Raw genomic sequence first — 60,948 nt, forward strand, 5'->3', positions numbered from 1 at the left:
AATATTGTAGATTTAGGAGTTTTAATATAAATAAAACATGTAGGAAAATATGCTGTCACATATGATATGTATTTTATCATGCTGGTCTAATGATCGATCAGCAAGAATGAGACTGATGTGTGTGTGTGTGTGTGTGTCATTGATACGATCTGATAAATAGATAATGTGCGTTGCATATCATTTAATGTATAGTACACACGGAAATTTAGAACTTACAATCTAGAAATACTATATTTGTGTATATTTTCATAAATGTCTATACCTGATTTTTTTTTACCACAGCAATCTTCAAAAAGCTCATCGGGTGATTTCCAAGATGGAGGCAGGATCACTGTATGTGAATAATTACAATGTTTATCCCATTGGTGTGCCGTTTGGAGGTTCCAAGAAATCTGGCATAGGTCGAGAAAATGGGCCTCAGGCATTGGACTATTATACACAAGTCAAGTCTGTTTATGTTGAAATGAACAATGTGGAAGCCCCGTTTTGATATATAGAAATATAACAAATGTGAGACCTTAAGTTTGTGTTCTTCAAAATGAAATTTATGAAGACAGTAGAAAATTTTTAAATGCCACATTTATTCAGCGCTGGAGAAATCAACTGTCTGGAAGATTGGGACATTTTCACCATTTTGTTGGACAAATAAATTGTAAATTTAGTTTTCTTTAATACTATGTGAAATATAAAGGAAAGATTTAATATTTATGCAATTCTATAAAAAAAAGTTCTGTTATCCTTGCATGTAACTTATTTTCCGTTTTTGCAGCCCATTGATTTTGCAGAAAAATGTTTCATAAATTTTTGCTCAGAAGACCATTGTATGTATGATCTGGGTAATTGATTAATTGATCCATCAGCCAGGGGTGGCCTATATCAATCAGCTATCATATAACCAGGGAGGATCCGGGCTTTTATAAAGTTGTCACCAAAAATAATGCCAACCTCATTATTTTGTCGCCAATTTTCTAAAAATGTCACCAGAGCAAGTAGTGAATATTTTTCCATGTTAATTAATGTAATAGACAATAAAAATTGAAAAAGATGGGATATTTATTATTTTATTGACAACAAGCAATACAGCCATAATATTACAAAATAAATCATTACATGACTGTTTTGCACTACTTCCAAGGTCTTTGCATCCCGCATCACCGTTAGTGCATAGGTATGTCTGTCGTCACCTGAAATAAATGCAATACCAAATTAAAAATATCTACTTTTCTGACATCTACAGTCTCTATCTCTCATTTTTTTTTTTAAGAGAAACATCAGGTATTAAGCAAATCTATATTATGCATTTTATTTTCCAAATAATAGTTGTGTAAGAAACTTTAGTTAATGACATTTTAATACTAAAACCCTATGATCATTCTTTGCGAATGTAAGATAACTGATCTATAATGTGACTGACGATTTCATGGCGTTCAGGAATTAAATGCTTCCTCCCTTATGGCTAGCTTCACAAAGTACATTTCCGTCAACCAGGAGTTCAGAAATTTATTTTTGCCGTACTTTATGTGCTTCGCTTGTAGTGAATTGCTTCTAAATCCCAAGAATGATCACTGAATGCTGTAGATTATTTCTCGACAAGCAAACTAGGAACTCTATTCCCACCAATGAAACTTACACGAGTCAATACTTGGCATTAATTTACCGTATCTGTAAGCATTAATTACAAAATTTAATTAAAAGAAGGACTGAAGAAACATACAGAGCATATCTGCCCCCGAAAAACTAATTCAGAATAAATGTTATTTAGTAAGCAGTGTTATATGCATATATGAGTTAACAATAAGGAAAAAAGGTGGGATATAAAATGTGGGAAATAGTTATCAGATGTATGGTAGCTTGAGACCACGTTTGAACTGTTAACATAAATTCATACCCATTTGAGGTATTGTTAGTTATAACAAAAAGGTATTGTTTATTTGTCAATCAGTTGCTAGTACTTTCACTCACTTTAGAACAGGCGGTTTCTTTGAAGTTTGTCAAAAAGGCTTGAGTCTAACCTTTAGCTATTGTGCAGTTTGGGGCACAGATGACCATAATATGAAATGGGGGCATGTGGGGGTGGGGGGGAATAACACACTCCACAGGGTGACTATTTAGTGAAAACGATGCTTAAATATGCTGCAAGAAACTTCCCGATGATAGGTCCCAATCTGTATGTATTCAAATTCAATCTCCCAACTTGGGTTTTGAAAAGATTTATTTTTTGCATGACACGCTAGAATAACTGTACAGTATTACCGGTAACTAAATTTATTCAGTGGCTATTTGAATTCTTTGGAAATCTTTCTGTACATTGGAAACTTAAACACAGAAGGGGCATTTTTTGTTGGAAGGTATTTGGATTTTTTTGGAACTATTGGAATTGAAAGGACTTTTAGGAGATAGGAATTGATTCACCATGCTGTAAGTTAATTTAATTCTTTCTCTTCTGTATTTTGAGAAATTATTTTCAATCATGCAAATTGTTTGTTTTGTTATTTCTTGTTGCGTATTTTAAGTCCCTGAAGTTGTAACACGGGATTGATGGCAAAAGTAAATGCTCATTGAGCAAAATTGATATATATTTCTTACCCTGCCTGGATTCATGTTTGGTGACACACTCCTTCTTCAAAATATCACAAGAAGTTGTAAATGAATTGATGACTTGTGCCTTGATACATGTCACAGAACATCTGCTTTAACTTTGTATCATATCTCAGCCACGGGTGCCGAAGTTCAAATTTTCAGGAACGTTTGACTCGGTCATCATGATATGGTGTTGCACTTTAAGCATTTCTACCATCACTACATGTCGATGATGTTGAATTGTCAAGTATAACATCAGGTTCATTGACTGTGTTGTCAGATGAATTTGCACTAAATCCAAATGCTGTTAATTTTGTTAAAGGCACAATAGTGCAGAGTGTCTGTAATTTTGTGAATGTTACAGATCATGTAACTAGTGAAATGTGTTGACTTATAAGCTGAAATAATTCAAAATAACCTAGAGTTTGAGATGATTAAATTGGGCAATTGATAAATAAACGAGAGAAAATGAATTTTTGTGGGGGCCCACTTTAATTGAAACTTGTAGGTCACGAACTGTTACGGAAGCCTCACATGATCACAAAAACGTATACGTCATCTTCATCCAGTGGGCGGGTTATGAGTCACGTGGTTGTAATTTAAATATCTACTATAAACAAAAATGGCGGACACACATGAGAATCAAAAATGTAAAGGTCGGCCGCGCTTGTCGCTTTCCGAGAAGAAACGTCGAAAAACTGTCTGAGAAACCGAACGGGACTTATCAAGGATTCGTCTTGGGGACCAGTTTATTCGATGGAGAGCATTGATGTAAGAGTTAGGACTGGCATCAGACACTGAAATGGCGAAGTTGTTGTTGGACAGGTAAGCCAATGTCTGTTCCCCAGAATCAAGTTGGGGTGGAATATATTATTTATTTTTTTATAACAGCGTGCTCATAAAGGTCATCTTGTACACCTGTCAGTTATCTTCGTGAGACAGGTTTTTTAAAATTCGGCGAGGGAACTTAGATACATTTACAAGCGTTATTATTATTTATATCATATATATCCCTCTCTCTCTCTCTCTCTCAGACACACACACACACACACCCCTTATGTTAATGTGACATGCACATTACTTGCATAAAAGTTTAATAACCTTATCATGTAAACGTGATGGAACAAATAATAAGATTTTATTGTACATCTTTCAGCTACTAATAAATCTATTATAAAGCACTGTATTGACTACAATTACAAAAAGATCTCTAGTCATGATAAGAAAGGATGTTGTAGTGCTCCCAGAATATATGGCTGGCAGATTGTTATCAGTTAAGTTTTGAGTTGCAGTTAAGTTAGTTTTATTATGTGAATTTTGTTTAGATCTATTATTATGTATTCCTGCTTAAATGAAGTATTTCAGTTCTAAGTGTTTAACACAGTGCACAAAGAAACAGATTTAAAACATAACTTATAACACAAATGAATATTTAATTCATATTTTAAGTTACAAAGTTACAAAGAATATAGCAAAAGATGAACCCAAGCATACAGAACCGATGGCCAGTACATTTTCATGCTTCACATCAACACCTGGCCAAGTGCTTTTGCAACATACTGAGAGAATGAAGACACCTTCAGTATCTGAAGTATTTGCTATTGAATCAGGAAGGTAAAAATGACAAATTTCTTGCAGATTTTTTTTGTGTGTGGGTGGGAGTTGTCTTACAATTGTCATTCTGCTGAAAACAATGATGTAACAAATGCAATGCTGATAAAGGACATTATTATAACTGCCAGCAGGTTGAGTTCCCACTTCATGCTTTTCTTAGTTTGAGTTCGAAAAAAAAACCCTTGAATTTCACTTTCTCAAAAGTGGGGTTGGGTATTTCAACTGTGCCACTTGGTTATGCAAAAAAGTTCCTGTATACTGTGCTGGCTAACCCAATAATCACAGCTGTTTTTTTTTCCCCCACTCAGTACTTAGAGGACCAGTGATTGTATATTGAAATTGTGTCTACATGCCTCATATGCTTTCTTTATGCTGTTTCCCATTTATACATGTATCTATGTCCCACATGCAGTTCTTGCTAACACCCTCTTCCCATCTATCCACTTAGCTCATGATGAATGAACATAAGACATATTTAATTTAAAAACAAAATACTGAGATAACAGTTGAAGTTTGTTTTTGGAAACCACTGGCAGTTCATTAGAACTTTATTCATTAGGACTGGTGATATAACTTATTTGGGATTTAATTTACAATACTGTAAGTTCTTTTTAAATTTCATTTTTTTATTCTTGGGAATTAAATGACTTGTTGGTTTTCACTCTTTACTGTTATAAAACTTTTGGAATTGAAAAGCTGTTTCTGTTTTGATGATTGCTCTTCATGCATTTTTAACTTTATTTTATCTACCTACTTTTCAAGGTTGCCAAACAAATGGATAATATGGCTTTATTACAATGGTCCCAAGACATGAACCAGTTTTGGTTTTCATGCAAGACTGCTAGCAGCTATGGACAATTTTTTGTGAGTTTTCAGTCCTTTTATTTGAAACATATATGTAAACATTTGCTATTGTATAATTTTGTATTACAGTGCATAATCCTTATCTTCTGATTTCTTTTAATGTATTTTGTATCCATATATATTCATCACCAAATCTTCTAGGTATGTAGTTTATTAAAATTTATTTGAAATGTCAGAGTAATGTGGAATATTGAAGGAACAATGATCTGAGGAAAATTTGAATCCTGCTACGCTAACTATTAGCCAGGTCTACAATGTAGCTTTCGCTTTATGATATAAATCAAGTTGTCTTATCAATATGGGGTCACGATGACAAAAGAGACCAGCTTTAGGTGCTAAAGGTATTGATTGTGGCATTCTTTCAGAGTATCTTGAGGAGTGTCCTAAATCACATCACCAATAAAAATGAGTAGATCCTCTCACATGGCCAAGGCATTAATAAATGTCTTCATGAACCTCACCTGGAGAATGAAGAGCTGACAAAGCCTTGGCTTGATGAAGATGATCCGAAGAAGGAAGCCAAAGTGCTGAAAACCTTGGCACAGGTGCTCTTGGACCAAAGGTTCCTAAACAGTGGAGTATTACTTAAATTTCAGGTATGCCATTTCAGGATTGCAACAATTGCATGGTATTTAAAAGAAAAATGTGAAGACCACTTTAAATGTTTTTATTCTCAACTTAATAATAAATTACTGTATATATTTACCATTTGAAGATCTGAAGAAGTTAGAATTCATAAGATGTGTGCACATGATACATGTATAGTGACTCTCCCTTCTCAAGTCTTTGGTAATTTCAGGTATAATACATGCACATCAGGTATAAACAATTCCATGACACTCTATCAATAAACACTTCAGTAAAGATTTTATGTATGCAAAAATTACCAACAGTAATGATTATTTAATAATTGTATTAGTCTGTTAGCAGATTACAAATAACACATGTTACAAGATACATGTTTTTGATAATTGCAGAAGCACTGCTGAGCTTGAAGTTTTTCATCAGCAGATCATGATGTACAGTGCCAGGAGATTTTCATACATCCCTCCTGTGTACAGGATTAGGAATGAGCTAGCTGTTTTGGATCACAATATCCATAGTGGCTGAGGTGTAATGAGAAACAAAGAAGGGGAGATAGTGTAAGCTTGTTTCACTACAGGACATTAGAAATAATTATATATATTGATTGTGCATTATGATCCCTGCCTGGAGATCAGACGAATGGAATATTATTCACATGTACAAGTCATGAAAACTTTGTATTAGATACAAGTCATTTTGCAACAATCGGCACACATTTATATTTGTGGTAAGGAATCTTAATATTTTCATGCATACAGATCTTGTAATTAGTATTGTTATCATTCTAGTGGATATTTATTTTGATTTTAGCAATGCAAGTCTAATAATTAGATCCAGTGATATGTATAGCACTTTCCCAGGGGATCGACACACTTTATTAAGGATATATGGGGTTTATGGAATATCCTCAGGACGTTTGGGGTAGATGCTGTCATCATGATGATTACTAGCTAATACCTGTTCATGAAAACATGTTGCTTTCTGAAGGAATGGGCAAAAATGCATCTTGTCTCACATAGTATTTTGTAGATAGAACAAATAAGAACAAAAACAACCCCGAACAACTCCTTCTTGGGAACTGATCATGAGGCTCTAATATTGGGTAAAAAGTTAATATGGGTTAGCATGGGGATGCTTGTCACTCATGTTAAGAAAATAAAATTTTCTTTAAAACAGGCATCGATGTTACAACAAAAAAAGTGGCAGATGGTCCGTCTATCCTTGAAAGGAAAAGAAAACATCCCCACATCAGGGAGCTTATAAAGAAAGCCCTCATCTGTCAACTTGAGGGAAAGCAGGGTATGCAGAGGAGAAGAGAACTAAAGGAAGATGATCCCAGGCGAATTTGTAGAAACCTGGCACCTCAAGAACCATCATCAACTCTAGTTTTGGTGTGGTGAAGGAGATCTCTCGATTTTAGTTATGTAAAATATGAAATAGTGTCTGATATATGGAGGTGTCAGCTAAGGCAGGTTATACTTTATATAATATCCTGAAATATCAGTAGCTGAAAATAAAATAATGTATAATATTGTATCTGCAGTTGCTGAAAACTTTTTATATTGATTATTTATGATCTTCGTGCCCACATTGTTTATAGGCAGAAATAGACTGGTGTTAAAAAAAAATCTGAAAGCATTATTGTTTGATGCAATATTATGTGCATTTATAAGAAAACAATGAATAAAATCAATTGTATTCATTTATATACAAACTCATACATGCAAGAAAGTGTTTAAGTTTATGCAAGCCTAGAGGGGATGAAGCCAGTGTATTATCCATCTGGATATTTGTCATGTCTCTGTCCAGACCCCAGCCTTCCATGTTGCTGTAGTATGAACTGCCTATAGGTAGCATGACTGTTGGCACTCATCAAGTCAACTTTATCGTTGAGGACAAGAACATTTCGTCTGTACATCCTGGACAAGGCAAGTACAGCCTCATCAAGGATTAGATCTTGAAAAATCTGAAAAATTATTCCAATTGTAATATGCTATTTCTAAAATGTAAAAAAATATATTTTAAGAAATAATAGGAACATGCGCTTATTCAAATATTATTCATCTTCGATCAGCAAATTCCACTGTGAAATACATGTGGATCAAAACTGCACATGGTTTTTATTTTGACATGAACACTGGGAGTTCCATCGCAACTAGAACTGATAGTTTATGTTAAGATGGACAGCTCAAAGTTTTTGGGGAGCATTTCTATATGTCAGAGACTCCTGTATTGTGATCAAATAGGAATGGCTGATTGCAGCTTAGATTTGTTTAGTATAGTGAGGTACCCACATCGAAATCAGGTAATGAAAAGAATCTACTTGATAAGTATCAATTGTAAATTAAAACAAAGTCCTTATCATTTGCATATGTATGCATGTCTATTTTTGGACGGCTTACAATTTTAAAATTCTTTTACAGTGGTTGCAAAGAAATAACATTTACAACAATCATGTATGTACATCAATTATCAATCTTTGAGAGTCCACCTTGGAAATGGAATTCATTGTAAATGTTGTATTGTAAGAGTAACTATCAAAGTTTTAATTCTGTTTGTAAATTGATACAGTATTTTGATTTTATTGGTACAAAGTGCAAGTTGTACATTCATAGGCATGTGCTCCACATATCCTGTATACAGAAAGAAGTTTTCTGTAATGTAGCCAACATACCTGTCAAGTTATTCATACCTTTTGTGATATACATTTTGTACACAAAAAGTTTAAGCTTTGGCAATAACACGCTCAAGGAATATATAAAAGTTATTGAAAGAATTAAAGAAATTTCAAAATTGCCATTGAATCGAGTAAATTTGTTATACAGAAATCATTTGCAGTAATCAAAAGTTCAAAGGTGGAAACATTGAATGCCAAGCAGACTGGGCAATTCAAATTCTTGCCCAAAAATGTTAGATCAGATATGAAGAAAAAAAAAGTTTCTTCCAAGCCTTCATGTCAGTCTTAATTCTGGATTAGGATTATTAAGTCCTTATGTTTATCATGATATTGCATATATAGTATTATCTTAACATATTTTGAGGCTTTAGAAATACACATTAAGGCATGCATCATATTCAAAACAGAAGAATAAAAGTGTAGTATTTATTTCACAAGACTTAAATGGCTATATGAATTCTGTACATGTCTAATTTTTAAAAAAAACTGCAATCTAGTCAGGTTTAATTGCTGAACTCCAAAGTAAGATTGCATAGACTTTTTGTTACCATTTTGTATTTTAAAAAAATAAAACTAATAAATGTATTACTTAAGTTGGTTTATTAATTAAATTGAAAAAAAGAGCAAGTTGACCTTAATAGTATTGAATGTTTGTATGCCACTAGCGTAGATCACTAATACCTATATATGAAATGATTTTAGCTAATCTACCTTTAGGCCCTCATACAAAGGCGTTTATCTACTTTAAGTGTATCTCTGAAGCCACTGGATATATTGGTTTGGAAGAAGGAAATAGAGTTGGCATTTCTAATGTCAACTGGAATACTGTTCCAGAGTACTGGAAACATTTTTTGAATAATTCCTTATTTGGTTTGGGAATTTTATACTGTTTGGTAGACATGGATCACAGTTGTGGAGTATTACCAGGTAGCCTATACTTGAATAGTGATTGTAAATATTAAGGAGCACTATTATTGGATATCATGTACATTAATTTGGCTTTTCTCAACCGAATTCAGTCTTTAATAGGTAATAATTTTAACTTACCAGCTAAAATTTTCCTTGCTTACTTTCTGGATTGATATAGCCTGAATGCACTTGTTTTAAGATGTGCCAGCTTTGCTATGATTTTATCATTTGAATTACTCCACACTGTGTTACAGTAGTCTAAATAAGGTTGTATGTAACTGTTATAAGATAGTTTTCTGTACCTTATCCTACTGAAAAGCCATAAACTTGAATTAACTTTTTTACTGACATGTTCAGTCCATGATAGGTTATCTACCAAAACACCAAGTAGTCTATCATGACAAACCATTTGCAAATTTGTATCCTTCCATGTCAGACATGGTTCATCACTACCAAGATTTGTTCTATTTTGCCAGTTGAGATAAGTAATATTTTAGTTCTTCCAGTATTTACCACTATGCCATTGCATGAGCACCAGTTGTCCAGTTTGTTTAGGGCATCCTGTAAATAAATTTATAGTTTGTGCTTTGTGTTTTGGATGTCTGACAATGTTGTATCATCTGCATAGAGATCTGTAGATGAAATTGAGTCCCTTAGTAAAAATGTGGTAGGCCATTAATAAATAGTATCAATAGTAATGGACCTAAAATTGAACCTTGTGGTACTCCATATCTAATTGTTCCAGGTTCCGACAGAACATTATTTATATAAACATGTTGTGTTCTCTCACTTAAGTTTGAAGTAAACCATCTAATTGTGCTTTCATCACATTGGTTGATTTTCAGTTTCTTAAAAGAATTTCATGTACACCAACCCATAAACTTTCCTGAAATCTACAAATAGAGATCCTATTATTCAACTTTGATCAAGTGGTTGAAGCCATGTATCAGTTAGAGAGATCAAGTCAGTCTCACATGAATGTTTCTGTCTAAAGCCTGATTGAATAGGGTGTAACAGCAACTGTTTCGTTAAATATGATATGATCGAGTCATGGACATGTTTTTCAATTAATTTTGACAAGTTTTGGTTGTATTGAAATTGGCTGGTAGTTATCAGCATCATTCTTAGAACCAGATTTGTGCATAGGCATTACTTTTGCAGTTTTCCATATTTTGGGGACAGATGAGGTTGCAATATTTAAATTGATTATGAATGTTATGCTATTGAAATAGCTGAGACAGAAGTTTTAATGAGTGGTGGACCAATCTGATCAAGTCCTGTAGCTTTCTTGATATCAAGTTTACTGAGACATATTTTAGCAGTTCTTTTTATATCTGTGGGATAGAGAAACATAACTCCTTAGGGATTTTTCAGTTCATTATAGTTGTTTTCTATCACTGGTTCTTTTAACTTAGTGGTAACGTTAGTGAAAAAAAATCACTCAAAACATTTGCAATGTCAGTGTCATCAGTGACTTTTGTGTCATTTAGCAGAAGTGAGTGATTTTTATTTGTCTGATCTTTGTGTGTTACCCCAATGAGTTTACTGAAGACTTTCCAAATGGAGTTTGTGTTGCTCTTTGTGTTTTCAAGCATTGATTGATAAAAAGTTTTTTTTATAGCCTTTTCAATCATACTTGTTATGTTATTTCCCCATACTTGATATTGTGCATGGTTTCCCATAGCCTTCAATTGGTCTCGTGTCTTCATAGTATCTAGAATTTCAGTAGTAAATCAGTTAGGTTGGATTTCATACTTTACTCAATGTACTTTTAGTGGTGCATGCTTAGAGACTACATTCATAAATCAGTCCACACTTTTAGAGCTTCACATATGTCATCAAAAGTTTGGATAATATTCCATGGAACTTTATATATAGGTCATCTTGAAATTGTTATTTACTTCAATTTTGGAAAGATCTGTAAGTGACAGTTTTGTGTGTATGTTTCCTATTTCTGTTGCATTTAACCTTTATTGTCAAAAAAGTAGGATAGTGGTCACTAAGACCAACATTTGGTACATTAACATAAGCCACATTGTTTGGTAGGTTGGTATAAATGTGATCAATAAGAGTGCTTCATATTTCTGTTACACTTGTGGGCTCATTTACCAGCTGGACTAGGCCTAATGATTCAAAAAATTCCATCCAGTTACTCCTTATTTGAGTATTGAGTAGGTCCTTATTTACACTGCTGAGTATATATATTGCTTTCTCCTGTGCATGAACATTTTCTATTTGTTTCAAAGAGTTATTATTCCAGATTGCTTTGGAGGAAGGTGACCTATAAATGAAACCAACTAGGAATGATTCTGCATTATTCTGAGAAATTTCCACCCAAATACTCTCAATTTCATGTGACCCCAAGTCAGGTCGCCTTTCTGCATTTACATCTTGTAATGTATACAAGACCCCCCCTGCTGTCTCGCTGTCCCTGCATAATGGTTTATTGTAGCCTTGACAGTGAAATAGATTATCATTGTGGCTAGCATTTAATTTGGTTTCAGTGAGTCCTAAAACATGCATATTATTTTCCTTGGAAGACAACATTAACTTAATCTGTTCTATTTTTTCCACTATACCTTGTACAGTTAAGTGACCCATGTTAAAACCTTTTGTATTAAGTTTCATATCAATTATATGTATTTCATCATGCAATGGGGTACTCTGTGAGATTGTCTCCATAATACTGTTACCATTTTGGTATTATATAAGGTGGCATATAAATGAGGTGGCCTCTGTATTTTCTATGGTATCTGTGCATAGTCTTCCTTTATCAAATCATATTGGGGTGGGGTGTTGAGTAGCAACAAAAAGTAAAGCAGTTTAAACATACATTGTTTGGTAAAATAACTAATCCTTTAATACAAGTATACATTTTCTAAGTTGTGCAAAACACTACTGACATAGATATTAGAGTCTTTGCCAAGTTACTTAGTACCAAACATTTTTCAATATCTATCAATACTTGTTTTGCAAGATATAAATAAACAATTACCCCCATTCTTGTCTGCCTTGTCTGAACTATGTGTAGAGCTTGGTCAGCTCAGTTTTTAGGCTGCACAGCATGTCTTCCTCCTCTCTTCCATCTGGTTTTTCAACTTCTTGCTCCATGCCTCATCCTTCCTCTCCCTCTTCCTCTTAAAGGTCGCTCTAGAATTGAGCTTGAAAGTGAGCTGATTTAAGTCTATCTAATGAATTTTAATATGTAAATGTATTTCAAAATTTGACAACTAATATATTCATGATTACTTATCAAACTTATAGGAATATAGTGCTAACTTTGGATCAGAAATTAATACATGAGAGGTTGTGATTTGATGGGAGTTTTTTGGGCTGGATCAGGTCAAGTGTTGGGTGGGGTGGGGATCCAAAATTTAAAAAGGGCCCCTACTTTCCTCGAATGGGCACCAAAGCAAAGTCTATGTGTCTATTTACTCAGTGTGCACAATACCCAATAAACATGTGCAAGAATAAGGCTGTGGTCAAACTTCAGCTGACAAGTTGCTGTACGTTTGTGTGTGTACTTTTTTATGATGTGGCCCCGAGTTTTGAACCCGGATTCCATATTCTAGTCGCAGATTTAAAAAAAAAAAAAAAAAGCTTATTTAAAACCTTGTGTATGTAAAGTATTAACTTGGAGAAGCACACAAATTCTTTTCCGCTTTGTTTGAAACGTCAGAAAAATGGGTGTTAGGGGTCCACTGGTGACAATCTGGTTAGAATTTATAAATTGATTAATGAAATTACTCAATTTTGAGCATTTTTAAATATCCGTGATGCTTTTCATTTATAAAATTGAGTGGTGGGGACGTGAGGGAGTACGAATTCTACTGGGCAAGAAATAGTGAGTACCAGTGGGTTTTTGCAATACTGTACAGACTCAACAGAGCACGTCGATTTAAATTATTCTCGTACCACAAAAACTTTGAAATATAACTATAAAAGTAGTTCTACATACATTTCATTGTTTCCTCTCTAAATTTAAATTAGAAAGGAAAAGTATAAGAAGAAAAGAACGAGATCAGAAGAAGATCGTACTCACCGTTGTTGACAAGTTGGGCGGTCTCGTAGCGTGGTTGTGTTTTACGTCATCATCTTCAGTGTTTACAATGTGGCCTATAATTATGCAAATTTCGGTCACCGGAATTATGTGTGTTATTCATTCGGGATCTGCCGATCAGTGCCGAACGGGATTTCAACATGGAGACGATAGATTCGTTACTCTACGTACGAAGATTTCAGAGAGCTCGTATTTCATAACGAGAACCCCTACGTACTTGATATTACCCCAGAAATGCCTTTTAAATAGTATTTAATAAGTTGATATACATAAATGTCCCAACATTTTTGCAAGAAAATTCACCCTCAGCTGCACTATTGTGCCTTTAACTTACTCTTAGGATGAAATGATGAACACGCAACGTTAAACTTTCGTTTACCCATGATAAAGTTGCACTATTGACAGTATATAATTCTGATTGAGATTTTTTCCATTTGCATTTTATTTATACACAGCAATCGGTACTTCAAAAATAATCAGTTTTATCTGAAGTTTCAGCAAGACTATTTTATTGGTACATTTATTTTAAAAAAACAATGAAGGATTAGCCATCATTCAGTTAATTGTATCTGTTTCTGTTCGCATCTTTAGAGGTCAGTCGATTGTAGGTATAGTCCTGTAGCATGACTGAGTGTATCACAATATACAGATGTCAACATAAGCGGATTATGATGTAACAATGCACATTAAAGATTGGTTTGTCAGTACGAACGAAGGATTTATTTATGTAACAGATTCCAGTGCATTGTGTATCCAAGTTTGTGGCTTCCTTTCATGGTCCCTTTGAATGTATCCACTACAAATCCATGATTTATGTTCAAATTAAACAGCCAAAACTGTCATCGCCAAAAAAAATCACCAGATGGTATATTTTGTCACCAGTAAGGAAAAAAATTCGCAATTTGCGACATTGACAAAGCCCAGAATGATCCCTGTATAACAGATTCCAGTGCACCACTAATTGATTTGGTCACCTTCAAGGTGTGATTCATTGCATATTCAGGTTACTGAACAATAGCTTTCCCAGCCAAATTGTGCAGATAGAAAGAATGAACTTGATAAAATATACAATTTCATCTTTTTTTAATTAATACATTTAACATCCAGTTGTCTTTCTGTATTAATATACTCATGATTTTTTTTCAATCAGTGAAAAATATTTAAGAATTAAAAATATTTTACTTTGTAAAGTAACAATGCAATGTGATCTTGCTACTATGTGACACAGTTTTATTGATTTGACCCTACACTTCAGGAAACTATTAATTAGTTTCATGTTTTGTTTTTTTTTTTTGTTTTTACAGAACTGATTCTTTATGCAGCAACACCCTGTTTATAAAAGTTCATCCAGGGACCACAATAATGTATCTTTTTTTTTACATGTGCCTTTATTGACATGCGCTTTGTATTGATGTCTTCAAATGGAGATTAAAATAAGGCTCAAATTAAGAAAAGGAAATAAAAGATGTTCTCTCTTAGCTTAACTCCTACAGTTGGGGTCTCTGTATCTGATGAGTATAATGTGGAGAAGAATATTTCAGTAAATGTTGCTTTAAGCAGACATTAAAAATGTCAACATTATGAATCTAACAGTGGATATTTAATGTTGTAAACTAAGACAGCAAAACTTTTGTTGCATTTGTCTCCTATTCTTTTTTTCTCTTTTTAGTAAGTGCAATTTTTGGGGTTAATTATTTGATTATGATTAATGACACATTAGGCCATATAATGCTTTTTTTAGGTCAAGTAGCATATATTTACCTGTTATAAACATTTTTCATTTACATTGTTATTTAAGATAGATATTTACTATAAGGTATGGAAGTTGGTGTTGTCATAGTATTGAAATATTCAGAAGGGCAAATTAGTCTTTTGGATCAATGTTAAGACTAAGTCAGTGAGATACTAATCTATGCAGAGTGATTTATTTTTATATACATTTCATTGAAATAAAACTAGATTGTTATCAGTGGTGGCAATTTGTGTGCCTCATTTTGTCACTATAAATAAGACATATAGTTACAAGAAATGTAATTTTATTGACATTTAAGATGATTCTCTGTAAAGATATTTCTCTTATGTCATGGAGATCTAAATGTATTTCAAATGTATTTTTGCAAATACAATATCTAGAGCCAAGCATTTCTTTGTAAGAGTTATTTTTAGGTTGTGGTTAACATATATCATCTGCACAAGCTTCTTAAAGAAGTTACAATAAATTCTTAAGTGCATATTCAAGATGTTGGAATAAACATGCTGAGAGAGCGAATTATATATATATGTGTGTGTGTCTCAGTCATGTTGTCCATGTGGTAGGAACTGCTTTTCAAGGGAAGAAACCCTTGTTGTCCTCTGCTGAAACTGACAGCTGTTATAAAAGCAAACAACAACAACAACAGATACATAACAAAAAACTTCACTCATAAAACATTTAAGGTCTCTCTAACATTCATAACACATGATACAAAACAGTTTCAGAGAGGCAGACACACACATGAACAGAAAAGTCTAGCTTTTTCGTAGACTTCATAGTAATAATATCAAATATTTTTAGGCTTTTATTTTCTTACGTAGAACTTGTGTACATTGGGTCAACAGGTCATCCCACTGCATTCATTAACATATATTAATTTGCAGTGTTTACAGACAACAGCACATGGCTCATGGCACTCATGATGTAATACTTACAACATGTAACAGTTATATATTGGGGAGGGTGTTTTTGTTTTTTTAGAGGTGCATGTATAGCTAGATTCTACTTTGATGATCATTCAGATTTTTATATGACAGTATACGACCTGATGATTTTGATAAAATGTGACAGGCGGTAATAGAATGGACAATATCACCCCTCATGTGAGAGACAAATAATGTAACCCCTGGTCTGGAATTTCCTTGTCTTGGTTCAAATCCCATCATAGACTTTAGTGTTCTTAGTAGTTTATCCCATTTACCCATGGCTTTGTTAATATGATCCCACCTGACAAAGTCATCATAGTACTATAATAGTAATTACACCTGTCCTCCCAGTCAGTCATCCATCTATAATTTAGTTTTCACAAGATAATTGTACTTGGAATTATTTCATTTTAACCCAGTTTGATGTGCAGCTGATGTGAGCTTGAAACAATTTGATTTTCAGCCTTCTTTGTTGCCATTTCATGAGTTATGGCCTCTGACCATATGACATCTCATTTTGGTTTCCAGTTGTGGTCCCTGATTATCTGGCATCAATTTTGTTTCCCAGTTATGGTCCCTGATTATCTGACATCTCATTTTGGTTTACAGTTATGGCCCCTGATTATCTGGCATCTAATTTTGGTTTCCAGTTATGGTCCCTGATTATCTGACATCTCATTTTGGTTTACAGTTATGGTCCCTGATTATCTGACATGTCATTTTGGTTTACAATTATGGCCCCTGATTATCTGGCATCTAATTTTGGTTTCCAAGCAAATAACTTTACCAAGAATTTTTTTTTCTTCTCCATTGTGGTGTCTATATTTGTGGACTTTATATATGTTATCTAAAAAGTGTCTGTCATGAATATTGATGAAACATGTACCTCCTAAATTGTACATTTGCATGTCTTGTGCATAACAGCTAGTGTAAGACAAAAAAAATGTTGATTTTTGTTTTGCAACGTTGTTTAAATAATGTATATATTTCAGGTAGGTGTGCTTGAGTAACTGTGCCACCTATTTTTGCCAATTAAATTGTCTGGCTCAAATGTATGTTTAGCACTGACTTGCTATCACAATCTTATTTATATTTATTCCATTGTACACTGCTCCCCCCCACATGATTTTATTGTTTACAACATTATTGTGGCATAAGAGATTAGAGCTCAGCGTTATCTCATTAACATATTTTTCTTTCTTATTTTCTTCTTATTTATCCCTTTTATTCCTATATATTCACTGGTTAATATAATCTGGAGACAACTTCAGATTTCGTTGTGGAGAAATGTGTGCCATTTTGCATGTATTTTCTTGTGTTCTTAAACTTCTATGTTAAAGGACATGGAATTAAAGGTTGTCCATTATGAATATCCACTCCAAAAGCAAATTTTATTTATGGAATGTAGTTGTACTTTCAAACCCATGTATTTGATATAAATGCATATGACAGCATATCTAAACAATTTTGTAGTTGTTGTTGTTGTGGGGTTTAACGCCATTTTTCAGCACACGATAGGCTATACATGGCGGCCAGTATTAATGGTGGAGGAAGAACCCGGGAAAACCCCGGAAAGAACCACCGACCCACGAGAAGCTACTGGCAAGCTTTCTTACATACCCACATTGGCTGAATGTTAGACTCGAACCGCCGCAGACAGAGGTGAGATGGCAGTGATCCGTAACGAAGAACGCTTTAGACCACTCGGCCACACAGGGCCCCAACAATTTTGTAAAGGTTAATTACGCAGTTAACAATTTTGTAAAGGTTAATTGCGATATTAGGTTCTTCAAATGTGAATCAATGTTTGCCATGGTATTCTATCATCAACTACTTTTTTGAAATTTTTTAATTTTTGGGGCCAAAATGAGGCATTATTACCTTCCCCTTTTGTCCCAAAAATTCTATTACCTACCCCTTTGGGGCCAAAAAGAGCCCTTTTAATACCTTTTGTTGGGGGGGTCAGCATGAGGCCACATATAACCTACTCCTTTTGTCCCCAAAAGAGGCTTTATAGTACCTACCCTTTTGGGGCCAAAAAGAGGCCTTATAATTTCTTATTTTGGGGTCATTATGAGGCCATATATTACCTTCACCATTTTGTCCCAAAAGAGGCCTTATAGTGCCTACCCCTTTTGGACCAGAAAGAGGCCTTATTGTACCTACCCCTTTTGGGCCAAAAGGAGGCCTTATAGTACTTACCCCTTCGGGGCCCAAAAGAGGTTTTATAATGCCCACCTCCTCATTAATCAGCTTTATATTGTGGAAGCCTTGGATGAGTTTAATTTCAAGGATTTCCACCCCCTATATACAGTCTATTATGTGCTGAAAAATCGCATCAAACCCAATAAAACCAAACCAAACATTTTGTTCTTTATTTATAGTTCTTGTTAAAATATTGCATAGATTCATGTAAAACAATTATATAGAACTAAAAATACACCCATCTTGAACATTATATGACTGACAAATTGCAAGTTAACTATAAGGTAACATTTAATTATTCTGTCTGTAAATTGTAAAGTTAGTGATGATGAATCCTACTCATTAAATTTATAAACAGCCAAAAGCCCAAACCTAAGTCACCCATGATATAAATAACGTGAATGGAGGATGAGATCTTGGACCATGATAAATTCAATGTCATATACATGTTTTAATAATGGTAACCTCTGTACAAAGCAATGAAGAGTACAACCCTTTACTAGAATAGCTATATAACCAACTCATTCAAAATAAGTAAATAATTTAATAAGAGGAAAAGAGGAAGACCTTATTCATCCCCATCATTACGTATTGTAACCCACAGAAAAATGATTTAAGGCAGTACTTGTCATTGTACAGTAAAATCAGTGAGATCTCTCGTTATGATATTATTGTGATTGCACAACCAATCAACAAACAACATGAACCTTTTAACTGACTGCATCCAAAATTGTTAATTCGTTAAAGATCGAACTTTTAATCGCAAAAGAGATTTTGATGAACATGGCACTAAAATGGCAATCTGAGCAAAGTTACATAAGTCTGGCTTTTGGCCCTTGACATAAAACTTTACTTTATAAATCTAATGAAACTGGCAAGCATACTGGGCTTTTTCTCTAATTTTGTTTGTGTATCTTGGGCTAATTTTGTGTATCTTGGGTTCAAAGTCTACACACCACCTGCAGACTTGATTCACCAATCGTGGTTATGAATGGTCAAGTAAGTTCTGCAGTACTTATACATATTTTTTTACAGTGATTGAGAGCAGTGCTCAAACATATTGTCCCAAAACTTATGTTTGCTTGTCGTGTTTAGCAGGTGGTCGCTAATACACTATGATTTTGGTCACTAATGACAGACTGACATTTATAGCAGAGGTCACTTAACTCTGGTTTTACTGCAGCATTTGTTAGATTTCAACCAAATTTGACACACAGCTTTATATTGGTAAGAATTTGAATGCATTTGCAATCCAGCATTCCATGTCTTCACTTGTACCTAATCATTCATCCTCCCTATTTTGCTTGCTGCATAATTGCTTTACCAGAGATAATTAGATTATAATTGAGTTTGACAGCTTAACTTTACAACCGAATATTGGATCCCAGCTGGGTATTACTGAGACCTGGAATGAACCTCAGAATTCCACATCAGCATTTAAGAGAGATGTATCCCATAAATGCCCATTCTTTTGACACTGGTTTCTACATACAAATTCCGTTTAGTACCATAACAAGCAAATCGTAATGGGCAGAGCCCTTTGCAATGTACCGATCACAGATAGTTCTAGATCTTTTAGCCTGTTGTTCTTTTTTGTAAATCTGACCAGATGAACCTAATAGATACAGACCAATAATGCCAGCCATAAAATTGTTCTAAATTAACTGGCCATACAGAAAAAAAACATCACCCTATATTTTGCTTGGATAATTTTTATCTCAGAGAAATATATTTAAATTTGATTAAATGCAAGAATATAATTACTTTGTTTTCAGTTATAGATATTGGCAAAGATGAATGTTCTTTTGTACGATTAAAATGGAGTATCTTTACCAATTACATCGAGTAATGTAGTTTTTAAATTAATTAAATTTTAAAATCAAAATTAAAACAATTAAATTTGCCTGTGATAAATATTAAATTCCAGAAACACTCTCACATCGAAGTTTAATTTCGCATATGATTAGTAAATTTCTGTGTTCTTTTTTATCTCCCTTTTTATAAGAATATTCATATTAAAAGTACTTTTTTCCATATCAATTTTCATATCCAACTGAAAACTGGATCAATGATCAAGGCTGTTATTTATAGGGGAGATAACTCCAATATGTTTTGGTGAGGCACTAAGACACTGAAATATCGGCATATATGCAAATGTCTACTGTTATTAAAATACATTTGAATAAATAATGTGTGCAGTTCTAGGTGAATATTTTTATATTTTTTTCATTATTTGCCAGAAATGATGAGCTGCTTCATATTTCACAAAGTAGAATGGTATCACACAATACCCTAAAATGGCATATCTTATACCAGACCTATCACAGTACCCTAAAATGGCATGATATTTTAAATCCAGACCCCTCAAAGCGCCCTAAATAGGCAGGATATTTTTAATTCAGACCTATCACAATACCCTAAAATGTCATTTTAAATCCACACCTCCCAAAGTATTTTAAAATGGCATAATATTTTAAATCCAGACCTGTCACAAGACCTAAAAGGCATATTTTAATTCAAATCTATCATAGTACCATAAAATGGCAATTTTAAATCCAGATCTACCATAGTATCATGAAATGGCATGATATGTTAAATCCAGACCTACCACAGTACCATGAAATGGCATGATATTTTACACCCAGACCTACAACAATATCCCAAAAACGGCATGGTATTTTAAATCCAGACCTATCACAGCACGCTAAAAAGGTGTATTTTAAATCCGGTCCTATCACATTACCCTAAAAATGTATATTTTAAATCCAAACCTATCACAGTACCCTAAAAAGGGGACCGCTCCGGTGGCCTCGTGGTTAAAGCGTCCGCCTCGGATGCGAGAGGTTGCGGGTTCGAACCCCGGCTGAGTCATACAAAGACTTAAAAAAAAATAGTACTAACGTTTGCCTCGCTAGGCGCTCAGCATAAAGAGGCTAGTACTAGGACTGGTCGGCCTGGTGTCAGGATAATGTGGGTGGGACTGATGTTATGTGTCTGCGGCACGATGCCCATTTCTAGGCATCACTATAAACTGCCGCACTGCAGACATCTTAACGATATGACTGAAAAATTGCTAAAGCTACCTTAAATATCCAAATCGCACCCTACCCCACCCCCAATAAAAAGGCATACTATTTTAAATCCAGACCTATCACAGTACACTTCAAAAGCATATTTTAAATCCAGTCTTAAAAAGACATTTGTCATCGTCCTGATCACTTGGTTTTTGCCATCACCATTATCGCTGTATTTATCATCATAATCATCTTTTCAGTTAATTATCAGTATGGTCTTTGTGGTATATCTTACGGCAACGTTGCTGCTGATGGTGGTGGAATAAGTAACAGATACTGAACATCATACCATGCAAAAATATAGAACTATTAAGATAAATAATCTTTCGAAGAAGGCGACACGTAAACGGATGTGCTTAAGTTTAGATAACTAAATCAACATCATATAAGAAATGTGCCAAATTAAAGTAGAGATATAGATTGGAAAGACAGCTCTCTTTCTCTCTCCTATTTGCTGGCATATTGAGCTTTTATACTGGGGAGAAAAATCAAAAATGCAAATAATATTTCCGTTTGCTGGTTAGTTTTACGATCACACAGCTGTTCGCTCAAAAAAAAAAAAAAAAAAAGAAAGAAATAGCACAACACAAACCCAAAGTAAGGACAAGTACTTGTTTCAATAAGTGACGAATTTTTATATCTTTAATTCTGTCATCAATTAAACAAGAAACAATACATAAATCCCGCCCATCCCAGATTTTGTTTTGTGAACATTCCGTGTATGTTTGCCTTTTCCTCTTGTTTCCTTTTTTAATTGAAGATAACTGCTGGAAAGCAATTACGGACAGATACAAGCTGATGTACAATGCCAAGTAATGGAATTCTTTCTTTTCTCCTTTTCCTTGATTCAGTGGTTTTGCGATAATTTGCATATTACATAATGAAAAATACATTTTTTTAAAATCTGTCCGTGTAAACAAAATGTTCACCGTTTTCTAGTAACTCTGATCTGTGTCATTATTTACCCTACCCCCACTTTATACGAATACAAATCGTAACAGTTATCATATGTGGTGATGCACATCCAGGTGTATAATGAGATGATAATGAGCATTGTTCTTAAATATCAAAACTTGTCGTATACATTATCATAAATTAACAGGAAATTATATACACTCTACTCATCCTTGTAGTAATGAATAAGGCCCATATCTAAAGGAGTGTAATTTATACCGGTATCACGCACACACACATTTTGTTGAATCTAAAATGTTAATTAACGGGCAACGAAGTCGTAAATGATTAATGACTTAAGACAGGGGACACTCCTTGTGCCGCAATCATTTTACCAGAATTTGTGCATAATTGACCCAAGATTGTACTTTCCAATGAATAGTACATACAATTTATAAGTAGTTCGCTTGTAATTAAGTCATTTTGGTATTTTAATTTGTAAGGTTTACAGTAAGTTGGTACATATTAACAACCCATCTAATGCTAACCGCATAAGTGCATTTGTACGTGACAATATCATTCGTCGTTTGTTCATCATGCTTGACAGAACGTGTCGTACTAATAAGACATTAGGCTAGTCCTTCTTTTATTATACTCAAAATTCATTATACTTCATCTGTCAAAGAGACACATGAAGTGACTAACTGTGGCGTTACGTGCGGACCTGTTAGTGATCGGGGGAACCGCTTCATATGACGCTATATTTATATTCCCTCGATATGTGGTTATAAATATTGACATTTCATCTACATAGGAAAACATACATCAAGACAGAGTTATTCACATTTATATTTTTGAACCGTTTTATCAAAACACGGAAAAATATGGAACGATACATTGGATTTGTACTTTTGGCCGCATTCGTGGGTTACACACATCAGCGTGAGTATTCAAGTACTATTTGAAGAATTTATAAAGAATTCTACCATGTACATTTTCATGCACCGTGATTAGTGATAGACTTCTGCTATCTTGCTTCATTTCTTTTGTTAATTATTATTATTGAATATTAAATTAAGAAATATTAATATGCTTAAACTAATTTTCGCACGTGAGAAAAGCTTAGTGCACGATAAAAGGAAAGAAGAATATACTTATTATTTGTAAGAAACGGAATTAGTGCTTTTACATGTTTATTCGAAAATGGTGAAATCGATGTCTACGAATATTAGATGAGCTATATTTGTTTTGAGCTGACATATAACTGATTAACTTGTGTATATAAATTTATCTCTTTGAAATGTACGTTTATTTTTTTATTTTTTTTATTGTTCTTGCAACTCATGTCTTCTATTATGATATCTGCCATAAAAAAAATATTGGCAAATAATTGCATCATGGTTTTCATAGTTTTTACAAAAATTAAAACATTCTAAACATGTGTGGGGAAATTTTGCTGAATATTTGTCTGTGTAAGACAAAGACGAGCTGGTGTCAAGTTATTACATCGATCCGGTTATTCATTGATCATATTTGGATTGCTTTTGTTTTGCTCATACTATTTGCCATGATTGATTAATCATAGATAAAATACATATGAAAAGACAAATGTTGAAATAAGATCACTAATATTTATCCAATTTAATGAAATTCTTTGGCCATAATTGTGCAGGATTCGTGGTGTTCTCGTATATTTTCATCTTGATGATGACGCTAAAAACATTTAAGTTTCATCATTTTATAGACATAGTTTTTTAAAACTTTTAAATTGGTCGGCAAATATTGATCCTGTAACGAGAAGATATTGAGCCAATTAGCATTGTGTTAAGCCTTTCCTTTTACATCTGGAAAGTTTGTTAAAAAGAAAGGTGTTCCGATTGTTAAACTAACAGCCATTACCATTCGCAGACGTTTGAAAACTTTTGATGATGGTAATTCATTTCTGATATTCAGACCACATAATGAAGAAAAAAATAATAACACTAATCTTGTATGTCAGTAATTAGGACATTGCAAAAATAGTCAGCCATGCAGATTAATAAGTAACATGTTACAACTAATTTGGTGGTAGCTCATTTTTCTACCACGTAGTCAGGTCAGGTTTTTTCACAATATCGTCGGGGCACTATAAGGAAATGTTACTGATCTCACATTCACAAAGTAGATCGTACATTCTTTGAGTTCGATAATCAAACTGTTTTTCAGACATGAATCGTTTAAGTTGTTGAAGAACGACACATGGAAAGGCATTAAAAAAAGATAATGGATGAAAACTGTCTGCCATATTATCTGATAATGTGTTATATATCTATCAGCAACTTGTATATTGATAGCGAGACAACATATACACTAGACTATCACGTGACTTCTATGCAATTAAGTGAAAATACTTCTTCCTCATACGAATGTATCTAGTCGATTCTTGACAGGGAGAAACACTTTACTACTAACGTATGATGTTTAAGAATTGTTTACAAATTTTGTACTTAAGATTTAAAACAACAACAGAATTCAGAAAGGAAATTCATTGTATGAATGTGTTTAACATAAAAAGAAAATATTAAACAGAATCTTGAGGTTTGCCATACAAGAGAAAAAGAAACAAGCATTATTTATACAAGCGAAATACAGGAATCATATCTTTCGTATATATCCAATCTCATAGCTGCGGTAGCTCGGTTATGTGAACTGTGAACTCCAGGGCTCAATGGTTCGCTAACAACCCAGTCCTTCCCGTGTTGGATATCTTGGAGTAACCGATATGAGCGGCAATCAGCTTCCTTTTCCTCTGCATGATGTAGCTAAAAAATAAAGGACGTTGAAAACCAGTTAACACCTATCCCTACTCTTTCCGTTAACCATGTTGTTATGGAATATACATGCACTAGTTGCTCTATTGTTTCTGGAAAAGCATTTTCATCTCAATCGGGGATACCAGCCATTATGTGAGTTCCAAAGACACGAATTGCATCGCTACGCTCACCTTGTCAGATGCGTCGCAGATAGGTTAATTGCTCCTATTTATTGCCGAATAGACGTCTGGAATAGTGAATCGTAGTGGTCATAAATACCCTGGAAACTGCTTTTCTTATTACCCCCCCCCCAAAAAAAACAGGCAATTGTTGGAATTTAGTACAGTTTTTTCCCCACCGCAACTACAGGGGACAGGTTAGCTATTAATAATTGTAGAATTTGATTTTATGTGGGGTTATTTTGTGGTGGTGGTGGTGGTACTACTTTCAGATAGTAGTTCATGGCAACCCGGATGCGCAGATGAAGCTAGAAAGTAAGTAAGCTAAAGCCTAATATTAAGCCTTGCACAATTTTACAATTGCCAGAATCAGATGGGGGGGGGGGGGGCGGGCGATGTGCTTGTCTTTTTTTTAATCGTAAGTTTACATGCAAATTTGTAAGTGCATGATGGTACACGACTGAACACATTAAACAACAGTTGCAATTTATCTTCGCGTGTGCAATTACGTCTCCATACAGAAGGTAAATTGTCACAAAGAGTGATGTGTGCTTTTTCCATTACACAATAAAGGTGTACCCCCTCAATGACACGTTAATAAGTTTTTCAGTTGTCGTTATAGGTGCGTTTTACAGCTATAACGATAACGACACTGACATAGAACTACACATAAATGCATTCAGAAAAGATTAAACGTTGAACAGTTTAATTTTTCATTCCATAAAATTCTCACATCAACCACAGTGTTCAACGTAAAAAGTGCATGACGCCATCGGACAGAACACCTGACCTACATGGAGTGAGATTAATGCCATAATTCTATGCATGTATTTCCTGTTAGTATATGCTGTACGTTTTATCATGCACTATTCTATTTTGCATGTTCTATTAGTATACGTTATGTTTTTTTTTATACAAGAAACTGCAGTGTGTAAAAACATACTTAGCAAATTTCCAGTAACAAATATTGGCTAACGGAAAGATCAAATCTACAATGTACATCCTACACATAGAAAATGCAAAATATTTACTAATAGAAAATACATGTGCATAATTAAACTATATGCATATAATTAAAATACATGCACAAAATTAGTAGACATGAATATAATTAAGGAAGTTACCTCCCTCTATAGTATTCAACATCCTGTCATATGTGATTCAGATCACGCCTGATACACCTACATGCTAACTATGGGTCAGACGTTAGGTGTATTTGACAGTTCCGTCATATGTCAGCATATTTTGACTTTTATTTGTGTATTTGTTTGATAATTAATAAATAATATAAGCCTTCCTGTACACAGTTGTAGAATAAGAAAGTTCTGATCTCGTGTGGTTTTTCCTATTTAACACCGAATAAACAAAAAAAATGGGGGCCCAAGGGGCGAAGCCTCTGCATGTTCCTGTATTTTAAGCATTTTGGATGCCTAATTTTATGCATATGACTGTAACAGTGAGTATAGGAAACGCTCAGGTTGTTTCTCGCTCACACTTCCTTTCCCTCTTTCGGAGAGAGGGGTCGCAGGTTATGAGCAGAAAGGCGCCTAATAGGCCTAAAAATCATAAATCTTTCAATGTTTGTTTGGAGAGAGAGAGAGAGAGAGAGAGAGAGAGAGATTTATAACGCTTGGTTCATATTAAACATTACAATTCGGTTTAAACTTGGAAGAAGAGTGCAATGCATATATATAATTAGATAACAACTGAGATTGAAGCCATCGAAAAATAGCAGATAATCCTGCTGTCATTTATAGGATTACGACAGGCAATCAAGTTAAAAAGGCGATCCACCAATCAAAAATCTAGCTGACGTCACGAGAACGATGTGATGAAAGATAGAATCCTCTGTATGCATTGGTGTAGTATAAGAACTTTCCATCCGAGGGTCCGACTTTTGCGTCCGTCGTGGGTGACGCAAAATTCCGATTATGAGACATTCCCAACTTCGAAATCAGTCCGGCAAATCATACTTCAAATATATAGTGCAGTTCGGACCATCTCAGACATTTCTGAAGGCAAGGATTGATCGAGAAAATGCAAATGCCTTAGGAGGCACTCACCAGTTATTATGTACTTATGAGAGAGTGACGTATGTAAGGTGAAGTTGTTTGCATTTAAAAATGCACAATGGAGAGAATGTTGGCACACCTCTATGCTACATTAATGTAATATGGCTGATATTTCTTTGAATATTGTACTGTTGGAACTTGTAAATGATCTAAGCACACTGCTAACTAAAATGCCTGCGTCCTTGTGCTAAAAAAATCAGCCTGAATTAGTCTTAAGTACACTATGCACAGCAGCTATTAAAATAGGGAAACTGAATTTTGCCAGACTAGACAGTACCAGCTTCTGAAAGTGTAATGAATGAGTTACCAAATATATAAAATGTAAAAACAAATTATCGGCTCTTTTTTTATACAATTTACCTCTGAAGTTCATGAAGTGAAAATGACCAAGCGGAGCTAGCAGTTGTTGAAAGATGCACATCTGGAGTAAGGCCAAGCTGTATACTCTATAACCCATATTACACCCATCAATCATACACCAAAATAAAGGGAATTAAAGGTTCTTTGCATTAGACCTAAGATATACAAGGTCTTTTTTTAAATAGCCAGTATAACCAGTGAGGAAAGCCGGTGTATTCTTTTTCTTTTAAATTCTAACCCTATGCAAAATGCTAAACTGTAGAGCGCCTCCTCAAAGTTTTGATTTCTCAGCTTCTCGGTCCAATCAGTCTCAGAAATAGGGAAGATGGTAATTTTTTGCTGAACAAACAATATGATTTACCGTAAATTTCGGCGCCGACATAAATCATAGGCATATATTTGTCTCACAGGAAAGTAGAAACGCTCCGAATCAACGTGCTGGTTAAATTTTCTATCCATCACCATTGCTTGATGAAAGATTATTTTGTTCACATTCCTGGGGAAAAAATGAGGGTCGAAGTCAAAGAGCGTGTTGTAAATCTTGATGCAGCTTACGTATTTCCGTATTGCACGCCAATACAGAAACTATAAGGTGTTTCTATCGACCTTAACGTCTCATGTTTTTCGATGCACTGAATCGAAAATCTTGTTTGACTTTTATATAAACTGTAAAACTAAAGTCTTTGGAACGCATTATAAAATGTAGTATGTATTAAATACAAACCGCATTTGTATTTTGCTTCATGCCAGGGAAAGAACTAGTTTGGCGTATCATTATGAAGTTGAAATGGCCTTTGTACATAAAGCAAATTAAATTTCAATTTTATCTCCAAATGATGCAATGAAATAATTATAGATATTGATTCCATGAATTTAATATTCATTGTATGAACCAATAAACCTATCATATTGACTTGCGCCAATTAGTATAAACCATTTAGCCATCATATTGACCTGAACCAATTATCAGAGGCGGCGTTAGGAGTACGCTAGGCCTACGGCCGACCATGACCGCGCGGGGCTAGAGTATCGGTATTTCGATTGGTATGCTACTGCAAACACTGATTATGTCTAGACTAGATCAACTTTCGCGATTTGGCGCAGGAATTTAGTTTTTATCATATTCATAAAAAAATCCGGAGAATATAGCTTGACAAACTCATAAGGACGACCTTTGGCCTGAAGCGCTGGGCCCCCTTAAGACGGGGCCTGGGGCGGTCGCCCCACTAGCCACCCAAAAACGCAATTCATGCCAATTATCATGAGGTTTAATGCTTTACAAAACTTAATATTCACCTCAGTAAACGGCTATGACTTTCAATATTATTGATTATAAAAGATATGGATAGTTTTGAAACTATTGGCCTATATGCAACTCTTTCTTAACCCTTTAAGTCTCAGACACACGTCTGTATCACAACCTGATTTACTCAGATACACGTATGTATCACAGCCTGATTTACTCAGATACACATGTGTATCACAACCTGATTTACTCAGATACACGTGTGTATCACAACATGATTTACTCAGATACACATTTGTATCACAACCTGATTTACTCAGATATACGTATGTATCACAGCCTGATTTACTCAGATACACATCTGTATCACAACCTGATTTACTCATATACACGTATGTATGACAACATGATTTTCTCAGATACACATCTGTATCACAACCTGATTTATTCAGATATACATATGTATCAAAGCCTGATTAACTCATATATCTGTATCACAACATGATTTACTCAGGTACACGTATGTATCTCAACCTGATTTACTGAAATACACGTATGTATAACAACATGATTTACTCAGATACACGTATGTATCACAACCTGATTTACTCAGATATACATATGAATCAAAGCCTGATTACGTCATATATCTGTGACTGATATATTTCGCCCCAGTATCAAGTAAATTGCAAATACATATACAAGTGTTATATACTTAAATAGTCCACGAGCTCCATGATTCTCGAATAATCCCAGTTATTTATTTGTACACTCATCAAAGCATTGTTTTAAAGGAAACAAACACAATAAAACCCCAGAACTCTTGCTATAATATCTCAAGCATTTGGATTGGATAATATGATTGATTTAAATAATGGTATATCACAAGTTGATCTATGTGTTGAGAGATGGAATTTTCGATCGCTATTCTCGTGTTTGCTAATACAACACCGATCAGTTGAATGACGTTATATTTACTTCGCTCTAAATTCACTACTTTTGTTTTCGTATAGAATCCAAATTTAAACACCACTTAAAACTGTCATCAGCCATATAGGTATCACATACTAAATTCTGATTGGTACACCATTTTAGACAAAACGATTATTATTATTTTTATTATTATTATTATTATTATTGTTATTATTATTATTATTATTATTATTATTAGTTCTACATTATTATAGACTGCAATAAAGACAATCTGTTGCAAATGGACAAAGTATTATATGGTAATTTAGAATATCAAAAAAACATCTTCTTGTACCAAGAAATTAGCTGATTAAAAGAGAACTTTTATTATAAAACGATTTTCTAATATGATTTGCAAGCATGTCTGCATGGCCTCCTAACTCTATGCTGCCATGACTCCATGAACAACAGTAGTTGATGAAAATTTTATGACAAAGGTTAAAATGTTGCACATACTCAAAATACCAACTATTTCACATTAGTGTCCCTTGTGCTGATGACAAAACAAAGAAATTAGCTGCTTTGAGAGTACTTTTATCAAAAAACGATTTCCTAATCTGTTTTGCCAGATACTGTAAAAAAAAAAAACTTGAGTACTCTTATGGCTAATTTTGAGCTACCTAATTGGAGCGTTCGCAGTAACTGATTACATTTTTTTCAAAATGTAAGTGCAATATGATAATAGTACTGTAGTGGTAAAACTAATAAAGCTACAAGGAGGGATTATCCGTATTAGAGAACAGCATGTGTACCATGACGTCATCTTTCTGATTTCTGGTGAGGTCAATGGTTATCAGCTGGCAAGCTTATTACTCCTGCCATTAATTACCCGCTGGCAAGCTTATTACTCCTGCCATTAATTACCCGCTGGCAAGCTTATTACTCCTGCCATTAATTACCCGCTGGCAAGCTTATTACTCCTGCCATTAATTACCCACTGGCAAGCTTATTACTCCTGCCATTAATTACCCGCTGGCAAGCTTAATGCTCCTGCCATTAATTACCCGCTGGCAAGCTTATTACTCCTGCCATTAATTATCCGCTGGCAAGCTTATTACTCCTGCCCTTAATTACCCGCTGCACTGTCTTTGCAGGTAAAAACAAATTACTAACAGTTAATTCATTCCAATTCATGCTACATGCTAAATAGCTCCGTTGGCTTCTAAGCATATTTCTTACATATCTTAAAAATCCCTTTCAACGCCTTTAGCTATGCTAATGCTGGAGTTCACATTTCTCATTAGTTTATATGTCTTTCAGAAACGTCAGTGGGTTCTTTGCCTGAATGAGTCACGAAATAATGCCCCCTCCCCGAAATAGCACATTTGTCAACAAGAATATCGAGTGTCGTATACACTTCATTATATGTACGAAAATTAGACAATTAGAGACATGTAATTAACTTAACTGTATTTGTTGCACGAATGATAAGCAAGTTCAATGTTTTCATCATATGACTTTATTAATATTATCATTCTGTCAATAGCTTCTCTTTCTTTCCATCTTTTTTTTTACACACATTTTACTTTTCTTCCTCTTCTTCCTGCTGTTACTTATGTTACTACCGTTCTCGGTGAGATTGACCACTGTCAAAACGTATTTCCTGACCATTGGCCTATATAACATTGTCAAAATATATTTCTTGATCATTGACCTATGTGCAGTTGTCAACAAGTATGTCTTGACCATTGACCTATATACCATTGTCAAAATGTATTTATTGACCATTGACTAATATGTCATTGTCAAAATGTATTTCTTTACTACTGACCTTTATACCATTGTCAACATGTATGTCTTGACCCTTGACCTATATGCAATTGCAAAAAAGTATTTCTTGAATATTTATCACATGCAAATTTTCCGACCGTTACTGTTTCTTCGTTTTATTTATTAATATATTTGGCTTTAGTATTTAAAGAATTTGCATCACAACCACATCTCACTACAATTTGTTTCTACCATTTCCTTCAACTAAATAATGACCTGCACTTCGAAGATCTTTCTGAAACCACTGGAACTGGACATACTTATGGATTTAACTGAACTATTCATAGCCAGTTTACTCTCTACAAAACAAATAATCTTTTTTTTGGAGCCTGAAACCCAAGCTCTTTAACAAAATTCAGATATGATGCTCGCAATACATTTACGCTATTGAAATTTAATATGCTATTAAAAATTATTAATTATATCCTTACAATTTAGTAATTATATCATAATTAATTAATTATGCCATTACAATTTGTTACGCCATTAACATTTTTAAATTATACCATTGAATTTTTTATGCCATTAAAATGTATTAATTATGCCATAGAAATGTGTTATGCCATTTAAAATTTATTAATTATGCCACTGAAATTTTGTTGTGCAAGCAGAAACACTACAGTTATGAAGATTCTGGTAACTGTATGATTATAACATGATAATGATTAAAATGACAACATGTTTTAATGCATAGATAATAAGTATGATCTTGCTTACAGATACGTTGAGAGTATTCCGGACCAGATTGACCATCCATGAAAGAATAGTTATTCCGCCGTCTAATGATAATGGCGACAATAAAACACCTTTTTTTTATTTATGTATGCAGATGATGCTATCAGTTACCATGGACTTGGTCATGTACACGAAATAATTACTTAGACGACACTGAATCATTATAGATATTTCTCTTTTCTTCAGAAAAAAAGTTTCTTTTCAGCATGGAAAAAAATTGTCACCGTGATGCAAAATGTAAATACAAGAAACCTAATCACTTGTTTTGAAAATAAATTCAGCTTGTTGTAATAGAGAAATCCAAGATAAGGGAGGCAACTCATCAGGTAACATCAAATGTATGGACCAATCTTTGTAAACTGAACCACATCAGTTGGGAAACTTAACCAGTGAAATTCTATACCCATATTTATCCCATCTGTTGATAAAACAATATGCATGGATAATGTATTTTAAGAACACTAAGAAGGACACCTCTAAATCATTTTCATACTGGCCGGCACATAATGTTGTTGAAGTTGCTGCTATTTAGAAGTGTGTTTGGCTAGTGATTGTCACCTGCATAGAACTGAATCTAAAGCAAATAGAAAATCATGCAAAGTAAAAACGGGGAGGAGAAAAAACACAATGGAAAAAGGGACATCCATTTAACATAACTCACCAAAAACTTCAATGAAACTGGTGCAGATATATTTGTTCCTGTGAAAGCTCCACAACAATTGGCATGTCTGACTCCCAATAAATTGTTGATGTTGTCCTGCTGTTAGCAATATCACTTTGGCAGGTGTGCTCCCATACACCTTGAGGCCTACAAGAAAATAAAACCCTGAAATTCTTATATATAGGTCATTATAACTTAAATTTCTGTAAATAAGATGAAATACATGTATTGAAACATTACATCATGAGCAGATATGGATGTAAGAGCATTAAATTAAGGCAATCATCATAAAATTCGGAAAATATACTAAGTTTGTACTGAAAATGTTGATAAACTGAATAAGTATGTGAAATACTTCAAATAAACCACCTTGCATGAAACTTATAAGGCTTTTGTTGTTCATTAGGAGAATGGATCAGGAGCAATACCTGGTAGCATTAAAACTGTTGAGTTAAGTCCCTTCTTCTACTATGATTAAATGCAATCAAATCTATATGAAGTGTGTGTTTGGAATACCTAACTATGTCAGATTCAAGATATGGAGGTAATAAGGATATGATTTATGGCACAGTGAATCACATTTGACAAGACTGAAAAAATGACACCGGTTCTAAAGGTCTCACTGGACAGTTTATCTGGTGAATTTTCATCCGACGATGACCAATTACAGAAAAATGAGAATAATTTTACACTGAAGATACAAATAAAAACAAACTAATGATTTTTGTAGAAAGCATACATGTGAGATTTTGACTGCAGTAATCAGGTTAATTCCTGATGCAACTGGTGGTTTTTATACTAAACCAACACTGCCACCAACCCCTAAATTTTACATTCATTTTTGACAAGAAATAGCTATTTTGAATATTTTTCTGTGACAAGGCAGCTAAAAGAATCAGTATGTGCCTTATGCATGAATAAAGTTCACTAGTACTATAACAAATTAGCATACTTTTCATCACCCCTCAACCATCTAGATTTTTAGATATTTACCTCTGTAGCAGACACACATAAATACGTAAGCCAAGTCGACAGCTCATTTGCAGCCCAAGTTACGCATTTTATCTCTAATGCTCATCTAACTGTGACAGGCAGTCACCAACAAGCCAACCTATTTCCAAGCCTAACTCAAAGTAAATCTGAACCACATTATAGATTTAGCTTATGTGTGAATTTATAAATGCTAGGTTTGTGATAATTAGGTTCATGCCTTCTTCCTTAAAAATTGGGGTGTGTGTGTGTCAAAATACGAAACTATCCAGTGAGACCTATGTAAAGAAAACGTACTATAGGAAATGTTTGGATTGTTTCGCTCTCATTGTTTTCTTTTTTGGGGGTGTTGAGGTGCGGGGCACTCTGCCGGTGATAATAATATTTCTGATAATATTTCTTTATCCTAATTATATCCCTCGATAAAATCCTAGCTTTTTTGTTTCTGACATATAAGTAAGTCAATGGATCATGCATGTATATGCCATGATAGTCAGCAGAAAAGAAAATCTGATTAGTATTCGCACATCGTTAATAACCAAATATTTGTATCTTTTAGAAACTTGCTTCAAAATATGTCTCAAATCACGCCCATACTCAAGTTTTGTCTGTCATATCAATTCTTTCTTGACATCTTTGGATTGACAATCGTCCCGAGGACTGCTGATACATGATCTCCTGAACATAAATCAAGTAAGAGTTTAACGTTGTTTTTTCTGAGTTCATCGTGGTATAAACTGTCAGTTGCGGACTCACACGGCAAATAACGCCCGAAGCTGTGTGAGTCGGCAACTGACAGTTTATACCACGATGAACTCAGAAAAAACAACGTTAAACTCTTATAATTGAAATTTTAATTATTTGTTATGTTATTTTGTTTGCATCATTAAAAAACAGAAATCTTAATTGAGCGTAGTAATACATGTTTGTGGTTTTTCTGTTACGTAGCTATTTATAGCACTTGGGATGTCCAGCTTGATCGTAATAAGGTCATCATAATACCAGTCCTTCAACCAATGGAAGCCAAATTTTTTCAATTATTTTTTGTTTGTTTGTTAGAATGTTGTTTTTCTTAAATGCTTACTTTATGTCTGCCTTAACTGGTGGTGTTTATCTAATGATGTACAAATTACTCTATTTATAGAAGTGGAAAAGTAGTTCTCCTTACAGTTCATACAGAAATGAACGCAATTCGTTTTGATCACGTGATAACATTCTGACCAATGGAAATGTTACTTTCCTGTACCGGCTACTGGCATTGCAATTATAATATGTTTAAAGAAAATAAATTTGTATAAAGACATCATTTTGATTCAGATGAACTGTCACTGCACTCATTCATTATTCATTGAATCCAAAAGAAACGTTTATATGTTGGAAATTCCTAATAAAATGCAAATATCTGAATTTTTTAAGTATGCGAGCTGTTATCTAACTAAGCAAGGGCAGTAGTAGTATTAGTTGTTGTTTTTGTTGTATTTGTAGTAGAAACAAGACAAGGAAAAATGAATGAAAACTAATGAAAAGGAAGAAAATTATATGATATCGGCAGAGCCTGCCTTAAGCCGATTGGACCGATTTTGCCCAATCGGCCCCAGGGCTCACAGGGGCCCCACACGTTAGTAATTTTTAAAAATATATATATTGAGAAAAAGTAATTTTAAAGCTACGGAAGAAAATTTTAAGTTCAACATCATATAAAACTTGTTAAAAAGTTTATTTCCAAATGCAGTGCTGACAGGGGACCCAGCGCGTAAATCCGTGGCGGCCCCGCCAAGATGATCCAAATCCGGCCCCGCGTTTGCTAAGGTCGTTGCTGGATATCAGCAAAAGTTTAAGTTTTTATATTATAATATTATAAATGTACATGATTTCTTTATTAATATGCAAAGGATCAGGCGAGTTCATTAAGTAGCTAGCCAGTTATCTATGTAGTATGTTGATTTAACCATACAACGACCATATGTAACACTTACACTTATCTAAGGTCCACCCTTTCCTTGGAGTGGGTGAAATGTAAACAACATCTGTGACGATTATATATAGTTGGAGTGGGGTGCTCCCAGTATTTTATTTAAACTATTATAGAAGTCTCACTCAGGCTCTATTTTGTTGGAAGTTAAATTTAGTAAAAGATAGATGTAAAACTCCGAGCCCCCAGTCAGCAATGCCGACGGTTAGATGGTCAAATATACAAAAATGTTGAAATTCAATGAATAACAATTTTTTTTATATCCCTGGTAATATAATAAAGATTCATGTAGTTTTGTATCTTTGGGTACATACACTAGTCAATTTTATATTCCATTTCTCCAGATTGAAAGGTCATCTCTGTGATGAACAGAATGATCAGTACTGGATAAAGGTCATCTCTGTGATGAACAGAATGATCAGTACTGGATAAAGGTCATCTCTGTGATGAACAGAATGATCAGTACTGGATAAAAGTCATCTCTGTGATGAACAGAATGATCAGTACTGAATAAAGGTCATCTCTGTGATGAACATAATGATCAGTACTGAATAAAGGTCATCTCTGTGATGAACATAATGATCATTACTAAATAAAGTTCATCACCGTGATGAAAAGAATGATCAGTACTGAATAAAGGCCATCTCTGCAATGAATAGAATGATCAGTACTGAATTACCAAATGACAATAACTACTTAAAGACATCGCATATAAAACTTTAATTTTATTGTGGTAATCAAAATGAAGAAAAAAAGAATGTCATTTATTCATATTCAAAGACGTGACAATAAATCATGTTATAACTAATGGAAATAATGAATACTATGTAAATACCGTAAATAGGCGAATGTAACATGTGAATTATCCAAGTTGTCCCTATCACGTACACACCCTATGGACATATATGTCTCTGTTGTGTTACTGTGGCATTACATATGTTTGGGGTGGGATGCTTCCAATATTTTATTTAAACTATTATAGAAGTCCCACCCAGGCTCTATTACGTTGGAAGTTAAATTTAGTGAAAGATAGATGTAAAGCTCCGAGCCCGCAGTCAGCAATGCCGACGGTTAGATGGTTAAATATACAAAAGGTTAAAATTCAATGAACAACATTTAATAACAATTCAATAATCAAATGACTAAAAGTTCCAATTACACTCCTTCCGCTCGACCCTTTAATAAGCCTATTGCATCACTTGATTAGCAGTTTGAGATTGATTTCCACATGTCCTTGTATTTATTCTCATCTGTTGTATCCTTCCTCCCTCCTATTTCTCCCAATTCCTTCTCCTCTATAAATTCCGTCACATCAGTACATATTCCTAATCCCGTTATACTAAACTATATCACAATAATCAGACGCATTTTTCTTTACCTTACAACTCATACAAAGTACTCAAATATTCAAATATCCATGCGCTGATATATGCATATGTCCATAGTAACTAATCTTACATACTTGACCCATTTTCCAAATTCACAATTCAAGCATGTGTAAATTCGCATTAATAAATGCACTCGTTTACTACGAAGTAACCTAATAGCGAATAACAAAATTAATTCTGAATCAAGCTAGCAATCTACATAATTCTCTGCGTAAGGCTCAAGCCCATTTCTCAAATACGCATGTAAATGAAACACTAATAAGGTAATTATAATTACTAAACGATCTTAGTAATTAAGTGTACATACTACAAATAATTAAAAAATGATGCTGTAATATTCTACAAAAATCGAGCAAATAACTTACTGACATTTTCGAAGCATTGTCTTTCCTTAGAATCTACCTCTAAGTACTGCCGCCAAATTACGAGTGGCTTCGTTTCTCGGAGTAAACCCTATTGATCTGTAATCCATTCAGGCGAATACTGAAATAATCTTATGAGTTCGGAATAAAACATTCGGGTCTGAATTGTAATCACGCCCTCTATCTCAATTTTTGATTGGATATCGCTGTGGACCGATCCAATCAAACTTAGCGGGCAATGTCCATCTCGCTGTCTGTCAACGTGGGGCCGGATAAAAACACACTCCGTTCACCCAGTGGACTTCCGTTTGATCCTTGAACGAACATATAACATATGGGTGTGATAACGGCAAGTCTTTGCTAAGTAATGAGACTCGTCGCCTTCGCCAACTCAAGTTTCCGGTCACTGGCTAGTCATGGTAACCTTGCGTAAGAGATCAACACTAACCCCGCGGCAAAGTTCAGAGATAAAACACAAGGTTGCGGTAATATTCCCAAGACAGCTAGATTATAGCTTATTCATGACTCTATTGCTGGGGCTTAGCAAACATGAAACCATCCGACGTTCTTTATTAAATTAATCGGGTTGTACTGTGGATAAGCGTCGTCACGCAGTAAGCGAAATAACGCGCATATTTCATAATGACTTTTTTCTTTTTTAATCGAAACGTATGACCGTGTACGAAAACTTAGCTGTCATATATTATCGGAGTTGTATATGACCGGAGTTGCAATGATATAAGACAATAAATAAGGAATAAACAGTTGTCGTAAAGGATGGTAAGCATGATAAGTATAATGAATAGTCTCTCACTTGCGTATTTATTTTAAATACAGCGAAACAAGACAGAGCATACACTATAGATTTTGAGTTTCATACAAGATTTTGAAATGAAAGAAATATGATAAAAGTCACATTGGCGTCCCAACTTCATCCGTTTTTTAATCACTGATTACAATTTTAAATGTGGCCTAAATATTCCAAGTAGTGATAGTGTAATGAGTAGAAGGAAAAGAGGTATGACCTATATGTACAAATTTAATTGCTTTTGTTGCTTTTTTAATCGAAACATATCCATTTTCTCTATATAAATTTAAACTCGACATAATTATTTCGCGTATTAAACACTTGCATAACCCTAAAGTTTAAAAGAAGCACATTATTTTGCATAATTTTAAAGTTCTACCATTACCTTGTGTTAATGATATGCAAATAACATCCTGCATACTTTTAATGAATCGGCATGTACTTTGGGCATCCTTTGTCGCGCAGGAGATTAATCTCCAGCTACAACCACCAACTAAAGAAATGGAAGCTTAGGATATCAACGTCTGGTTCGCCAAAGCTCTATCCATAACATAATTTCTACTTAGCTGTTACCCTATAACATAAATACCACAAAGCCGTCTCACTTCAACAGAGTTACCACTATGCCGCCTCCCTTTCATAGAGTTACCACTATGACGTATCCGATTAACAGAGTTACCATTATTCCGTCTCCGTTTAATAGAGTTACCGCTATGCCGTCTCCGTTTCATAGAGTTACTGTTATGCCCTCTCCGCTTACCAGTTAACACTATGCCGTCTCCGTTTAATACATTTATTACAATGCCGTCTCCGTTTAATAGAGTTACCGCTATGCCATCTCCGTTTAATAGAGTTACCACTATGCCGTCTCCCTCAGACAGTTACGACTCAGATCATAGCACCCAGAAATCCATTACTTGTAATTTGTACCTGAGAACTAAAATCAGCTTTGAAAAGAAACCACTATGGGGAATAGGTAGAAATGGCACAGAAAAACGATATATCTATCATTTTATTGTGGTTGTTGTTTTTTCTTCTGTTAATTATACCTCCAGATTGTAAAAATTTTAAATATCAAAGGAATTTTGAAAATAAAATTACGCAATAGATGCAGGAATTCGAAAGAAAATGTCAGTTTAAATATAATCATGAAAAAAAATCTGCATTTTGGCATAATCTCTCGGCTTCCTCTTACTATCGCTATATATACAGACATGCATAATGTAGTATTTTTTAAACGCAGAACATAGCGACCAAGAAAGTGGTTGCCACCAAGAAATACGGTATTGCTTACAAAAATGTCTAGTAATCCGAGTGTTATCTAATGTAGATAGGTGTAATTTTTGAACAGATTTATAATTTATCCAAACTAGCGTGTAAATGGAGATAAAGAAAGTCTAAGGCGTGAGCAGACTCGTCTGGTGGACACATTTCGTAGCATTTATACCTAATCAACTGACTTTGCGTTTTACTAACGTATGCTATAAAAGTTCGTCAGTTTTCTCTATTTGCATTTTTGCATATTAGAACTGCGTGAGAGTTGCTTTAAGTATATGTAACTTCAATAACCATTGTGATCTAGTATGTCTGTCTGTCTGTCTGTCTGTATGTATGTATGTGTGTGCATGTATGTATGCATGCATGTATGTATGTATATATGTATGTATGTCTATATGTCTGTATGTATGTATGCATGTATGCATGCATGTTGTATGTATGTATGTATGTATGTATGTATGTCTTCGTGAAAAGTTTCCCTCACCTACATCAATCTAAATAACTTTGACAAATAGAGTGGTAAAGAAATACAGGCATCTTTTTAGTAATCAAGAATATATTTTTAAACCCAGACAATTACTTTTCAGAATGTACACTGAAAGCAAACCCTTCGAATCCTGGTAACTACTTAGAGATCGTGCACGGCACCGTGATGGACCGAGCATGTGCTCCTGGCCTCGTTTTCGATCAAGTTTCCTGCACATGCGCATATGCTGCAAGTAAGTTTAAAAGAAATACAACTCCACGTACGTGTGTGTGTGTGTGTGTGTGTGTGTGTGTGTGTGTGTGTGAGAGAGAGAGAGAGAGAGAGAGGGAGAAAGAGAGAGAGAGAGAGAGAATATCATTATATATGCAGACCCTGAAACATACATGTACCCCAAAATTAAAAAATGCAACTGAGATTCATTTCAGATACATTTTTTAACTTCTGCAGTTTAAGCTAAATACTGATCGTTTATAGCTTATCATTTCAGCGTTTATCATTTCAGCGTTTATCATTTATACATTTTTCTAGCGTTTGTTCTTAAACTAGAATCCCATCGTTTGATATGTTTTATCTATCGTTCATGCTTTGCTTAGCGTTTGCGTGCAGTCTAAAATCTCATCATTTGTCGCTTATCATCTCATCGATTGCCGCTCGTGCATCTTTTAGATTTTAATTACAATCTCTGTATGTATTCTCTATCAACTCTTTTTCAAGTCAGGCGTTTTATTATATACAGTCGTCTGTGAATGCACAGAACACGAAAAAAAAGTTACGTGGAAACGTGACCAGTAGTTATTTTAAAGATCGCTTTTAAAGCTGAAAGATTGTTGTTTTAATCTTCATTGTCAATTTGCGGTGAAGTAATTCCAAGCGTATCCAATAGAAAGCTCTTTCCGTCCATTAAATATGTGTATTTTTTTCACAGTAACTATCTTCTTTTGTATTTTCTGTGTGTACGTGTATGTTGGGGGAGAAGATAATTATTACCGACGCACAGATGGAAAATCCAAAAGCACGGATATCTCGCTTGGTGGAAAAAAATCTTCCAAACGTATAATTTCTTTCGAAATCACGCCTTCAGTGCTTCTGTTTGTCTACAGTTTCTGTAGAAACTGTAAATGAAGAAAGATGACATATAAATTACGAATAAACAACCTGAAAATTGGATTCTTCAACTTTTTTCTTCTGATCGCTAAATTGTTTTTCCTGAAATTTGGATTGTATTACACAACGGTGGACAAAATTGGCAATTTCTTGAAAAATCTGTATGTTGACACTGAATTCATACGATGTTAGCGCCTGGGCTCTTCGACTCCATTTACTCCGATTCTGTTAAATCAGTCTTTCGTTCTTCAAATTAGTCCCCGAATTCTTCCTTAGTTTTCTTTTAAATTAAATTGGGCTTTTTATCGTTGATTGCTAAGTTCCTGTTAATACAGCGTGTGACCTGTATAATCAACCTGGGTTCTCTCTCTCTCTCTCTCTCTCTCTCTCGTCCATGACACATGATTAATGCATTACCAGTGATGGGACCCAGGTCAAGTAGAATACTGCTGCCATGTGGTAAGCTAATTTCGACGAGTCGATTCCTACCAGCAAACAAAATAATTATAAAAAAAACTGACTATAAACGTATTGTTAAAATACAAAGTCCGTACTTCATAAGAAACTGCTTTGAAATGTTGATTAATTGAAGACGCGTCGCTCAACATATTTCAGAATCTATTGCTTGACAGCAGTTTGATCCCGTCGGTATTATGGGAAGTACCTAAGGAGTTTCCAGCTGCTATCGAATCATGCCGAGTTGTTGCTAATGTCGTGTCCGCACGGTGGTGTCCGAGTCTTTTTCATCCACGACTGACACGGTTTGAACTCGCTCTCATTCCTTGTGTACTTCAGTCGTTGGTCATTTCATAGGAATATTTAATTTTCTTGCACCAGACCGGGATAGGTTTTTGTGCCACATTGTTGATCGATTCGGAGTACACGTTTACATGTACTTAGATATTGTATGAAATTGATTTTGTCAAAGCTCTTCTGGGAATAATGTGCTGAGTCTTAATAGTTCTTTATTAGCAATTATCAAATTATGAACTTTCATTTTCTGTGTATCACAACTGATGCTTCTCTGTGGAAAAATTACACAAGCCATCGTCATGATATCCAGTGTCTTCTATATCGCTATTACCTATTGAATGTGTTAATGGCGAAGGTGTTATTCATGCTTTTTTCTGTCTAGATGCCAGATGTAATATGTACATAGCAGAGTGTTAATTCCATATGTCTTAGTCACGCTGCAGTGTTGATGCTAGATGTACTGTATACATAGAACAGTATTAATGACTGGGGTCTTAATCACGCTTTAGTTCAGTCTTGATGCCAGACGTACTATATACATTGCATAGTGTTAATTCCGGAAGTCGTAATCACGCTTTATTTCGGTCTTGATGCAAGGTGTACTGCATACGTTGAGCAGTATTAATGTCAGAGGTCTTAATAAAGCGTTATTTCAGTCATGATGCCTCATGTACTGTTATGTTTAAAACAATGTTAATGTGAGAGGTCTAAATAAAGCGTTATTTCAGGCTTGATGATATACGTTCTGTATACATTGCACAGTGTTAATAACAGAGGTCTCAGTCACTTTGCTGTGTTGAAACTAGTGTTAAGTCCTTCAAGATTAACAGTGTGCTATGTATACTGTAATCTGGCATTAAGACTGAATTCAAGCGTACCTAAGACCTCCGGTATTGACACTATGCTATGTATATAATATGTATTGCATCATGACTGAAATAATGCGTACCTAAGACCTTTGGCATCAAGACTGAAATTAAACGCGATTTATACATCCGGCATTAACACTAGGCTATTTATACAGTACACATGTCACCAACACTCTGTACACATATCCGTTCATTCATCATTAAATCTGCTTTTTAAAAATGGGTACATCACATCATTGTTTTAGGGTATGTAGTCTTTGTGGAACTGCAATAATAAATAAAAGTTATTAAATCAAAATAATAAAAGTTTCTTTCTGCAAACTCGTCAATTTCCCTTTAAGAGAACTAAGCAAGAGTACAATATTTTTAACAGAATTGGGTGATAATGTGTTGATTATTTCATCACTTACAAATGCGCAAACCATTTTCTCTCCGTCAGTGCAAATATGGAGACCCCGCAGTACTTTTTGAACTTAACGCTGTCTCTCCGTCTCGGTCACTATGACGTTTATGTGAAGATAATGAAAACAACAAGTGTCTTGGTGACAACGACCACCTTAAAACGAGTCAGAAAAGTTAATTTTCGAGGAACGAGTGCGAAATAAAAAGGAATAGAAATTTAGCCTATTAGCATGTATGTATTCATTGCACCTAGAAAAAATGACTGACTCTTCAAACATTGAAGACCGGTTTCACAATATTAACGCCTTTCACTTTAAGGGGACACACGAAATGATATTTAACGCATGGCTGGAGTTTAATACTCCTTTGTAAACTTCATTGTAAGGAAAGAATTCAAATTATAGAGTATGCGTGTGTGTGTATATATATATATATATATATATATATATATATATATATATATATATATATATATATATATATATATATAAAGTATTTGCTTGGTTGAAAATATGTTACAATGTGAAAATATAAATCTAATAGGCTTGTGTGTATATATATATATATATATATATATATAGAGAGAGAGAGAGAGAGAGAGAGAGAGATCCGAATTGCCTAATTGTACAGTATGTCTAAAATTACCATAATTACCATACATATTGTATATATTATTATGTTCGTGCTACTGCAGGATGATCAATAGAGGACACATATTTCTGCTTTTGAAATAATTCAACTTCGTTGATTTCCCACACCTCCTGATACAATATGTACGTTCTACAGATATACAATCCACTTGTTATAATACACTCTCCATGAAAGTAGTATTATATGCTGTACGCTACGTTGTTTACGCCATAGTGCAAAATGCATGTCTTTCCTATAAATTTTGTTAAATTCATTGCTAAAATTCATCTTGACGAGCTTAAATACCACAGGAACGGACATTAAATTAAAGTAAATCTTTCACCATGGAAAGTATATAAGAATATGGCAATTATGTTGTCTTGGGAAGTTTAATTGGTATTCGCTGGAACTGAAACTGTCTTTACTAACTATGGGAAGAGATGCTGAATTCAAACGCTTTCGAAGGAATCCCTGATTTCTGCTTAGTCGAGACGATACTGAAATGTGCTCAGTTTCCTGTTTCCTTTTACAGGCTCTGGTATACCACCCCCAATCTCAGATTTTCCGCAGTGGCACACAGCACCACCGAATACGGGTCCCACTGACACTGATCCATTACTGGCAATGCTTCTACGAGAACTTCAGCAGCCAGATCAGACACCACCATCAATAGCCCTGTCACAGCCACAGACTCCTGCAGTGGTGCCCACATCGATAGAACCAGCATTAGACCATCAAACTGTGCTAGATTTTCTAAGCCCAAAGTCTCGGGCTCCAACTTTTCCCTCAGTCGATTCTGGTAGTCCTTCTCATAGGATTCCACAGACTTTAAGCCCATCTATGCCAAAACTTCCCCAGTTATCTAATCCAAGTTTTCCACAGTTTGATTTACCTCAAAATCCTTTTGCATCTCCACTAGAAAAGCCACACGTGCCCGTGGTTGATTTACCAACCGTTCAAACTTCAACTCAGTCTCCAGTAAGTAGGTCAGAGGCACAAACACAACCATCGACTGTTCCTAGAAAGAAAACTTCAAAATCAAAGAAAACTCCGTTAGAAATGTTTCAAGAATATTTGAAAAAGAAGGGGATGAAAGTAAATTTTCCTTTTCCTCTTCCAGCTGCGAATGCCAGTGACAAGAAAGCAGACATTACACCCAGTTCCGATTCAAAGCCAGTGCCATCCACAAGTTTGCCATCAAATTTGCCACCAGAAGTTTTAAAATTGCTTGAACGTTCCAGAGGACCCCCAGGTCTAACGCAAACTACATCTGAGGAACGACAGTCTCAACCGGCAGTACCGGCAACTCAACCAAGGCCTGCTCCTCAACCTGCACCCAAGCCAGCTTTAAGATCAACGGAGACAATGCTTCTTGATATGTTGGCTAAAATTGGCAGTGGAGGTAATAGAGATGGAATCCTGCCTTTTGCAGCGTCTGGAGATATCCGATCACAGCAGCTACTGTCTTCGCTACTTGGATCTGCAGGTAGTGGAAGTAGGCAAGAAAGAATATCTCCTGCAGGGTTATCATCTCTTTCAGGTGGATTGCCTCAAATAGATATGATGTCGCTGCTTGGAAGTATTGGAAGTGGAGGTGATTTCCAAGGTGCAGGGTCAGGGATGGTCCCAGGTGGAGGAATGGGGGCGAATTTGGGCCATTTCATGGGTTCATCATCTAACCTGGGAGAAGGAGGACTTGGCCCAGATCCACTTGGCACTAGTACCTCGAGCGGGCTTCTTGGACTCGGATTAGCCTCCAATACAGAAATCACAAATCTTTTGAATTTTCAAGGCGCTCTCGGTGCCGGAAGTCCATCAAGCATGTCGGGATTAGCCAACATTGATCCATTCACATTGTCCCACCTTGATCGTAGAGATATCGTGGATGTAAGCGACCTAACTCCCTTTGGACTTGCACAGCTAGGACAAGGCCTCGGGGGACTAAGAGGTTAAGTAACATGGAGTCAGAAATTTCACGTATAATCTGAAATATTCATCTGTACATTAAGGCGACCTCAACTGGATTTCAAAATGACGTTGGTATTACGAAAGGTTACATTGACTTCTTTTAGTCCAGCTTTGACGACCTTTCAATGCAGACTGAATTAACTTGGTATAAATCGCACAATACGTATTCAGATCTTTTTTTTTTTTTTGAAAGCTGCAAGCACTAAATTAATACGTTGAACATTATGAAACTTATACGTGGTGTATAAACAAATGTCTTTCGGATATTCACTGAATAACACAAGATAAACATATAAACTCATGTGTATTGCTCGTCAATGGCGATGACTCGAAGGTCTCGCAAACTGTATTGATACTGCATTAATAAGCTTACGAAGTGTTAAAACCATGTTTCCGGTAGACAGAAACATTTGATTTACTTGGATCTTATCAACAGTATTGTATTCCGATTCTAAACTTAAAATTTTCGATTTACTGAAAATAAAGTTTAAAAATTCGAGGATTAAAATATCAATTTTCATACAAGTGTTCCACTCAAAACAAACCGTAGTGCTTTATCAATATTATATTGACCAAAAGAAGAACAAGAATTAATTTTAGATAAATACTGTGCAAGTCGCCTCTTTAGATGTAATAATGTTGATTTCTTCTTGGTTTTTACTTCTCGGGGGTGTCGTCGATGACAAAATATGGATTTAATACAATTTATGACAGGGAGATAACTCTCCGAGCCATCAGATCCAGTATATGTACATGTATATGTATAACCTACCTACTGATTTGATTATGTACATACATGTGTATGACCTACCTACTGATTTGAATACGTACATGCATGTATATGACCTACCTACTGATTTGAATATGTACATACACGTGTATGACCTACCTACTGATTTGAATATGTACATACATGTATATGACCTACCTACTGATTTGAATATGTACGTACAAGTGTATGACCTACCTACTGATTTGAATACGTACATGAATGTATATGACCTTCCTACTGATTTCAATATGTACGTACATTTTCATGACCTACCAACTGATTTTAATACGTACGTGCATTTATATGGCCCACTTACTGATTTGTATATTTATATGCATTTCAATGGCCTACCAACTAGTTTGAACATGTACGTGCATTTATATGGCCCACTTACTGATTTGTATATTTATATGCATTTGAATGGCCTACCAACTGGTTTGAACATGTAAGTGCATTTATATGGCCTCCTTACTGATTTGAACATGTACGTGCATTTGTATGGCCTACCTACTGATTTTAACATGTACGTGCATTTGTATGGCCTATCTAATGATTTGAATATGTACGTGCATTTGTATGGCCTACCTAGTGATTTGAATACGTACGTGCATTTATATGGCCCACTTACTGATTTGTATATTTATATGCATTTGTATGGCCTACCAACTGGTTTTAACATGTACGTGCATTTGTATGGCCTCCTTACTGATTTGAACATGTACGTGCATTTGTATGGCCTACCTACTGATTTGAATATGTACGTGCATTTGTATGGCCTACCAACTGGTTTGAATATGTACGTGCGTTTGTATGGCCTCCCTACTGATTTGAACGTGTGCGTGCATTTGTATGGTCTACCTACTGGTTTGAACGTATACGTGCAAATTTGTATGGCCCACTTACTGATTTGACCACTGCTTGATTATACTGAGCCCCAATGAACTTACTAACTGTATTAAAACAATCTTATGGCCTTTGAATTAAGTAAACGCTTTTGACAAAATTCAGATTTTTTTTCTTCTACAATAATTCTAAAATTAATTATTATTTTGTTGTGCAAGAAGACAAGTTAAAGGGTTATTTATAATCACGTGAAAGCTATCTTTAGAATCTTCGCCACTTGTTAGGTTTTCGCTCTCGATACAGTTTAAAAATAAAAAATACATCATTGTTATTGTTCTTCGAATGTATTGCCCTTAAATAAAGAGTCTTTTGTTTAGTTTACGTCACTTTTTATCTTTATCTTTCATACATATGTGTCACTAGTCAACGTTTTAATACTGACGTAAATTAAACATATGGTATGCTTCTATGCTTAAACTGAGTAGTATTCGCGTAAGAGAATAACAAAATATATTCAACAAATCAAAGTGTTAACGAATCCATGGTCAAAAAGTTAATAACAGAAAAAAGCAAAACCAATAAGTTTTGTAAAACTTAACCAACAACTTAATTATCAAAGTTATAAATGAAAATTTGAGAAGAACTTACAGTATTATGACGTGAATCCAAAATAATCCTTTTACAGGCATGTACAAGTCCTAAATGAATGAAAAGTTTCTTATAAATTTCAAAACCGGAAATGTACTGGTCCTGTAAGAACAGTGACGTTGTCAAAATGGCATTGTCCAGACTTCCTTCGAATAATTTACGACAATAGCAGAATAATATTGTAGTCGAAAACAATGAACACAATCCTTCTATTTATACTGCACAGTCCAAACAAATATTTTTCCTCTCGACTAATGCCTAAATGCATTATAAAACACGTCTGCAGACTTGCACCATGGACACAAGAAATGTGACTGACTCCAAAATCGGAATAAATCTAATTGCTCAGTTCTCTCCTTATATACACCATCTATTTCAACTGTATTTCACAATAGACCCCACCTGATAAATCACACTACGCAGTTTGAGTCGATTCGGCCTATTCATGTGAAGTAGCCCAACCAATGGAAAGTTACAGAATTATTCTGGAAACGCTGAAACCCCATCACCCATGAGAAATTAAGCACTAGGCGCCTTTAAGTCTTATTATTCAGATTATTATTAATAATTGTCAATACAAACGCAAGCATCTATTTATAGATCCTACGTAACTATTACGCTCTTAAGATATTCTGGTGACGAATGCAAAATTTAGCTAAAGTTAATCTGTTCGATTTACAGCCATGAATACAAATTTTAAAAAATTAGCTAAACTCGTGTACCATGAGTTACAATATATAGATATACGTAACACTAGGTTGCTGACTATATTTTCAAATTCCGAAACAAAATGGAATTGAGCCATTTTTGAGGGCGGTACCTTTTACGTACAGTTTTTCTTCTACAATAGTCAGGTATGGATAATAGATCGTACCATGTTATTGTGCATTTATAACCTGACGAAGGTGAATGGGTCTGAGTTTTATCAAGCACATAGAAATCAGATGTACTTGAGTTTTCTTGAAATAAATCTAATGACTATTTTTTCTTCTGTTGCCTCACGAGTAAATCTATTGAATTACAGTTTATGACTTTCGGCAAGATATGGTTAATATACGAGGGCTGAGAAAATGTTGAAGAACAAATATTGAACTAATTACGATAATGTTAGTTGGCCTTCTTCAAGATTCTTGCGACCCAATATATTTCTCCCTTCTTGTGACCCTTGTAATAACTCGTGTAACAACCCGTCACGTGAGTCCTTTCTTGTGACCCTTGTAATAAACACGTGTAACAACCCGTCACGTGAGTCCCTTCTTGTGACACTTGTAATAAACACGTGTAACAACCCGTCACGTGAGTCCCTTCTTGTGATCCGTGTAATAAACAGTGTAACAGCCCGTCACGTGAGTCCCTTCTTGTGACCCTTGTATTGAACACGTATAGCAGACCATCACGTGAGAGCAAATGACAGCATCCTGGTTAATGCATCCCTTAGCATCTCTCTGCTTTCGTAATGGCTTCGTTACAACGAATTTTTAAATTGTTGAAAAAGCCAGAAGTCTCAAGGAGCTAAATATAGAAGGTGTGTATTACACAATTTCTGGTGTTTTTGGGGGCGTTATCAAGCTGCCAAAAAAAGTCGCATCTCAGTATGTCTGGAATAGTTTAACGTAAATTTTAACTGATTAATGTGGCGTAGCATACATAATACATCCCGCGTGGTGTTCTCTGGAACTATGTGGTTAAAAAAAAATTATTTCATGTGTATTGAAGAACATATTGCACATAATCTTCCAAACAATCGACTGTTTCTTTCGAATGTGATGTCCTTGGCCTACCTGTTCTTATACAATCTTTAACATTCTACCTACCAACGGTAAAACGTTTCATCCATTTCTTGATTCCAAATTTGGCAAGTGCATTAGGTTCATAAACAGTATCCAGATCAGATTTTATCTTGATGATGGTAATTCCTTATTTTAAATACAATAATAATTTTATAAAATCATTCACTTTTCGGAACGGAATCATCTGCCGCATCTAGACATATAACGTAGGAAAAGCTGGTGTCACCAAACATCCTACGTCGTTAACTTAAAAATGACGTCAGATCAGGTTTACTAAGGGACATTTTCACACACACACACACACACACACACACCACTTTACATGTATAAAAGAAAGAAATTCTGAAAACGACAAATCCGTGTATGAATAACGTAAACTCCACTTTTTCTTAGCAGTTTGTATGCTATGGAACACAAATATCCAGTGATAAAAACAACCCAATTATTCAGTGGGTTTATGCTGTTCTACATCCTCTAGAGCCAATCCATACCAATTGTTATTTAAGGGCCTTATTTGAAAAAATATAGGTGTTTGAAAAACAAACCCCGTGGTTTCAAACTGTGCAAATGCGGATCCAATATGTATGCAGTTATATATACTCTATAATGCTTACAATTCTTGAACGTTACAAGTATATGTCGTTTGAATATATGCTTATGTTCATAATAAATAAAACAATATTCTCATTTATTGCATACACACTGGATCTTATATATGTGCTCTGGCGTTAGACGCAGATGTTCAGTCTGTGTTTCCATACCTAAAATTTCTGTATTGTATACCCAGCCCATAATTAATTTTACCACATACAATATTCAAGAACATGCAGCTGATAAAGTATTGAGAACCATTTATTGATATAAATTTTAAACTATTATGTGTAATTTCTAAGCATGCCTACACATATATTTTAATTTTTAAAATAAACAGTCATGGTGGTGGTGGTGGTGGTGGTGGTGGTGGTGTGTGTGTGTGTGTGTGTGTGTGTGTGTGTGTGCTTACAGTGTGTCCGGAGAAAATGGTCCAATTCGCCCCTCAGGCTAATGGGGGAGGAACGAAAGTGGCTGCGAGGAGTTGACACTTCACAGTACTTACTCCCGTGCAATTATAGTCGATGTCAGGGCCGGCTTAAGGAGAGCGAGGACAGGGGCCACGTGCCCCGGCCTCCACTAGTCATGCCCCCTCCTTCTGTTGCCGTGGATATAGTTACATGTATTTAAATAGGTTTAAACCATCTAGTACTTAGCCTAGTATAGCTATAATAATCATACACATACAAGGACAGTCTACGGGCTGCTTCCAGAGTGTATTTGTTGATTTATATGGCCACCCCAATCTTAAATGCCTACCCCTACATCCATTCTTAATCCGGCCCTGTTCAAAGTTGATAGCAATAATTTGGACAACATATGTGATAATGTGTTCCCAGATGAAGCTGGTGTGCAAAGTGACACCTAACATGAGAGAGAGAGAGAGAGAGAGCGTGTACTTTGCTGCTGGAATATTGTGTGGAAAGTATTTAAAAATGGAGACACATTAGGATGGGCTCAGGCAGTGATGTCCATATTCGAGACATGGTTATAAATGTCCCTTTGTTCAGAGATATTGGAAATTGTCAACATTACCTTTGTTTAATTAGACAATTATCAAGGTGCATACATGGTCGCTTTCATGAAACCGGATGGTTAATACTATGAACCAGATACTCTTAGCAGTCAACACAAACTGAAATTTAAGGGATGATAACGATGACTGCATCATTTTATATTAAGTGAGGTGAATTCTCAAAACAAAGACCTTAAACAAACAGATGTAAGGGATGAAAGAAAAGGACCCGTTTATTTCATTCCCACCTGCAGCACCGATAACTCATAGAAGAGACATTCCAAACGTATATCATATAAATTACCAACACCATATAGAAAACCATTTCAACTTCAGACTTTCAAAATATCGTCCCAAGAATGTTTGTTTCAAGCTTATTTTTGGAAGGCGTATAAGTGGTGGAACGTTCAATTGGTCAATAATGTTATCAAGGAATGGAATTCGCTTAGCAAGTTTGAATACAAAATTAATAAATATTTGAAATTTGAAGGTCCACGTATCATAGGGAGCAGCAGCTCTATTACTGAGATTTAAAATAATGACATCTTGTTACAATGTTGTACAGATTGTTTTCATTAATGGGGAACGAACATGAATCGTATTTACGTTACATTTTAAATATTCTTGCGACTTTTCAGATGGAAAACTACTGAAAACAAAACAGTGTCTTTTAGAATTTTCTTCTTAAAAACATCCAGATAATTATTACGTATCTAGACTAACCCGCATTTTAGATAGAGACTGAATCTTCGTGTTTTTTGGTTTGTTTTTTTTTTTTTTTTTAATCTGCGCAAATTATCGCCTGAAAGATAATGCATCAATACCTTTTTTGTAATGAAATAAAAAAAAGTTTGAAAGTACTGTAAATTAATTAGCTTTCTGTATAATTTAACATAATTAATTGTAATACTATACCGAATCCAACTCTGTTAAAGGAGATGACCACTCTGAGAGAAATTATTGACTCGTCTATGTATTACAATTAGGGTTATGTCCCTTGAAATAGTTTAGTCGCAACAAACGTCAACACAGAGGTGACGTACATATAACATACAGAGTAGTATCTAAAAAAAAATTGGTTGAAGACTTAGAAAATTAGAAACAAAAATAAACTAAACATGTTTTATATACAACTAAACTGAATTACTAACATGGTTTATATATAGCGGTAGTAAAGTACCTGGTAGAAATGTAATTGGAAATAGCATACAAGTGTATTTTGTGAGTCATGGTGTAATTTGTACAAAGAGGTCGTGATGTTATTTGTACAGAAAGGCTGGAAATCTTCTTTCTTCAACTTTTGCTTTTTCAATACTTGTGGGCACGTAGCCAAATACAATCATAGCCGTCTGCCGATAAGGACAGATTTCAAAGTGCATTTATAGATTTATATCCCCCCCCCCCCATCGCATGATGAGTGCCTCTGGTCTTCGAAAGGCTTAATCCGATCGTGGTCCACGTTGACAGCACTATTTTGGAAGAATGTTTGATGATGAGCTCCTAGACGAAGTTGGTGTGCAAAGTGACACTAAACACGAGAGAGAGAGAGAGAGAGAGAGAGAGAGAGCAGGTATTTTGCATCTGAAGTTTTCTATTTAAATTATTTTTAAAATATCCATACACAGTATGAAGGGTTCAGAGAATGATGTCCATATTAGAGACATGGTTAGAAATATCCTCTTGTTAGGAGAAAATGGAAATTATCATTACCCTTGTTAAATTGGATACTTATGTAATTAAGTAACTAGCTGGTCACTCAGATCAAACCGGAAGGTTCGTACTATGAACCAGATACTTTTAAGTCACCACAGACCTGTAGACAGATTCTAAAGGGACGATAACTATGGCTGCATCATTTTATTTTCAAGTGAGTTTGGTAAGAGCTGCAAAGTCTCGACGCAAAGACCTGAAACAAACAAATGTAAGAAATCAAAGAACAGCGCCGGTTCAGCTCGCTTCCAGATGCAACACTGAAAACTTCGAGATTATACATTCCAAAATTTAAATCGTATAAAATATCGAAACCACCCAAAGAACCATTTCAAATTCAAACTCTCAACATATGGTTTCCTGAATGTTTCGGTTTCCTTTATATAAGGAAGAAACACAAGTGGTGGAAACTAAATTTGTTTATTTATTTTATCTGGGATTCAAATTCGCTGTCTAAATCTGAGGGGAACATTTATTTATAGTTGCAACGTAAAGGTCGACGTATCATAAATATCAGAAGCTCTATTGAGTTTTTTTTGGCTGAAATTTAGAAGAATTACATCATGTTACACTGTTCTTGAGACACTGGGGAACAAAAAAGGGATTTGTAATTGACACTTACATTTTAAATATCCTCGCAACGTTTCAAGTAGAAAATAAAAGGAAAACAGAATAAGATCGTACAAAATTTTCTTGTTACAAATAACCAAACGATTTGTACTTATCGAGACTACCCGCATGTTAGCAAAAGACTGAATCTTCGTTTTTATAAAGTAAATTATCGCCTTAAAATTAAATGCATCTATAATTTTTGTATTGAAAAAAGAAATCTTTTTGAAGGAACTGTAAATTAATGAGTTATTTGCGCTATTGGATATATTTAATTACTGTAAATATATTAATTTTGCTATATAATGTGCTTGGAAAAGGTGTGTTTATTGAAGTGGAGTGTGTATTCAGCAAGTACTGTGTAAGAAAAGGGTTAACGGCGCATGCATGTTGTTACAATTTTAATTCATTCATAGATCCAATATATTTTATACACAGTTTAAACAAAATATCAATCACTTTTCAGAATCTGTTGGGGCCTAGACCCGGTTTGGTTTGGGCCTAGTACTCGTGGTAATATCTAAGGCCTCTAAATATTCCTACTCGGTAACAAAATCGTTCTTTCCACCGACTCAGAACAAAATACATGCAGTTTTCGTCTATGAACATAATGCAGTAAATACTGACTGTTTTGAGAAATTGCGTCTTAGTCCCAAAATAATAAGTTTAATGATTAATGAGATATTGCATGACAACTAACTGGATATGAAATAAGTGGGACCTTGCCAATGATTTAAGTAAAAAAATGTTTTACATAAAAATGTTTTACATATTTTTATTTGTAAGTAAACTATGCATGACTCTAGCACTGTAAGTGTATATGTCTTTTAAAAATTACATGCATAAGGTAGGCATACGAACAGACGAACTATAGAAAAATAGAGGCCAAATTATAGCAAAATGCAGAATTGACAACGCACCGAAATTTGTTTTGATCAGGCATGCAGTCTTCATCATTACCCATAATGCAGTATGTTTCCCACAGCTTCAGAAAAAAAACTCACATTGAATTAAATAAAAGGTACCAATAGTCTATATGAGTTATTGAAAACACTTGCTTTTATATCAAATGTTCCATTACACAACGCATCTTCACAAGAGCACAACATCATTACAATTTCCCATGATCCTTTGGAAGCCAGTGTATAATCATTCCTCTAGATACATGGAATCTGATTTTGTGACTTGTATGTCTTTTCCCCTTTTTACCTTTCAACAGAGAATTAATTTTTCAAAAAATTATAACATATTTTGAGAACAAATATTAAACCAATTGCCTTCGATGAATACCTTTTCTGTTGAAAATGGTCTGTATTATTTGAAATACTACAGAGAAGCAGTCAATTTTTTGTTAAATGAGATGAACACTCTTAGTGTAATAATTTTCTCTTAGCATTAGAACTAGAGTTATGTCCCATGAGAGCTTGGCCACACAAAGGTCCACGTAGAGCTGTCTTACATACGAATGTGATATCTCAAAAACTTGCTTAACTAGTTAGAAATTAAAAACATGAAACTAAATATGATGTATTTCAAACTGGTCTAAGCAATTAATAATTGTTGTCTTTTCATACGTAGACATGACATGGCGTGTGTGTCCTATTTTGATTATGCAAAAATGAATTTCCATCATGGTAGTGCAGTTCGTGGTAGAAATGTTATAGGAGATAATATACAAGTGTATTTTGCGAGTTGTGGTGTGATTTGTACAAAGAAGTGCTATATACATCTTTTCTAATCACCCCTTATTCCCCCGTTCTTTTTCTCACTGTCAAATTATAAGTAACATCTACATGGTGAAAACCTTATTAGATATATAAGCAAACAAGCCAATGTAAATATCTATAAAACAGTTGATAGTAATCAAAATACTAGTTTGTGGAGGTATCATTCAATTCAGTTTTCAACAACTCACTAATGTTCATGCTTGATCTAAACAATTTTAATTGAACGGAAATAGTTCAGAAGCAATAGTTTGATTCAGGAATGAATATTGACGAATATGGATTCTGTGTGGAGCAAAAAAGTTCCATCTCTAATTACTCACCAGCTCAAATGTTAACTTTTCTCTCTTGAATTTAAACATATCTTACAAAAATACCTAGTGGTTTTGATCTCGTGTTTCGTGGTAATGTAGATTTCAGTCTAAATTTGGAAAGGGATGCTAATATTCGCGGCATATATATATATATATATATATATATATATATATATATATATATATATATATATATATATATATATAAAAACATACATGATCAGACCGCATTTAACTGATTCTAACTGTACAGTTTGGCTGACGTATGCGAAATGCTATCGCTGATATAACTTGCATACGCCTCACGATCTCTAGACCCGATTACGGGAACTTGTGAGATCCTATAAAAAGAAAATTATGAATCGCAAAATATACATAATGCTCGAACTCGAAGCACTCCATTACAGTATAATACTCTATCAGAAATAGAAATTTCAGCTTTGCGGCATCGAACTATCTGGCCAGCAAACGGATCGAGATCGCCAGCACATTTCGTGTTCTTTCAGCTTAAATGCGAATATTCGAAACTGTAACATTAGATGTCGAGACAACCAATTGGTAAAGTCGTTCGAATCAGATGATCACTTATTCAAGACCGAATGAATCGTGCATTGAAAGTGTGGGCCACTTTACAGACGCTCGAATACACCATCTCAAGTATCAAATGAGAGAGAGAGAGAGACAGAGACAGAGAGAAAGAGATCATGTGGTTAAAACCAGATTTTCGGTTTGCTGTCTCTAGATTGTGTATTGAATAAGGTGAATGCGCATTTGTTTAGGATCTCTTAAGATCGCGTATTTTTAGCTTTATCTACAAAACATTCTAGCATAGAGAACGCGAAGTGAACTCACATTATCCAACTGTTGCCCTGATAGTTCGATAACGATACGTGAAAGTGGATAAGTCGATCGCGCGTAACGGAGAGCTCGATTGCTTGAGTTACGTAAATCATGCAGCTGAAAGTATATTATGTTTCTTTTGAGTTTGCGTAATCGAGATCGGGAAGCATTTTCAGATTATAACAGTGATAGATTGCCATAGACATCAAACTTGCTGACACGTCAGAAAGCTTGCTGGTAGAGAGCCTGCTTTTGATGTTTCAGGAAATAATTGTGAGTATTATCAATATCATATGTGTACCTGGTAGTTGTTTATGCAACATGACCGATATCACATATCAGTAGGTCATGTTTTTGTTTAAGCCTAGATCTCACTTTACAGGGACAAGACCTGATAATATAGGATCAAATGTACATGTACTGTCAAAATGCATTGATTAATTAGATCCAGATAAAACAACAATTCCTTCTTTCATCGTGTGTACAAAAACTGTTGGTTTTTCCAGGGAGCTTAGCTGGTATCAGACTTTTGTGCATTTGTTCGTAACTTTACGCTCTGATGCGTACGGTATCATAGTTATAGACGTAGGATCGTTGTTTTTGCTCCAGTAGTGAGACATACATTTTTGTTATAGTCCGCGGGTACAGTCGACGCACGTAACATCTTTTGTAAATTTGACATATATCCTTGATAGCTATCAATGAATATGTCTATATGTTGGTGACATTTTCAATCACTATGAATTGAATGTCTTGAATTATAGCAAACACTCTATATGACCCCTGTCTGTCATTTGTTACCTGAGCTGTTTATACATATTTTAGTATATACTATATACAGGTAATATGTAACACTGAGTATTTTAGTATATACTATATACAGGTAATATGTAACACTGTGTAACCAATTACAAAACAAGTAAACGAAATCCACTTGCAGAAAAGAAACTAAATCTACCACCACCCTGTAGCACTATTTAAAACTTCACGTTTCATCGCTCTCGCACAGTGTAAGTCACACACACACACACACACACACACACACACACACACACACATATATATATATATATATATATATATATATATATATATATATATATATATATATATACATCCTTTTGTAATACATGTACTTTCAAACTGAAGTCTTTTAAATATGAAAATTAAATGTGTTTATTTATTCAGCCACGGTGACGAGTATGGGAGATAATTATAAACTTATGTGTAGTATTTAATTTTCAATGAAAAATGCTATAAAATTAAGTATAGATGATTTTGTAGACCGCTCCGGTGGCCTAGTGGTTAATGCGTCCGCATCGGATGCGGGAAGTCGTGGGTTCGATCCCCGGCCAAGTCATACCAAAGAGTTATATAAAAAAATGGTACTAACAGCTGCCTTGGTGGAAGCTCAGCATCATGCTACATGTCTGCGGCATTATGCCCGAATGCTAAACATCACTATAAACTGCCACACTGCAGACATCTTAGCAATATGACTGAACAATTGTTAAAGCTACGTTTAAAATCCAAAACACACACACACATCACACATGATTTTGTTCCCAATATTTAAGTGATAGAAGTAAACAATATATTACCTTGCTGGCATATCGCATGTGCGTTCCGTCGTTTAGTTAAGCACAGCTAATATCCTTTTGCATGAACCAACAATTATTCTTTAACACCTGTATGTTGGCCTATGCACGTGGCAAATATAAGTGTTCCACGTCATATTTAAATTCCCGTGACCTGGGTATTACATTATATATTGTTATCTAGTATTAAGCAGGGCCACATAGATATTTGATTATCCTCATTTCAAAAGTATAACCGGTTTTTCTTATACAGTATGTAATAGGCAACTATGAAATCATGTAAAATGTAAAATGAACATGATTTCAATAACAGTTTTGTTGCTAAGGATACTGTCTTCTACGTTAATCGATTGCCAATCAAAAGATTCTGGACTCTGAAACAAATTGAACAATATAACAAGGCCGCGTCTTTTATTCAAAATCGAACAGGTGTAGCTAATCAAATTTATTTAATTGTGAAAAATGTACGGTCTATTTTACTTATGCACAGATAGTTTTCGTCTAGATATTTAAATAGAACGCGCAAATATAATGGAGAACAGTATTCAGGTTTTGTACAAACGAAATGCAGCCTGAATAGCAATATCTTTGACAGCGCGTAGTAAGCGACCCGACAGATATGTATTCCGATCTAATTATCTGTCTTTTTCTATTTCTATTTTCATTTTCATTCCTTCTTTCCTTATTTCCATCATTTATAATTTTGTACGACAATTTTCTCTCTTCCCTATAAGATACATGAAATAGATCACTTTCGTAGACGAACTTATTATTTCTGGTAAAATTACATAACATATGGAAGAGATTTTTGTTAAATGCAATGTTACATCTATCACCCACCACCCACCTACCACTGCCAACCAAAGGAATAACGATTTGTGTGGTAAGTACAATTATAAAAGATAGGCCTAACTATACTGAACGTGGCAGATTAAAACAAATAATTGTCAAATTAACACTCTATCTTCAAAGAAAAAGTGCGTGTGTGTTTGTGTGTGTTTGGATTTTTAACTTAGCATTAATAATGTTTCAATAATTTCGCTACGATGTCTGCAGTGTGGCAGTTTATACTGATGCCGAACACTAGTGCATTATGGCGCAGACATGTAACATGATGTCCCATCCATTCACAATATCCTGACACCAGGCCGACCAGTCCTGACACTAACCTCTTAATGCTGGGCGCCTAGCGAGGCAGCTGTTAGTATCATTTTTATAAGTTTTTGGTATGACTCGGTCAGGGTTCGAACCCGCGACCTATCGCATCCGGGGATCACGCTCTAACTAATAGACCACAGGAGCGGTCAGACCAAAAGTAAACCGAATTTCAGCATGCAACTACACAGCAAAATAAATTTTTGAAGGTTTGTATTGACATTCCTGTTACCCATTAATTACTGTCATTTTCATCTGCAGGGCATTTACTTGTGTATTAAAATAAACATTTATCAATACATACATACATATATATATATATATATATATATATATATATATATATATATATATATATATATATTTTCAACGACCGCATGCAAACTCTAATGGCCCTATTAATAAGTCTCTCTGAATTGCGTCCTCTATATATGAAAAGAGCCTTACTTCGTCTTATTATGATAGTCTGTTGAAGAGTTTATCTATGGTTCACGCGCATTTATCTTCGTGTTTTTATCAGCGAATACTTGAATGTTGATATATACATATTAGTACATGCAACCTACATGCAGGTGTAGTCCCCAGTTGATTTATCTGTTAAGAAGCAAACGTGGATAGGCCCACAATCTTCTGCATAAGGTATTGTTTTATTGGTAGTAACGCCCAACTGAAAAATAGTGGAACAATAACATTTGCAAACCTTAGGTTTTCCATTACTTTCAGTTTCACTTTTCTTTCTTATCCGTGCTATATGTGCCCTTAATCATAGTCATGAGCGAATTTCTTTCGTAATAATAGCCATATATCGTGGCCAAGTTCATTTCCTCACCTTCGCCAGCTACGAATCTTCTAAATCTTGCAGATTGATAAACTAAACGATGTATTTCTAAACTACCGTACCGTACTGAAAAGTCATTCGAATAACTATCGAGTAATTTTAGAAATTTGAAAATATCTATCCACCAAATTTGATTAGCAGTATAACGAAAAATATTCTTTGCAAGCAAGCGCACTTCATTGCAATTATATTGACATGTTATAACGTACGTATGTTGATGTGACATTAAGTATCTGTCATTCAGTCGATTATGAAGCCCGCCTACATAATTCGACTTTAGACCACGTACACACACACACACACACACACACACACACACACACACATATATATATATATATATATATATATATATATATATATATATATATATATATATATATATATGATTGGTGTATACAACAAACGTTTTCTTGGTGTTGTTATGTATATTTTCGACTCAGTCTGTACTGCACTATGCGCCGGCATGCTAAAGTGAAAGTGAAAAAAGACAATGTATAATAGAAAAAAGCACGTGACTTAAGTTTCTTTTAGCAATATTGTTAGTATTGAATACATCCTG

At 34.7% G+C, this 60,948-nt stretch overlaps 2 protein-coding genes and 3 long non-coding RNA genes across 14 annotated transcripts in view; 3 read left to right on the plus strand and 2 right to left on the minus strand.

Annotated features, from left to right (window-relative positions):
• LOC149779538 (4-trimethylaminobutyraldehyde dehydrogenase-like) overlaps positions 1 to 1,045 on the plus strand; it is a 97,827-nt gene extending 96,782 nt beyond the window's left edge. For all 7 annotated transcript variants that reach the window (XM_089940252.1, XM_089940244.1, XM_089940249.1 and 4 more), the window contains exon 10: positions 283 to 1,045. In XM_089940252.1, coding sequence (XP_089796378.1) covers positions 283 to 490 — 208 coding nt within the window. In that variant the 3' untranslated portion in view covers positions 491 to 1,045. The remainder of the gene's footprint in view (positions 1 to 282) is intronic.
• A 135-nt stretch (positions 1,046 to 1,180) lies between these two features.
• Positions 1,181 to 6,420, plus strand: LOC149779539 (uncharacterized). 3 transcript variants are annotated; one of them, XR_016415666.1, is made up of 5 exons: positions 1,181 to 3,405; positions 4,030 to 4,194; positions 4,957 to 5,058; positions 5,424 to 5,654; positions 6,036 to 6,420. It is a non-coding gene; the product is annotated as an uncharacterized LOC149779539 (long non-coding RNA). The 3 variants fall into 3 exon arrangements; XR_016415667.1 differs by lacking the exon at positions 5,424 to 5,654; XR_016415668.1 differs by lacking the exon at positions 4,957 to 5,058.
• Positions 6,421 to 7,327: 907 nt separating this feature from the next.
• On the minus strand, positions 7,328 to 13,328 carry LOC149779540 (uncharacterized). The gene is made up of 3 exons (XR_016415669.1): positions 13,272 to 13,328; positions 12,225 to 12,379; positions 7,328 to 7,609 (listed from the first exon to the last, which is right to left on the minus strand). It is a non-coding gene; the product is annotated as an uncharacterized LOC149779540 (long non-coding RNA).
• Positions 13,329 to 22,686: 9,358 nt separating this feature from the next.
• Positions 22,687 to 47,935, plus strand: LOC149779541 (uncharacterized). The gene is made up of 3 exons (XM_089940253.1): positions 22,687 to 23,083; positions 40,314 to 40,445; positions 44,504 to 47,935. The coding sequence occupies exons 1-3, from the start codon at positions 23,026 to 23,028 to the stop codon at positions 45,922 to 45,924; spliced, it is 1,611 nt and encodes a 536-aa protein (XP_089796379.1). The 5' UTR covers positions 22,687 to 23,025; the 3' UTR covers positions 45,925 to 47,935.
• LOC149779542 (uncharacterized) lies at positions 23,090 to 59,827 on the minus strand. 2 transcript variants are annotated; one of them, XR_016415670.1, is made up of 3 exons: positions 33,922 to 34,615; positions 32,929 to 33,075; positions 23,090 to 24,942 (listed from the first exon to the last, which is right to left on the minus strand). It is a non-coding gene; the product is annotated as an uncharacterized LOC149779542 (long non-coding RNA). The 2 variants fall into 2 exon arrangements; XR_016415671.1 differs by lacking the exons at positions 23,090 to 24,942; positions 33,922 to 34,615 and adding an exon at positions 58,397 to 59,827 and having other exon boundaries at positions 32,229 to 33,075.
• Between the last annotated feature and the right edge of the window lie 1,121 nt (positions 59,828 to 60,948).

This window comes from Sinohyriopsis cumingii, chromosome 17, assembly GCF_028554795.1.
Source record: "Sinohyriopsis cumingii isolate HCF-2022 chromosome 17, ASM2855479v2, whole genome shotgun sequence".
Lineage (NCBI taxonomy): Eukaryota > Metazoa > Mollusca > Bivalvia > Unionida > Unionidae > Sinohyriopsis > Sinohyriopsis cumingii.

Bases quoted from the DNA above. Each gene is read 5' to 3' on its own strand.
- LOC149779541 (XM_089940253.1), top strand. From the start codon at position 23,026: ATGGAACGATACATTGGATTTGTACTTTTGGCCGCATTCGTGGGTTAC. The intron at 23,084-40,313 runs GTGAGTATTCAA...ATTACTTTTCAG, and splicing joins CGTGGGTTACACACATCAGC to AATGTACACTGAAAGCAAAC. The intron at 40,446-44,503 runs GTAAGTTTAAAA...TTCCTTTTACAG, and splicing joins CACATGCGCATATGCTGCAA to GCTCTGGTATACCACCCCCA.